Source organism: Panthera leo, chromosome A1, assembly GCF_018350215.1.
Source record: "Panthera leo isolate Ple1 chromosome A1, P.leo_Ple1_pat1.1, whole genome shotgun sequence".
Classification (NCBI taxonomy): Eukaryota; Metazoa; Chordata; class Mammalia; order Carnivora; family Felidae; genus Panthera; species Panthera leo.
Window position 1 is genome coordinate 123,322,379 of NC_056679.1, and position 72,089 is coordinate 123,394,467.

Sequence of the window (72,089 nt, forward strand, 5' to 3'; positions counted from 1 at the left end):
CACAGTGATATCTCAACTGGTGTCTGACCAAATATCTGGGCACTGTGGCCTAGCCAAGTTGACATATAAAATTAACTGTTACAGTAAGTATATCAATTATCATATTAAATATGAATGGTCTAAACACTAATTAAAGGAAGAGATTGCAGACTGGATTTTTAAAAAAGTAAGTGTGTTTATAAGAAACACACTTTAAAAATAAAAGCACAAATAGGAGAAAAATAAAAGGATTACCATGTTAACATTAGTCAAAAGAAAGCTGGAGTAGCATTATTGATATAAACAAAATAGATTTTAGAGGAAAGGCTTATTCAAAGGATGAGAGTTATATTTTATAATGATAAAATTCTCAATTAATTAAGAAGATACAAAAATCTTACATGTTTATGAAACTCAAGATTTTCAAATCAAAAATGAATATAAGTGCACGGAAAAAAAAAACAAATCCATGATTATGATCAGAGATTTCAATATCCATCTCTCAAAAATTAATAAAACAAGTAAGTAGAATATCAACAATTGTGCAGCAGAATTGAGTAATACAATCAACCATGTGGCCTGTTGACAACCACGTGACCCGAGAACACTGCCCCCAACAAGAGCAGTGTGAACCTTCTTTTCAAGTAAACAAGAAATACGTACCAAGAAAGACCACTTTCTTGTCTGTAAAACAAATTTCAATATATTTAAAAGGATTCAAGTCACAATGGTATTTGTCCTCTGACCACATCTGAATTGAATAAGAAAACAAAAAAATAAAAAAAGTCTCTGGAAAATCCCCAATATTTGGAAAATAAACATCACACCAATAAATAAGCCCTGAGTCAAAGAAGAAATCAAATGAGAAACTAAGAGCATTTTGAAGTAAATGAAAAGAAAAGAAAATAATATTATTTGTGAAAATCTCCCTAAGGCAGTAGTTAGGGTAAAATTTATATTACTAAATATGTATATTAAGGAAAAAATTACCAAGATGGAACATATCCTGTGCCTTAAAACAAGTATAAGTATATTTATCTAGCATTACTAGCGCTAGTAACACTTGATTTGAAAACATATTTTCATGACACATTTTGAATTACGATTGCCCATCTGCTGTTTTCATCTTATGCCAACTGCGTTAGACTTTACACTTAGACTTTTCATAACATCAGTGTGTCATTTGAAACACTCACCACAACACTTTGGTTTTTTCAAATGTTGGTATAAGTTAGATTGATTCTTGGGGGTAGTACGGTATGTTGCAACTAGCCCAAGTTTTCATTCAGTTCTTCAATAAACATAAGCTTAGGTGCCTCTGATTTTCCAGTTAACTATGAAGAGGAAGAGAGAAGGGTTCAAAGTAGGAACATAAGAAATGCTTGTTGAATTACTATTCCAATAAGAACAAAGCACTCTATTAGGCTTTTGGCAGAAAACATGAAAAAAAAAACCAAAAAACTTGTTTTCTCCTTGCAAGAGGTACACAGCTTGCAAATAGCAAATTTTTGTTTCCTTACTTGTAGGTGTATTGTAGAGGCTTTGAAACTTTATTGAATGTGACCCACAGTGAACAAAATATGTTATCTCACCACCTAGAAACACACACACACACTATTGAAGTTGCATTGTCATTTTTATTTTATTCTATTCTATTTACTCTGTTTTACTATATTTTATTGAAAAAATAGTGATGGTAACAAAATAAGTTTCACAGCCCACGAAAGGGTCACAATACGTAATTTGAAAACTTCTGTACTGTACCATCTGAGAATTAACACTTAATTTTGTCGAACATAAATCTGCGTCTGTGTATGTGTGTCTGTGTATGTGTTAGGTGCAACAATGAAAAGGAAGAGGGATATCTTCAACTCACACTGATCAGAACATTGCAAAGGAGAGTTGACCCTAAGGGCCCACGCTTAACCTGGGCCTTCACAATTTCAATTGTCAGAGCCTCTCTTCCAAATATTCCATAAGATATTGTGGGCAGGATTTGCTGCCTCAAAGAGAAATGGAGAAAAGCAAATCAGTCTTTGAAAAGCCTGAGGGAAGAGGAATCAGATGACACACTGGGGGAGCTCACCATCAGGGCCGTGCCTTCAGGACTTCTTAGTTATTTTCCTTCTTGTCTCTGAGGAATCTCATCTCTATGTTATAGCATTTTAGCTTTCCCCCTTCTCAGTAATTCCCTTTAAAGATTTTCCTTTCTCCAACCTGTTAGTAAAGAAATTCACGTACATCTGTACAGCCAGGGGAGGGATTTTAGGGACAACAAAGGATTAGGGCAAATAAAAGGGAAGCGTGGCCTGACTCAATTCCACCTGTTGGTTAGTCCTAGAGGACAGGCAGTAGCTGCCAGAAGCTGCCAACAGGGACCAGCAGGCCAGTGAGTGGGTAGCTCAGGGCAGACTTCTGAATGCCAGAGAAGAGTAAATAAATGGGCAATTAAGGAAAGAAGTAAGGTTAACAAGAAGTGAGTGCTTCCGTTTTACACTAGAGTATTTGCATGTCTTCAAGGTAGGGAGATTGACACTGGAACTACACAAGGTCGAGGATTGGTCTTAATAGAAATACCCACAAAACAGTAATTGTGCCCAAATGAAATAGACAAGAAAACTCATCTTACTGGGCATGTGGGATGGTCCTGTCAAAACGAAAACTACATCAGACAAAGTTAAATAGGCAAGGAAGGTTTTATTCAATGCAGTTGCAATAGGTAAGAGAGGCCAGAGCTCAGAATGAACTCAGCGTGGTTGAAATACAAGAAGGAGGATTTTTAAGGTCTGGGTGAGTTAGTGAAAAAGTACTAGAGGAGGGTAGGGGGAAATTACAGGCCATCTGTGTTAGCTCATTGGCTTTATCTAAGGGAAAATAAACCCATATCTTTATGACAGGAGGTAGTTTTGCAACTTGGAGCAAAGTGCTCACAAAAAGTTAGGCTCCTGCCCTTCCACAGAGATTAGGAGATAGCCTGCCTGGTGTTTCCTGGTGGCTGCATTTCAAAGGGATGGCTCCTGGGTCCTCCAGAACCCTTCCTGGGTTCTGGGTTGTAAAACTGGCAAGGGGTTTCTAAAAACAATTACATCTCAAGGCAACAGAGAAAGAACTTATGATTATAAGATTTCTAAAGTAAATGCTCTAAGATAAGGGAGGTCAGGAGCTCAGAGTCAGGTAGAAGTTTATCTAAATTTTAGTCAAGCTGAGGGGAACTTGAAGGCCATTAAGGTCATCTTAGTCCAAAGAACAGATGAGGAATTCTGTTACCCAGATCAGTGTTCAGACCAGAACATGGGTTTGTTCTTGGAGTTGCCATACAGCACCTTTCCATTTATTTAACCCCCACCTGATCAGCATAAACGGAGTATTCCGCTGGTGTCTTTTTTTTTTTTAAGTTTATTTATTTTTGACAGAGAGAGAGAGAGAGAGAGAGAGAGAGAGAGACAGAGCATGAGTGGGGGAGGGGCAGAGAGTGAAGGGACATAGAATCTGAAGCAGGCTCCAGGCTCTGAGCTGTCAGCAGAGACCCTGACTCGGGGCTCGAACTCACAGACTGCGAGATCATGACCTGAGCCGAAGTTGGACTCTCAACCAACTGAGCCACCCAGGCGTCCCTGGTGTCTTTTACTGTAAACAACAAGGAGCCTTCGGTCTTCATTTAAACCAAAATCGTATTTTACACTCGAGGGTTTTTACCGGTTCCTTTTTACACTCCTTCAAACAGTTTTTTAAGTCGTTTGGAACAAGAGATTTTTTTTCCCTTTCCTGGCAGCTTTTAACATTATAGCAAACCTGTGTCTGAGCAACTGCAGGTCACTGTCTCTCACAGTGGCAGATCAAGACATTTGCAAACAAGAACAAAAAAATGTGTTTTGTATTTGAAACTGGACTGGATAAACGGTATTTGATGGCTGCTGTATATAGTTTTAAATGGTTTATCCACCTTCTTGAGTTGTACTTATGGCGGGGGGGTGGGGTTGGTAGAAGTTTTTAATTCCAAAGTCACAGGACTTTTTTTGTTTGTTTGTTTTGGTAACTGAGCTAAAAAAGGACTCCTTTTTGGTGGGGGCAGATGAAGGCTCCCAGGAGCCCTTTCTCTCAGAGGGAACAAATACCCTTTCCTTATTTCTTTCAGTTGAAAAATGTATGAAGAAACAGTTGCAGTCACTGAAATACTACTGAAGTTGAAAACTTGACTTTTTCTTTCTTCTTTAATAAAAAAACCACGAAAAAAACCTACTTGCCCCTCTTTGGGAGGCTGTGTGTCAGAGAACCAGGGTCACATACACCCCCCTCTTCCTGCTGAGCTGACATTGTTAGTCATTGTAGCCTATGCAGGCAAGACTGCACTCTCCTACAGACATTTCTGCTCTGATCTTCATTATTTCTCTTCTTCTGCTGGGTTGGGGTGTCTTTGCTCTTCTGCTTCTAGTTCGTGTGCAATTAGCCGTGGTGTCGTTTTTTTGGCACATAATAAACACGTTGCAGCAGGGGGAAAAATGGTAATGCTGTCCTATGGCTTCCATGAAATCCTTGAGAAGGGAAAGACTTTGTCCTCTAGCCCAGGATTGGACTGACATTTGTGTGGTGGCTGTTCTATGGGGGGGGGGGGGGGGGGGGGGCGGACACAAATGTCGAGGCCTAAAGACAGGCAGCTCCATGCTCTGGTGGGATTGTGACTGGTTAACAGAATGGGCTAGACTATGAAAGTTCTGTAATTAATGGGCTGTGGAGCTAAGTTTCCTTTCTGTGGGAGAACAGTAGAACTGTAGGTTAAATCCTGTAGAGGATTTTGGTATCCCTGAAAGGTGATAACCATCTGCTTTGGACTACATTGCAAGGAGCTGGTTTTTGAAAATGTTGTTTTGAAGTAACTTGAAACAAAAGTAGGAACAGAAGCCTGACATCCAGAGGAAAAGCCCCAAGCTATAGCTTTTAGAATTAAGCCAGGGGGTGAGGCGCCTGGGTGGCTTAGCCGTTAAGCATCCGACTTCCTCCTCAAGCTCTGTGCTGAAGACTCAGACCCTGGAGCCTGTTTTGGATTCTGTGTCTGCCCCTCCCCTGCTTGTGCTCTGTCTCTCTCTCTTTTTCTCTCTCAAAAATAAAATAAAAACACTAAAAAATAATTTAGAATTAAGCCAGGGATATGATAGATGATGAGGAAGTCATAGACTAAGGAATTTCTGACGGGGATGTGATCCCTTAATCTTATTTATTCTCCTCACCCAGTACTATTAGTTCAACTGGAATTTGGGGGAGTTTGGAAAAGCTAAAGCTCTTTTAGGCTTATTTCTTTCCTATGATGTTTTATTTCCTCTGGAATCCTTTCTATGCAATGGAGTCCCTCTACCTCTCTGAACTGGGGGACAAATGATTCACTTAGTAAGGTGGCCTTGTATTTTCAAAATGCTCCATGTTGGATTACAAGCATGGAGCCCACTAATTCGGTGAAAACCACCGCTTTCATATTCTAGGTGACTCAGGTCCTTCTGGAAGTTTCCAGTAGGTTGTTTTTGGCACTTACTAAAATTATTTAATAAAAAGTACATTAAGTGAGGTAAATAAAAATTTGTTCTTTCTAGCATTGTAATAATATTGAAAATTGGAATCAACCTAACTGAGCAACAAGGGAAGAATTTCTTTTTGAGAGAGAGGCAGGGAGCAAGTGAGCGAGGGGCAGAGAGAGAGGGGGAGAAAGAGAGTCCCATGAGGGGCAGAGAGAGAGGGAGAAAGAGAGAGAGAGAGAGAAACAGGGCTCACTCAAAGTAGCGCTCAAGCTCACCCGATTTTGTGGGGCTCAACCTCAATAACTGTGAGATCATGTCCTGAGCCAAACTCAGATGCTTAGCCAACTAAGCCACCCAGGTGCCCAGAAAAATATTAATATAATAAAAATCCAAATATGTGACAAAATATGGCACCAGGCCTCTAAATTCATATTCTATATGATTATATTTGAAGATCAAGAAAATGTCACAGTACATTTCTAAGTGAAAAGGACAGAAAACAATATACAGTTCTACAAAAATTTGATTTTTAACAACTGGAACAATATAATTCAATATATGTTTAACAGTTATGTCTGGGTTTTGAGATTTCATGTCTTCTTATTTCTTTTTTTAAATTTCTTTTTTTCCAATTTTCTTTTTTTTTTTTTTTTAACGTTTATTTATTTTTGAGACAGAGAGAGACAGAGCATGAACAGGGGAGGGGCAGAGAGAGAGGGAGACACAGAATCTGAAACAGGCTCCAGGCTCTGAGCTGTCAGCACAGAGCCCGACGCGGGGCTTGAACTCACGGACCGCGAGATCATGACCTGAGCCAAAGTCGGCCGCTTAACCGACTGAGCCACCCAGGCGCCCCTATTTTTCCAATTTTCTAAAGTTGACATATCTTTCCTTGTTATAAGAACAATTGTTCTTCACGCACCTGGGTGTCCCAGTTGGTTAAGTTTCCGACTTCAGGTCAAGAGATCACGGTCCGTGGGTTCAAGCCCCTCTTCAGGCTCTGTGCTGACAGCTCAGAGCCTGGAGCCTGCTTCCGATTCTGTGTCTCCTTCTCTCTCTTCCCCTCCCCCACTTGTGCTCTGTGTCCCTCTCTCTCTCTCAAAAATAAATAATAAAACATTAAAAATTTTTAAAAAAGAAAAAGAACAATTGTTCTTTACAGAAAGGAAGATGAACATAGGGCATTCAGACAACAGGAGGAAACTCGGTTATGACAACATATCTTCCATGTTACAAAGCTGCAAAGGCTGTGGATTACTTTAAGAACCAGGCAGGACTCACTGCAAATGGCGTCTAGAGACCTCATTCATCACCAACGTCTAGAGACCTCATTCATCACCAATGTCCTTCCTTACTCAGCTCTTTCCATGATTTGCATGCTGGCCAAAGGTACTAATTCTTGTGGAACATACTGTGCTTTTTCTGCTGTGCTCTCCCCTACCGTGATGTGTTTCTTCATGCCATTGCCCCTTTAGATTGCCTGCCACAGGCTTCCCTGTCCAGTGATCTGTTCCCACCCCCAAGTCCTCTAGGCAGCTCGGTGCTTCCTTACCCAATGCCTCCTGCTGAGGTTTGACTTTGATTTACCCTGAATATTGGGCCTCCTTTTTATTTACCCTGAATATTGGGGCTGCTCCTCCCAGCACACAATGCCTCAGTGACCTCTCTCTCTTACATAGCTATTCCACCCCCTCCTGAGGCCCTGATACCTGCTTCTTAAAAGAGGCAAGAACCACAGAGAACATGCCACGTCTCTCTTCCTTTCTCTTCTTTCCAAGGTGGGTCGAAGAAGGGGACGTGTGTGTGGTAGGGGGAGTGGGCATCTGGCATCCTGCTTTACTGCAGCTGGATCTTCCATTGTTGCAGCTCCATTCCCAAAGGAATCCAGGGAAGATGTCAGGAAGAGATGGGGTGTGCTTAGCAAAAAGCGCAGGAGCTCCGATTGTCTCAGGAGCAGGCAGGGTAGGAAGCCCTGGACATTGTGCCAAGCACCTCCAACCATCTTGGGAAGTAGAGTACCCTAGGGACATTACCATGTCTCACCTATCACACCACAGCATATCGCAATTGGTTTATGTCAGTTGCCTATTCACATATGCTACAAAGCAGAGAAAAAGGCCTGATGGCATAGGGAGGATCAGGTCACCTCCCTAGGATTAGGAAGATAGGGGAGTTCAATGTGGTCCTTGCGCAGGCCTGGAAACTGCATACCATTCTCTAGCCTCAGAAAGGGATCCTCCCACAGGAGGATTTGCTCACTGATTTCTCCCTTTCTGGATGTCTAAATGAAAATAACTTCGGGGCCCCCATTAGATAGTGTGGAATGGTATTTCTCCCTGTGCACTCTCTCAGAGTGCTCCAGGAGAGCTGAGCATTCCACACCAGAAGATTCTAGCACAGCCAAGTAAGTCTGGAATATTACAATCTTTGCCTTACTCCCAAGAGACAGTCTCAGCTTCATGAGCAAGTACGGACCTGCTTCCCCTGTTGAGAAGCTCTTATTTTCTGGAAGCTTCTAGTGGCCTCATTTTCTTTGTATCCCCTCAAAGAACAAATTTGGGTTAATCTTCAGGTAAGGGGTTGCCTTTTAAAGACACTTAAAATACCCCCATACTAAAATAATATAATTATGCCCAAAGAGTAACCTCTGATTGACTTCTGTCTTCTAAGTAGTCACAGGTCGGTCACTGAGTTCTAGACTTTTATTTATGACCAGCCAATTTTGGCATTTTCCTGAGCATTTGTTCTTGGGGAAGAGTGAAATAATAGGCTTTCCAAGTGTGGTATACAGAGGTTACAGTGGGCAGGCTGGAGATGGATATTCACCCTAAAGATGGTCTTAATATCTTGAATACCTCTGCTTTAGTGATTGTACTAGAGGGGAACATCCCAAGGCAATATCTCAGAGCATCACTCTAAGGACATACGCACCAGGAGGAAAAATGACCAAATGTCATCCAGTATTCTGCTCGCTTTTGTTCTTCATCCTGATACATGGGGCATTACCCTCTGGTGAGTAATTTGGCTGGTTCTGGCATTTATGTAAAGTTGATTTGTGAGCTTTGACACTGTAATCTGAAAGAATGCTTTAGAATTATTTTGTATTTATTTGTGTAAGAGTATCATTTTACTATATCTGTATATCTGTATCTATAGAGAGAGACTATGCAGTTGGTCCACAAATAAAAGACTCCGAGCCAATGTGCAAGGGCCTTTGTTTCCCCATCTATTAGTGCAGATCATGAAACCTAATTTATGGGGACCAGGGGGCTTGGGCAATTCAAGGTAGAATGTGAAAGTGATTGGCAATATGCCCACATCTCAAAAATGCAAAACTTTTGAAAATGCTTTGCCATGAATTTCAGTAGGTCATTACCTTTTTTGTCCTCCTTTATAAAAGAGTCCTGTGGGGAGTTTTAGAGAGACCTAGCCTTAAGGACTGAAGAACTTGATTTTTTACCCATCTACCATGAAATCCTGGGCAGTAGCAACTGTCTTTCCTCTCTCGGTAAAATATGGGGATTAGGCTAAAGGCCTCTTTAAAGTTCTAACATTTCTTAATGTCTTTTCTTTTTGGCTGCCTGTTATGAATCCTCTCAAGCCCAGGCTAACCACAGGTTAATCAAAACTTTACTTGTTATACTAGACTGGCAACATATATGAGACCAGTGATTGCTTGCTACTTATCCATCAGGAGTAGAAGAGTTATTCCACATTTTTTAGGGAAAAAAATGAATGCATGTGTAAATAAAACAGTTTTGGGGTGCCTGGGTGGCTCAGTCAGTTGAGTGTCCCACCCTTGATTTTGGCTCATGATCTCACAGTCTGTAAGTTCAAGAGCTGTGTCAGGCTCTGTGCTGACAGTGTGGAGCCTGCTTGGGATTCTCTCTCTCTCTCCCTCTCTCTCTCTCTCTCTCTCTCTCAAAATAAATAAATCTAAAAAAATTATAAATAAAATAAAATTTTAAAAAGGTTTTCTGTTATTGCAAGCTTTCTTGGTAATAAATTAGAATTCTTTAATTCTGCCAACAGATTAAGCTATGGTTTACCAGGTATTACATTCTGCAACTATTTTCATTTATGTCTTGGTTTTAGAACCTCGACACTGGTGGCCACCACATGGAGCTGTTAAGGTAATCTTTCACTATATTCCTCAGGATTGAGATTCTAATTTGAGTTTTCTTTGGGTTTGCTGTTTTAGAATCTTACTTCAGGAAGGTCATCTGTGATGTTCTCCAAAGTCCACTCACATGAACATGGCAGGTACACTGTAGATACATGAGCCCCAAGTAGAGTGATCCAAACTGGGAACCAAGATGAGATTTGGTCATTTGGACACCAGATAGCCCTCCATAGTGCCTAGAAAATGAGTACCAACAATTGCCAGGGGATAGAGGAAGTGGAGGGATTAGTTGGGTGACAGACATACAGGAGGCAGATGATGGTGGCCTGGCCATGGTGGTGGTGTTGGATAAGGAAGAAGGAAAAGAGTTTCTAAGCTCAAATATGATCCCTCTTTCTCTACTCAGCCGAAACTCTCTCCCACCTTGTATCAGAGGCACATTACCAATCTTTCTATGACACTCATAGAGCCCCTGAGACCATCTCCTCAAGTTCCAGCAAACAGAGTCACATCTTCAAGCTGCCACTGACACCAGCATTGTGACTGGATGTGGGTTTTCATCCCTGATGAGACATGTCCCTTCTTTTGTTTTTAGTTTTCCCTAAAAAATCAGGGCATTATGCTAAATGCTTTCACATTTCACAACTTCAAGAAGAGAGTTGGCTTGGGGATTTTGAGAGTGGATGAAATATGATAAATATTTTAAATTGAAGCCTATGAATGTCAGTGGAGCATTTCTTTCCAATTATGAGCTTTCAGGGTTTTTTGCCCACTTGGCCCAGAAATCTCTAAGACTTTTCCCATGTCTAATACTCTGGGAATGAAGGAGATTGAGAGAGAAGCTAAATTTCACAAATACATCCACTCTTCTTTTTCCCACCATAGTGTAGCAGGCCTCTGTACCCCGTTACCATCAGGAGGTCCTCACAATGAGGGTGTTGTGGTTGTCAGACAGGATGAATTTAGGTTTGGCCTCCACTGCTTTGTGAAGGGACAGCTGTAAGAGCTTTGTGTGACTGTGATAGGATGCTAACTATGTTTAGATTTTCCTAATCAAGTCCACATGTGACCTACCTGTTTGTGTGATTCTAATGTCATTCTTTTCAAATCCATTTCAGGTGAAATGTCCATATAAGAAAGTAAACTTGAGTTGGTTCACTGGAACAGTGAACCCCTGCCCTGGTTTATATCAACCCATCTGTGGCACTAATTTTGTAACCTATGAAAACCCCTGTATCTTGTGTGTCGAGAGCATGTGAGTACTATTTGTGGGGAAAGAAGAGAAGGAAGAGAAACTTAGTCCACCACAGTTACCATGTACCTCTTCTACCAAGCGTATCAGCCTTGAAGCCAGGAATTTGCTCCAGTTTGCAGAGATAATAATCAGTCCCCAGTCATAAGAGCATGTGGTAATATAAAGCCCACTGGGGTAGAAAGCAGACTCAGTGTACTCTGTGGTGTTTCAGGGCCTTCTGTCTGAACCCTCACATTCCCATATGCCAAGTGATGGATCAAATCCCCTATGCTACATGAAGCTTTGGTTATTCCTTTGAGTCCTGAAATTCTTTGGTTTGAAATTGTGGTTTGCCGTCTCTAAGATACCTTCAATCTTTTATGTGTCTGAAACTCTGAGCTATGATGAGGTGACTGCAAGGTTTGGGTCCTTTTGCTAAGAGCCCCTGTTTAGGTTTTTGGATTTATGGGACATGATTATCAGTGATTAGACACTGAGATCTCACAAAACCACCCCTTCAGGTTTGACCTCTGTTTAAGCCAGTGCAGTTCACAGGGACTAAAATGCTCCTTATGGCATCACAGTGCCAACAATCATTTTGTAATTTTATACAAGGATCAGTGTCAGGAATGTGTAAATTCCACATCATCCTGACTAATGAGGAATTGGACCAAAGTGTGAGGGTGTTAACAGAAAAAGATGAGGACTGATACGCCTTATAGATCACAAGCTCAGGCCTGACTGAGTAACTTACTTTCTCTTTCTTTCTTTCTTTCTTTCTTTCTTTCTTTCTTTCTTTCTTTTGAGAGAGAGAGGGAGCAAGCAGGGGAGAGGGGCAGAGGGAGAGAGAGACAGAGAGACAGAGAGAGAGAGAGAGACAGAGAGAGAGAATATTAAGTAGGCTTCATGCTCAGCACAGAGCCCGAAGCAGGACTTGATCCCACGATCCTGGTATCATGACCTGAACCAAAATCAGTAGTTGGATTCTCAACCAACTGAGCCTCCCAGGAACCCCAAATAACTTATTTTCAAAAAGTTTGCAGCATAGGCCATAACATCTTCCATGGCATCTTAGAATCACGGAAGGATAACTGGATAGGAAAATCCAATAACCTAGTTTTTGTATGTAGTCAATTCCCTTTATGCTCTGGCTCTTAGTTTCCTTAAATATAAAATAAGGATGGTAGATAAAATAATTTTAAAAAGTTTTTGTAGGTCTGACATTTTATTAATGCAATGTTGATTCTGATTCTTGCCTTTAGGAAATCTCATGGGAAGATTAGGTTTCAAAATGATGGAAAATGCTAGCTGAGTGAACTTGGATGTCAAAGAAGATATCTTTTTTTCTCTATCATGACAACCCTTCCTTGCATTTGATAGTGACAGAGACCTGCCCCTGCCGTGCTTGTATCAGATAACTAAAGGTTCCTTCCTTAGACTTCTTTCCTCATTGATGCACTGCCTTCCATATTCTAATAAATAAACTTTTCTGAAAGTCTGATTTAACTTGGTCCTCAGATCTGTGTCTCAATTGTCAGAAATAGAACAAAATGAACATTTGAGCCAAAGGTCAAAACCAAACAGTGGGATTCATCAGCTTCTTGATACTGTGAATGGCGAAGGAATCTATATAAAGGCTCCAAGTTGTCTTCCAAGGAACACAACAGAAGTTTCTTCCATATTCCTATAGCATTTCTTAAAAAAACAACTACTAGGAACTATGGAGCATCGTGCTCTTCCTGGCCATTCCTCTTGCCCACTTGCTGCAAACTCCTTGTTAAACAACTTCACTTTTAGACTCAGTTTTGAAACAGAGACATTTACACACATCTGGTTTGACTCTGCAAGACCCAACATTTCCACTGGCCCCACTTTTCTCCATAGAAGGTGGCCTACATCAGTGGCATCCATGAATGTTCCAGTGGTTTTTTAAAATTCTCTTGACACATTTTAACCTCTGAAACCTATTGGGACATGTTCTTCTCTGGGCTATATTTCTTCTGTGTATATATTCATTCCTAATATGGAGAGAAGATTAACATACACTAATATGCTCTCTTTCCCTCAGCCAGTTTGCTCCCTGCTGACTTGGGAAGAGCATCTCTTCTGCCTCTGAATATCCTTGTAAGACTGTGGTCCGTGTTTATCTGTTCTGTTAGCTCTTTGACCTTAACTACTATGCTAATTACAAGGTAGACACAGGGCTCCAGTAAAAAGGAAAAAATCACCTTTGGTCTAGAATATGAAAAGCAAATTGCTCTGGGGGAAATGAAATAGGCTTTATCTTTATGTATGTCCATTTCCACCGCTCTAAGTCCTAGGTCATGCAGGAGCACTGAGAACTCTGAGGAGGATCGTATTCTAATGCTATTGCCTTGATTTCATGTTCACAAATCTTTTCTTCTGTAATGATTGGCCATGAGCACCATGCAGTATATTTTTCATCTCAAACATTTTAATTTTCATCTCTACAAGTTTGATTTACCTTTCATGTTTCTAACATTTTGACATCTGGAATATAATTATAATAACTATTTTTATGAATGCTAATTCTAATATCTGTGTCAATTCTGGGATGGTTGATTTTCTTTTCATTATGGATGATATCTTAGGATATGCACATTTATGAATGAATTTATGAATGCATAATTTTATGAATTTTATCTTGTTTGACTCCAAATATTTTGATATTTCTAGAAATAGTCTTGAGTTTTGTTCTGAGACACAGATCAATTACTTGGAAACAGTCTGATCCCCTGGAATATTATTTTTAAGAGTTGTTAGGTGGGACCAGTACAGTATTCACTAAGTGGCTAATTGTTGGTCATTATTAGCCACTTAGTCTAATTGTTGGTCTAATAAATGTTCCCTGAATTATAAGTTTTCTAGTATGGCTAACAGGAACAGCCACTATTACCCTATATGAGATCTGGGCTTTGTTACCTCTAATCCTCTCTAGTGGTTCTTTCCTGGCTTTACGTATTTTCCTCACGCACAGGCATCGATCAGTGATATGCTGAGCTTTCTGTCCAGCTCTTTCATGCTGTCGTCCTGCAAACTATGGCCACATTGGTCTCTCTCCTCTCAGCTCTGTCTCCTCAATTCAGGGAATCTACTTGCTCCATCTGGGATCCTCTTTCCTTTCCTGGGAATCTCCCACAATGCTGAAATCAAGGCCAATCACAGAGCTCACCATGTTTATTTCCCATCTCTCAGGATTTGGCATCCTTCAGTGCCTGATGTCTAGTGTCATTGTTTCATATATTTTGTCTGATTTTTTGTTGTCTTTCCAAGAAGGAGATATATCTGGTTTCTCTTACTATATATTATCTGAAGGTAGAAGTCAGCTTCATCTTTATCATGTCATGAGACTTAGGTTTTCCTCTGACACCTTCTGAAGTCTAGAGTAGCTTAGTCAATGTACTTAGTTGTCATTATTCTCCTTTTTCTAAGAATTCCAAAGGATTACACTCGTTTTCTGTAATAATACAAAATTTTTCAGTGGATAATAAAACATTTACTTCAATGTTCAATACACAGCAGTACTGTGTATATTTTTTCTGTTACTTGATATTTTTTCTGTTACTTGACAGTAGACACCTCCAAAGAAAGAAAGGAGGGCAGCATATTTATCCAAATTCAGGAGTCCCCTCCTTTCAGTGCTGTCTCTAAAACCTAGTTGTTGTCGTACACATGCTCTCATTGCCAACATTAAGGGAGCTTCCCGGTAGTATTCCTAGCTCCAGCACCTGTTTTGAATTTTGAACTCCCGCCGTCACGTTCCCTTTACTTTGCATTCTCTAATTATTTATCAGTCCCAGGTTTTTGTCATTGCTATCTTCCCTTTCCCCATCTTGCTCTGCTTGATGATCCCACTCACATCTGCAATTATTCTACTGTCTATACACTCATAACTTGCATATTCACATGATAAGACTGTACCCATATACTTAGTATCAGATATTAGACATCTTAATTTCACTGGCTCCTGGAATTACCTCCATTCTCTTGTCTCAACTATAATCCTGCCTCCATTCTATAATCTTTTAAACCTGACCTGTTAAAAACAATTCTCTCCTGTGAGTTATAATAGAAAAAAACATCTTAGTATGACTTGTAAGATATTTGTTTCATCTGCTACAGACACTGCCTAAAGCCTAACTTTAGCCATAATGAACACTTAGGACTTGCAACAAACCCTATTTACCCAGAAGGTGGCAGTAAAGCACTGCCATTTAGACCAATAAATAACTGATCAGCCCTACAGCGGACTCCTCGCATACCAACCATGTGATTTGGGACAAGTTCTAATGCTCTATGAGCTACAGATTTATCATCATTTAAAATGATCATATTAACAGCACACACCTGATTTTGAGGAGAAGTGACGCTCCAAAGTGTTTAAATAGGGATGACCAGGTGAATAACAAATGGGGGCAAGATTTCCTTCACTGCCTGCATGTGAATCCCTGTTTATGAACCTAATGAAGGGGAAGAACTTAAGATGAAAAAGGATTTCAGCAATTTCTGATGTCACTGTCCTATTTTTCCCCCAGGAAGGTGAAATCTCCTATCATAGTGCATGAAGAGCTCTCTCTATGGATGAGAGAATTGGGAAATAGTCTATCTAATGGACTAAATATTACTCTTAGAATTCTGTGGAGTTCTTTTGTTTTTCTGATTAGATTTTTTTTTTTATCCAAAGAAAGTTAATCAACTCAAAGGCACAAACTTGAGTAAATTGTTTATCATATATTTTCCAACAAAATTAGGAATTTCTTGGAGTATGGGTATGTGTAGGCAGCCAGAGAGGTTCATTGAAATACCATGCAAACTACAAGACCAATCTACACCCTGGTTCATTTTCTTTAATTGAAATTTTTAATTTGTAATTTAAAATTATTTTGCTTTGTGATAGTAATATGTACTCTTCAGGGAGAATTCAGAAATACAGAAAAATACATTTTAATTTAAAAAAGTAAAAGCAAGCAAAACATTACAATTGAGACTTACTGTCACTGATTTTAGATTAAAATCTTTTCTGAACTCCTCCTCTTTCTCTCTTAATGACTGTGATGGAAATAAAAATAGGATCACACTACACATGCTACTTTTGAAGTGAGAATGTACTGAATAGTAAGGTCAATATGCCATTGAAGAAGAAGAAATTATATCTAAATAGGTGCAATAAATACATTAAAGTGAAACTTATTTAAAGATACTACTTCCAAGAATATCAAAATAACAAATGTATAAGGAAAAAAACTCTAACAAAAGGTATGTATAATCTATACCTTGAAATTATAAAATATTAATCAAAGATTGTAAAGAAATCCCAAAGAAATGGAAGTACATACCCATTCATCAATTTAAAAATTCAATATTATAAAGAAATACATTCACTCTAAATTGTTTTATAGATTCAGTATAATCTGACTCAAAAATGTGGCAGGAATTATTTTTTTGTTTTTGTTTTTGTTTTGGTAGCTGGAGTGTTTGTTTTTTGTTTTTTGAGAGAACAACAATTTTATTTTCAAATTTGTATGAAAATGTAACAGGAATAAAGAAGATAATCTTGAGGAAGAACAAAGGTGGAGGATTCACATGACCAGGTAATAAGATTTATTCTCAGCCAATAATAATAAAGAAAATATACTGCTGCAAAGATAGACAAATAGACCAGGGGAATGGAATTGAGAGTCCAGAAGCAGACACACATATGTATGGTCATTAGATTTATGACAAAAAGATCCTAGTAGTAGTAGAATTTTGAAAGCATGTTCTCTTTATCAAATTATACTGAGTCAACTGGATATGCGCATGCGAGAAAGTGAATCTTGACTCAACAATGTCAGTTTGAATTGATATTCAAAAAAAACAATTCAGAAAATCTTTTAGAAGGAAATAGACTTTCATGAATTTAGAGAATACAGATATTGTTTAAACTAGCAAAAAAAGGCATGAAGTGTAAATAAAAATATGGTAAACTGCAATATTAAAATATTAAAATTAAAATTCATCAAAATTTTAGCAAATTAGTAAATTAAATTAGTAAGATTAGTAAAGTAAAAGGTAAACCACCTACTAGGAGAAAATGTTTCCAATACATGTATCCAACAAGAGGCTCTTAGAAATACATGAAGAACTCCTATAGATGATAAGAAAAACACAACAGCCCAATAGAAAAATGTGCAAAATAAAGGAAGAAGTTATCAAAAGGCTAATAAATTATGCATTACCTCCATTTTTCTTTACATTTCAGCTGTATTTTCCTTATCTAGCTTTTGATCTTACGTTGTAATAAGTCCTGTTCTTTTACTAAGGTGAAGTTCTGAAGAAAAACGTAATTTGTTTCCTTGGATTATATTTATTTTCAGATAGTCGTCATCATGTTTCTTTCATATAACATAGCTCTCCTTAATTTTTCTTTGGCTATGATCAGGGACTGGCATACCTTTCAGCTTTCCCATTTTAATTTCAACCTCAAAATGTACAGCTCTAGCCATACTTCTCTTTGACATAGAGCGAATTAATTTTCCTTAATCATCTGTATACTACTAAATGCAGCTTTATTGCCTTGCCATTTGATCTATCAAATAAGGGCTTATTTTAGTTCTCTCTCCTTTTTTCCTGTGGTGAGAAGTTTGTGATTAAATAGGGAGAGCTCAGCTGGAAAGAATAGGGCCTTTGCTGGAAGAATTAGGCCCTCTCTGCTGTCTCTTCTCTTTTTCAATTGACATGAGTGGCAATTTATCTTATATACATGGAAAGAATAGCTTTGTATTGATTCATTTATTTCCCCTTTTGGATGTGGGAATTTGGAGTGTAAGTTTCCATCAGAGATGAGTGAATCTACTTTTTTAAAATTGGCTTTTTTCATCCTTCATCTCATAGCATCTTTTTTTCATTTTTTTCCTCACCTATCCAATCTATCAAAAGAGGAAAACAATTAAAAAAAAAAAAAAAAACCCTCTTCCTACTCTTCAAATAGTCTTTTCAATAGAAATTGTGGAGAAATCAGTAATCTTATAATTTCTGCTTCTGAGGGTAAGTTTCAACTTAAGACTTAAGCTTTGACATCTCAGGTTGTTCTTTTTCTTTTCTTATTTTCAAATTTTGCAATGTACTTCAAGATCTGGTCCCCAGGCATTCTTTTTTTTTTTTTTTTTTTAATTTTTTTTTTTAACGTTTTTATTTATTTTTGAGACAGAGAGAGACAGAGCATGAACGGGGGAGGGTCAGAGAGAGGGAGACACAGAATCTGAAACAGGCCCCAGGCTCTGAGCTGTCAGCACAGAGCCCGACGGGGGGCTCGAACTCACAGACCGTGAGATCATGACCTGAGCTGAAGTCAGACGCTTAACCGACCAAGCCACCCAGGCGCCCCGGCATTCTTTTTTTTAACATGCTGACATGAAATTTTGACACACTTCTTGTTTTTGCGGTTCATTTGTTAAAATTCAGAAGAAGGCAATTCTGTGGTCTGGTTTTGCTGTGCCACCCTGCTTTGGTTATCTACTGCTGAATGGCAAATATTCCAAAACTGAGCATTTTAAAGCAATAACAATTTGCTATTTTCACAATTTGGGGAGTTAGCCATTTCATTCATCTGCTTCCCGTGGGGTCAGCTGGAGTGCTGGCATGGCCAGAAGTTACCCCTGCTAAATTCTATTTTGATGAAGTGGCTTCTGGAATATCATATATTTCATAATAGATATAGGATTATATATACAGGAATATTATGCATGTGTCTGTGCACCTGTATAGGTAGAAAACTTAATGAAAAATATGGGACATTGGAAATTGTGTAGAAAAACTTGATCGAAATAATGAAAGTGCTAAAAATCATTCCATTTTTAAAAGGCAAAACTGCACGGATGCCTGACTGGCTCAGTAGGTAGAGCATGTGACTCCTGACCTCGGGGTTGTAAGTTTGAGCCCTGTGCTGGATGTAGAGATTACTTTAAAAAAATAAAATCTTAAAAATAAAATAATTTTAAACATAAAAGGCAAAACTGCAGACATTTAGCTCATGGAAGAGAATATTGATAGAGAGCATGAGATATGTTTAGGAAGGAAAGAAATAAACAAAGGATATGGGAGAGAGAAAGGAAAAAAGGGAGAGATTCTATCAAGGGACAGAGAGATACACTGTGATCTGTGTGGCTTCAAGGTAGAAAATTAGGGAAATTGAATCATCAGAAAGACAGGTCTCAATTAAAATTAGGGAGGCTTTGTCTAACTGTGTAATCTAACAAAGGAATGGGCTTCGCTGCAAAGGAGTAAAGTCCCCGCTTAATAGTCAAGTAAAGGTTTAATGACTGCTCTTACGGAGGCTGTGGGAAGATTGCAGCCAGGTGCAAGCTTTGTATATCTAAAATGTTTCTCAGCCGTTAGAAATTATGTTTATCTTCTCTATGCATGCAACTGCACCACATGAGACAAAACTTAGGACAACTGAGTACAGAACAGAGTTTGATCAGTGACCTGAGGAGGACAGATTCTGTTGCTATCCAATTCTTCCTGTCGCAAACTAGCTCCCCAGAGGCAGGCTCTCATGAGAAGCTGGGTGGGAGAAGAATCTCCTTGTGCCTGCTGTTAAGCTAGGGTTGATGTCATACCTTGGGTAGTATTCAGGGGAAGCAGAAACCTGTGAATCACAGTCTGGTTCCCAGAAGAAAAAAGTATAGGATGGAAGCTAAATCTGGGAAATAAAATAGCAGGTTATAATATTTTTGCTTGTAGCTATGGGGAAGAAAAGGAGATAAGAAGCTTTCCTCAGGCTTCCTTTTCTTCATGGATGTTTCTGTTGTCTAACCTGTTTATTGTACCTATCATATCACAAGGATAATTTTTACTAACCTCTTTTTCCATAACTAGACCATGAACTTCAGGAGAGCAGGGACATTTTATATCACTGTTCATTGTAATATTCCCTATACCTACTCTAATGCCTGGCCTAACGTAGGTGTTTATTCAACAAGCGAATGAAGAAATAAATGAAAAGGACTTAACCACCTGAGATCTATCACCCCACTGAAGCCGTAACTAACAATATGACGTCTGGCTCTAAAACATTTTCATAGTATGTTTTAAACTAAGACATGGCAAAATTTTCTCAGATTGCCTCTGTGCTTCATCTCACCTTGTCATGATGGCAGTTGCCTAACAATAGGAGTAGGAAGGAGGAACTTCCTCAGATTATCTGGTCTTTTGGTAGATGGAGAACTTCTACTTTATATTTTGAAGGTTTCAACTTTCCTAAAACTTGCTTGTAAGTAGATCTGGCCCTTACTGGCAGGATTCAGAAAATGATAGAAATAGAAATAATTATCAAGGAATGATTATAAAATTAAGAAAGAAATTAAGTATTTGCAATTGATTTAAAAGCTATGGAATACTTACATATTCAAAAATGTTCTGCATTGTGTGACCTATTCAACATCTATATGATTACTATCAGATCTTTGAAAAAATTAAAAATTAAAAATTAAAAAATATCTTTGAAATCAGACCTTTGCAAACTTAATGATTTATGATTCTTCCTTTCTTAGAGATGATTACTAAGGAAGAATATGCCATCTTAATGACTAGCTAGTGTAGAGGTATAAACCAAATATAAGTCTGAGATGAACACTCATCTATAAAGATACTGCTAATCAAATAAAAAGACATGGAAAAGAGGCAGATTCAGTAGCAATCAAGAGGGGTTTAGGTTTTGATATAATAGAGCTTAGAAGCCCCTGGGACTATCAAGCAGAAGGTATTTATACGTTAACATAGCTAAACAATTCTTAACTTTTTGGTGTTGTTGAAATTATCTGTATGACCAAAGGGTGCCTGTGTGGCTTAGGCGGTTAAGTGTCCAACTCTTGATTTCAGCTCAGGTCATGTTCTCACGGTTTGTGAGATAGAGCCCCATATGGGGTTCCATGCTGACAGCACAGAGCCTGCTTGGGATTCTCTCTCTCACCTCTCTCTCTCTCTCTCTCTTTCTGCCCCTCCTCCAACTCACACACATACTCTCTCTCTCAAAATAAATAAACATTTAAGAAATAAAAAAGAAATATGTGTGTGACCAAAAGTAAGGCAGGAATAGGTACATTGCTGTGGCGAGGGCTTTCCTTAGTTTGCCAAACACTTTCTGGCATTGAGAGAGGAAACTGCTCTTAAGGAAAGATGTCAAAGCAAGACTTTTGTGTGTATGTAATCATAACTTAGCTCCAATGATTACACATTTACTCAACCTCCTCCTACGTCAGCATGCCAAGGGAAATTATGACTTGTTAGCATCGTGACTAAGTTTTAGGAGAGGAAAGGCCCCATATTTCAGGGTTTCATCCTAATGAGTCAAGCAGAAATTTTGTGTCTTATTTTCAGTGAAGTTGTGCAGAGTTCACTCTTTTAGAATAACTGCCGAGTAAGGGGAAAAGTCAGTGTACCCTTCATGGGGGTATCTACCATACCCTCCTAACACATTTGTTAAGTGACTACATATTTTGTCTTCACATAATTCATATGTCTTCCACATAAGAATTCTACACAAGGTGATACTGTGTCAATGTAGTGCCCTTTGGGCTAATTCTAGGAAATACTGGCTGTTTCATATCTGTTATGAAGCTACTTACAGTCTTGCTAGTCAGGCATTGCACATGGTTACAGCATGTGTAAAACGAGATAGCAGCTCACCTATTGATAAGTACCCCCACAGATTGTGAGACTCAAAGTGAGACAACACAATGAATGTGCATTTTCTAATTTAATTTTTTTTATCATTATAAGTATATTCTTTAATTCCCATTACCTATTTCACCCATCCCCTCACCTACCTCCCCTCTTGTAACCATCAGTTTGTTCTCTTTAGTCAAGAGTCTGTTTCTTGGTTTGTCTCTCTCTTTTTTTTTCTCTGCTTGTTTGTTTTGTTTCTTAAATTCCACATATGAGTGAAACATCTGGTATTTGTAGCTCTCTGGCTGACTTATTTTGCTTAGCTTTATGCTCTGTAGCTCCATCCATGTTGTTGCAAATGGCAGGATTTCATTGTTTTTATGACCTAAAAATATGTCATTTTATATATATATATGTATATATATAGTTTGGCTGTTGCAAATAATGCTGCAATAAACATAGGGGTGCATGTATCCCTTTGAATCAGTGTTTTTATATTTTGGGGGCAAATACCCAGTAGTATGATGACTGGATCATAGAATAATTTTATTTTTAATTTTTTCTTGATATATGAACTTTATTGTCAAATTGGTTTCCATACAACACCCAGTGCTCATCCCAAAAGATGCCCTCTTCAATACCCATCACCCACCCTCCCCTCCCTCCCACCCCCCATCAACCCTCAGTTTGTTCTCAGTTTTTAAGAGTCTCTTATGCTTTGGCTCTCTCCCACTCTAACCTCTCTTTTTTTTTTCCTTCCCCTCCCCCATGGGTTCCTGTTTAGTTTCTCAGGATCCACATAAGGGTGAAACCATATGGTATCTGTCTTTCTCTGTATGGCTTATTTCACTTAGCATCACACTCTCCAGTTCCGTCCACGTTGCTACAAAGGGCCATATTTCATTCTTTCTCATTGCCACATAGTACTCCATTGTGTATATAAACCACAATTTCTTTATCCATTCATCAGTTGATGGACATTTAGGCTCTTTCCATAATTTGGCTATTGTTGAGAGTGCTGCTATAAACATTGCGGTACAAGTGCCCCTAAGTATCAGTACTCCTGTATCCCCTGGGTAAATTCCTAGCAGTGCTACTGCTGGGTCATAGGGTAGGTCTATTTTTAATTTTTTGAAGAAACTCCATGCTGTTTTCCACAGTGGCTATACCAGTTTGCATTCCCACCAACAGCGCAAGAGGGTTCCTTTTTCTCTACATCCTAGCCAATACTGTTGTTTCCTGTGTTTTTTATTTTTTGTGCTTTTTTGAATGAATGCATAAAGAAAGGTGAATGCATAGGAATACCTTACTTTATAGAGAAGAAGAGACACAAAAGCAACTGTCCTATTTTTCTCACATTTTCACAAGTATTGTGTTCTGAAATGTGCTCTGAGCTCTCAGCTATCCTGTCTCAGATACTCAAACTCAAATCATGGATTTGATCCATGATCAAACTCAAATCATGGATTTGATCCAGATCAAATCATGGATCTGGATGTCTGTGACATCCAGAACACCAAATCTGCTTTTTCAAATGCAAATAGTTAAGATGACAGGAATACCTAAAATAGCAATCATTATACTAAATATACTAGTATAATTACAAGAAGATGAAAATGTTACAAAAGTCACGTTACAAAAGCAATGTGAAGCTATACATAAAAATTTGAAAAACACCAAGTATATCAAAACTATATAAGCTGAAATCAAGTCAGAAAGCACTAGGTGAATCTCATTCAGCATCCTCACTCTCAGATGAGGAAACTTCCTCTTTGAGAAAGTAGAATCAGTTCTGAATGGCCTGCTTAGCCCCTGACCACCATCAACCTGCAGATTTCACTCTGGCCCATTACTGTGGTACAACACTCAACCCGATTCTGAACATTTTCTTCTTTTGTTAAAAGAAAGAAGATCTAAAGTCAGTGACTTCAAACTCCACTTTGAGAAGATAAATAAAGTGGAAGTAACAAAACAAAAGTAAGTATAACAGAGGAAGTCAGAAATAGCAAAGAAGATAATGAAGTAAAAAGAAAAACAAAACAGAAAATCAGTACAGAAAGATCAGCAAAACCAAAACCTAGTTCTTGGAGAAGATTAGTAAAACTGATAAAATTCTAGTCTGACTGACTGAAAACAAAAAAAAGAGAAGACATGAATTACCAATATGAAGAATTACAGCTATAACATGTTGAAAATGGCAGGATCTGCTTCATTTTTAAGATTGAATAACATTCCATGATTCAGTTTACATATATCAACAACATTTCATGTAATGAAACACTCCCTCCTCTATAAAGTACTTTTTTCCCCATCACACTTCCAAGATGCTCCAGTTCAGTCTCCATGAGTCCCTTCATCAGGTGGCACCTACAGGGTTTCAGCCTTTGAACCCATACTGGATTTTTCCCCATACTTATTCCCTTAGTGATCTCACCTGCCACTAGATTTGTACCCCCAATCTGTACCTCTTCCCTGAAATCTAGATTGTTGTATACAACAGCCCACTCAGCACTTTTATTTGAGTATCTAGTCAGAATCTCAAACTTATTGTGTCCCAAACTGAGCTCCTGACATTCTTTCCCTCCACCATTGTTTCTTCCTCCTTGCTCACCAGCTCATAAAATGGCAAGTCCAGTTTTTCCAGTCGTTAAGCCAAAAACCTTATAATCATACTTGACTGCACTCTTTTTCTCACACCCAGCATGCAATCTGTCAGCAAAGTCCTTTGGCTCCATCTTCAAAATATATCCTACAGCTAACCACTTTTCATCACCTCACTGTTAATTCCTCAGTGCAACCACTGTCTTCTTTCACTTGAATTATTACAGTAATCTTCTAATCACCATCTTGCTTCCACTCTTTCAGGATGCATTCAACATTCAACATTACACATCAGCACAATATGTTCAGCCAGAATAATTCCATATAAATATAATTTCATCATGCCACTTCCTTCATTATAAATCTCAGTAATTGGGCACAAGTTGCTAGTTTTTCTTTTCCTTTTCCTTTTTTCTTTTTTGAGAGAGTGAGAGGGAGCAAGGAAGGGACAGAGGGGGAGAAAGAGAGAGGGAGAGGGAGAGAATCTCAAGCACGCTCCACACCCAGTGTGTTTTGTTTCTTAAATTCCAACGCGGGGCTTAATCCCACAACCGTCAGCTCATGACCTGAGCCGAAATCATGAGTAAGACACTCAACCAACTAAGCCACCCAGTGCCCCTACAAGTTGCTAGTTTTTGATAAAGGCCCCACACTGCTACCTGGGATTAATTCTCTGCCCTGTCCTCTGGTCTCTTGATTATTCTCTCTGAGTTATCTTCTCTGCTCCCCCACGCCTAGCACATACTCCTGTAAAAAATGGCCTGTGTTTACAGCTAAGTAGTTTTCGCAGCCTGCCTCCTGCCCATAGATGTTTTGTATTGCAGGGCACAAAACATGGCCTCTACATTTCTTACTATCTCTTTCATTCTAGGCTTGTTCAATTTCTTCAAAAATGTTTTGGGTTCTTTATGCATCAGTCTGCATAACACTTTATTGAACAAAAGTCACACTTCAAATCTATTCAAAGTGCACACCAAAAAGGAGCATCCTAAGAACAGGTGTTTTGACAGGTGCACACTGTGGGGACTTATATGACCTATAACATCTAGTAGCTTACATAGTCTCACTTTGGCATACTCTGGTGACTGACTCCCAAACCTGCCCAGACTGAAGGAGACAGGCTAAGGGCCTTACCCCTCAATGAGTGTGAACACTTTTGAGACTGGCTTTTATGACTGCCACACCATGATGAATCAAAAGCTATCCCATGTGCCTACTGAGCCTGTAATTCTAGGGGGAAAGATCAGAAAGAGTCACAGTGAGAGTATATTCTGAGTTTTATTTTCTTATTTTAACATATAATGAGAAAGACATGAGTTGAGAAAAGTATTTGGAATCTTGCCAGTAGAAATTAAAGGGAACATAGAGAACCCTCAGAAATGTGAGGCTTCCGAGGAGATTGAAAAGCTGTTTGCTTCTAAACACCTGCATGGTAAGAAGCAGACTGAAAAAGCCCCATTAGTAACAAAAGACACATGCATTTCCTCCATTGAATAAAGTCACTCAGGTTTCTTGCCAAGATCATATTAGAAATGTTGCTTCCCGGCCTAAGCTTATTGCTTCAGATGGTCACAAACCATCCACCCTTAAACGTAGAGACAGGGACTGGAGATCAAGAAAGAAAAGACAGGGGCACTGTGTGGCTCAGTCGGTTAAGCATCTGACGCTTGGTTTTGGCTCAGGGCATGATCTCACAGTTTCATGAGTTCCAGCTCTGTGCTGACCAAGCGTGGAGCCTGCTTGGGATTCTCCCTTTCCCTCTGTCCCTGCCCCTCCCCTGCTTGCTCTCTTGTCTCTCAAAATAAATAAATAAACTAAACTAAACTAAACAAATAAAATAAAATAAAATAAAATAAAATAAAATAAAATAAAATAAAATAAAATAAAGACATAATGTAGGCTTTAGAATTATGGCTATAGGAAAGAACTTTGAACACAGGCCCCAAAATGGAAGCAAGTAAAAGGAAATAGTTTAGGAAACATCTAAAGTTTGAGGATTTGTATTGCCAGAGAAACCATAAGTCAAGTTAAAAGAACCACTTACCTTAAATAAAGTTTAAGCCCCTGAACTTGACCATGAAGAAGTAGATTTTAAAGTAATGTAGCTCCAAAGGTAAACATGTTTCCCAAACTCCATCTTAGATTGGTCCTTGATGAAACAAAGGCCAGTAAGATCCTATCAGAAGGCAGAGCCAGGAACTGCCAAGAACTAGGGAAAGGGGCATTTTTTCAAATAACAGAGAGAGAGTATCATCAAAGAATGTGCCCCGCTACAAGCAGGAGACTTCACTGGTCCAGGTAGGTAGATTTTATCAGCGCTGTGTGCCAGTGATGGTCATGTGGTATCTCGTCACTCTTTTTTGACTGGGAGCCTGACTTGTGGTGACCGTGTTCAAGCTCCTCCGTTACGTGTTAGTATGGGAGAGGAGATGAGGGCTGGCAGCACACTTCATAAGGTACAGGTCTCCATAGGGAGCTACTCTCAGAAGTCAGAACTGTTTGCTGGTTGCAATGACTGGATAACACTTTAGATTGTCTCTTATGAGGAATCAAGTGAGTGTGTCCTAAGAGTGGGAAAAGGGGTGTGCGTGGTATCTGGTGGCCCTGGGGGCTAATTGTCTATAAAATTCATACTCCACTGATAGAATATAGAATCAGTGCTGGGAAGAGAAGGCCCAACAAGCAAAGTGATTTTTCTACCCCCATTGCATATAGCTGTGATCAATGTGACTAATTCTCAACAAGGATGAGTGTGTGTTGTGTTTCACTTTTAAGCCAAGTTGGTGAAGAATCATGTGTGAACAGCTTCACGATATTCTTCTTCTTCCAGCTACCTCGATACAAATGAGCATAGCAAATTTGAGCCACATGTGGAAGCTCAAAATGAAAGGAGACTGGGTCTTTCAACACTGCTTGGAGAAAAACTCTCTACATATCAGAGACGGTAACTTCTTCTTGTGTAAGTTATTATACATAGAAGTAATGTGTTGTATCAACTGGGATTATCTTATGTAAAACAATTTGTAATAAAAGGTATGGTGCAAAATTTACCTACATAAGGGAGTTACTGGGTTGTACTATCTGATAGATACAGGATTGTGTCTTTTATACTCAGGCAATGAGCCCAAGTCATACATACATATATGTATGGTTATGAAACATAACCAGATAAATAAATCTAGCTTTTGAAAACTCACTCATGCAAACATTGATTCTTCCACCCAACATAGTTATTTAGCATCTCCTATCTTTCTTACTGTTATTAAACTCTTTTTTTAATGTTTATATATTTTTGAGAGACTGAGAGAGCTAGAGCATGAGGAGTAAGAGAGAGGGGCACAGAATTGGAAGCAGGCTCCAAGCTCTGAGCTGTCAGCACAGAGCCCGACACGGGGCTCGAACTCCCCAACAGTGAGATTATGACCTGAGCTGAAGTCAGACTCTTAACCGACTGAGCCACCCAGGTGCCCCTCTATTATTAAACTCTTAGTTATAGCTCCCACTATTTTTGACTGTCAAATGTCAAATAAATCTCTACCCTGAAAAGGCCATGTAGTATTTTAAGTAATAATGAAGTAGATACATACTCATAATATACCCATGTGCTATATGTCATGAAAGATAAAATGCTTTTTTTATTATAAATAAAATGTTTAAATTTTACTATAAGTTAGAAGAGAAAGACTGATTCCTTCTCAGGCAACTGAGGAAAACATTTTATAATAAGCTTTACCTCAGCTTAGCAAAGTTGATCCAGATTCTGAGAGGCAGAAGGAGCAAAAATGTGTTTTAGAAAGAGAAAATATTAGTGGTCAGAAGTTAGGAAGAGAGGGACGATGGGGCACCTGGGGGCTCGGTCAGTTAAGTGCCTGACGTTGGTTCAGGTCCCAATCTCGTAGTCATTGAGTTCAAGCCCCTCATTGGGCTTGCTGCTGTCAGTGCAGAGCCTAACTCAAATCCTCTGCTCCCTCTCTCCCTGACCCTCCCCTGCATGCTCTCTCTCTCTCTCAAGAATAAATAAACATTTTTTTTAATATAGGAAGAGAAAAATGAAGATAACTTGGGATTTTAGTGTTTTCAGCCTCTGACCTTTGGCAAGGAAACTAGAAGATGAAATTGAGACATAAGGTATGCCAGATCACCGAAGAACAGTGAATCCCAAGCTAATGCAAATTTAATTTTATTGGCTAAACTTTGTTAAGCAATGGGGAGGCACTCCCATTTATTTTTCCCTGAGGTAGTTCGTCCGGGCCCCGCCTGCCCGGAGCTGATAGGCCTGGAAGACAACTTGTATAGCAGAAATAATGAGATTGTTGAATTTAGAAATAAACATTCTTGCAGAGGCATTTCCCCAAAATTTAGGGCAAACCAAATAATGATTTGTTTGAACTAAATCACCTGACCTGGGCAATACTGCTTCCTTGTCATTTTAAGACTTTGGCGAATTTTCCCCTCATATTGTACTGTGTTGGCAAACATTTAAGAAGCTGCTTCTGACAGTTATAATTAAGCTTCAAAGGGAACAGTCACAGCCAGACATTTAGTTGGGCTGAAATGATTTCCTTTTTTCCATTGTTACCAATGTGCAACTCACCCTAGCTTGTTTCCCATCATGTTTTCCAGAGGGTGAAGAAATGTTTCAATTTAGGATGGTGGGAAAAGTCAGTATGCCAGCAAGAATTTTTATTGCCATCTGATTCAGAGCTAGCTCTGAATCACCTTGGGCCACTGCACACTCAAAAAACACCATGACATTCTAGGAACTACTTGGTCCTGTCCCCTCATCAGTGCCCTTCAACCATCCTGACCAGGTAGACCATGCTTCAGCCTGCAGAGCTATTCAGTGTTCATACAGTCTATTGTCTTCCCACATCCATGTCTATTTGCCTGCCTTTTAGTTCAGTTGTATCCATACCTGTGTGTCCTCCTCTTCTCCAGCATGCCCCCTCCACTACCAACCAGCCTCACTTAACCACAGAACTCTTATTTATCCTTCAAGACTCATGGTTGTGCAGATGTATCCTTTTTAAATGAGACCTTCTCTGATGATACTTAGAAAAATTAACTGGATCCTTATGCACTCATAGCACTTCAAAAACTAAACTGTTTCCAAATGAAATTTGAACTGTGTTATATGTATCTGACTTGCAAAACTGTGAGCTCTTGGAGTACAGGGATGGCCCAACGTTGCACGTACCAGATTGCCATTGGGAGGCAGAGGGAGGAAAGCCACACAAACCTCCAGAAACCACTGAGAAATGTCAACTTCAAAGAGGGGCATAGAAGGTTAGGAGGCGGCTTAGATAAGATGGCCAAAAGATTAATAAGTAAAGAATGTAAGTAAATATGAAAATATCTGTAGGAGAATTTAAAACAAAATAAGGTAAACCCCCATCTTGCTTTCAAGATTGTTATAATCTTGTGGTGTAGAAAAAGCTACAGAACAACACTCCTCAGTAAATAGCAGAGCAGAGCAATCCAGTACCGATTTCTGGGGAACAGGTGTATAGAGAGAGGTTCTAAGAGAGAGATGAATGACCAGCCGTGTGGACTCCAGCCGTGTCACCTTGAGCGTTCGAACTGATAAACTTGATGCAATCACCCAAGGTGATGCTGTGATGACTGGCCAAAATGAGCGAGATGAAATGCTCTCGATAGGAGTCAAGGAAATGAACCACAAAAGGAGAGGATAATATGGAGATAATTTCCTGTTTAAAGCGTGCTTTCTGTGTGTCCTCTGTGTCAGTTTCTAAAGTACTGACTGGGACAGTAGTGTGTTCTTCCCAGGTGTATGAATTCATCCATCAGCACCTTTGTGTTCAGTTGTTGAACCAGTTACAGTAGTCCACTCCTGTATCTTTATACTTTCACAATTACAGCACGAGAGACTGTTCAATCCATTGTGTCTATTCTATAGCTTGAATCTACCAGTCTAGTTACCTTGTCAAAGAAGAAAACGAGGTTATTCTGAACTTCTTTTGTTTTTGTTTTTGTTTTTGTTTTTTTGGACTCCTAAGGAATAATGCCACCCTTTCCTGGTGCTCCTAAAGTTATGCTGTGGTAACGTCTTCTTGAATCTTATCCGAATTGATATGGAGCTGCAACACTTAAATGTAAAAAAAAGAGGTTTGGGGAGGCTTGCTAAGAAAACACACGTGCAAAATTCAACTGCAAAAACTGTGAATTCATGAAGAAATACACAAAAACATAAAAAAGAAAGAAAATTAGGAAGACAGAAATCTTTGAATGAAATAGAAATTTTCTTAATACTGTGTTAAGATTCATAACATCAGTTAACTTGCAAAAGTCCTTACTTTATGACTTAGTTCGATTTCCATTGTGGCAAGAGTAATATAAGGAAATGTAGGTAGCCTTGATCACAATGAAATGGGATATGAAGGGAGTGTGGTCGGTGGAGCAAAGGCAGTGAATGGTGAAAGTTATATGAATTGAATAGAGAGAGAATTGCCACTCAGTGATCTGCTGGTTGCAAAATCTGACTCCCAGTTTTTGATCGGCTGTCCATGTGTTCTTGCATGAGAGCGAGTATTAGGACCTAGTTCCTCTTTCTCAATAGAAAGCAGGTAAGTAAGTATATAGGGGCTTGTAAGTGACATTACAGTCCTGTTGAAATATATCTGTAGGAAACCAACAAAATGAAAGGAATGGTAGAAAACTAGAGAGCAAACATCTACATGTGTAAAGGAAGGAAGAGGATAGATTTTGAGAAATGTTGTCTTACAATGGTAACTAGTGATCTCTGGTGAATATATAGTGCTTATTTTATAAAAATCTTCTTTGTTGGGCTCCTCGATGGCTCAATCGGTTGTGTCTGACTTCCGCTCAGGTCATGATCTCACAGTCTGTGAGTTCAAGCCCCACATCAGGCTCTTTGCTGACAGCTCAGAACCTGGAGCCTGCTTCAGATTCAGTGACTCCCTCTCTCTTTGCCCCTCACCCAGTCTCACTCTGTCTCTCTGTCTCTCTTTCTCAAAAATAAATAAACATTTAAAAATTCTTCTTTGCTTTTTGAATAAATGTGGAATAAATGCTAAATACAAGACAGAGATTTGGAGGATAAAATATTAGTAAAATAGATCTAGACAAACAGACAAATAGATGTCAGATGGACATAATTTTACAAAGTAACACAGTTTTACAAAAAAAGTAAAGACACATATCAAAAGAATTAAAAAGAATAAGTAGAATTACTGTCAAAGCACAAGATTCTCAAACTCAAAATGCTTGCTAGGGCCAGCAACAAACAAATAAGGCAAATGAGTGAACCAATGACACATTTAAATGAAGCCCTTACCCTAACCTTCAGCTTAACTTTCACCCTGGCAATAAGGAGTCCAAAAAAAGTTTGAGAAAATCTTCTGTTTTACATTTTGTTAAATATTCAAAATTTAAAAGTTATGGACTCTTTTAATTTTTTTAAACCACTGTGTGGGTCAAATGAAATATATCAATAAATCAGAGTTGATCTTCATGCTACAGGTTTAAGATGTCTACCTTAGAGGATTAAGAAATGTTCTGTGCAGTGTAATATAACTTGCACTTCTCATTGTGTGATATGTAGAATATAGGCATGTAGAATTTAGGCATGAAGCAATTAAAGAAAAGAACATCCCAAGCAAAAGCAACATCATGATGTAAGTTAGGAAAATACAAGTGTAATGGAAACAAATGAGAAACTATGAAGAACTTATTTTGAAAGGGGTGCTGAATCTATGATGGGGAGGAGCAGGAAATATGATAATATGAGCACTTAATAAAGAAGGTGAGGATAGTCAGGAGTGTGCATAGATTCTTTCAAAGCAAGTCATATCCAATATGCCTCGTTGTGTTTCATAAGGGTGGGAGCTTGGTACCATGCCAAAAAATGTGAACATTGATTTCAGTAGAGTAACCTTGGAGATAAGTTGATGAGATATCTTCAACCCTGTTTTGTTCAACGTTTGTCAGTGATGTTGATGATGGTCAAGAAGATATTTACTAGATTTATAGCTGATACAAAGTTGATAGGGATCACTAATGTGATGTCATACTCAAACCTAAATAATTTTGAGGCTGAATGCAAAATTTTAATAAAACACTAAAGGAGGAGCTGAGGAAGTTAAAGAAATAAGTATAACATGCATGTAAAGAACCCAGAAATCCACCTTATTAAGAATATTAAGATTTGGAAAAACTAATGAAAATCCCTCATATCATACAGTTCATGGCAGAAGTGGAATGAATTCTTCGAGTGTATCTGGAATCAAATTCTATGTTCTTTCTTATCCAGCACAGAACCAGCAAGTATAAAAGTACCAGGTACTTTTCTTAGGAGAACTTTAGCTTATATTTTGTAGTGAGTGAGAGATTGAGGTAAATGTCCTTTAAGGTCATAATTAATTATAAAAATCTATGTTTTATTGTTTTCTGATAACACATTAAAGAAGTTTGCACCTACTATACTCAGTAGAGTGGATCCAATTGTACATAAGCTAAGGTTTCTATGTCAAAGAATGAAATGTTCTTATTTATATTGTTTTCTTCATTTCACAATAATAGCAGAATACACTTGTTTTGCCAATGAAAGATATTTCCATCTCAGTTATAAAACAAACATTTTCTGAGCGCCTATTAATTGCTAAGGATATTTGGAAGTACTGTAGATACCACGAAATTTCCTCCCATAAAGCATTCAAGAAAAATTTAAATACACTTTTTAAGGTTCTTCATTGGTTGCCTTTGACATTTTTAGTGTCTGACATCTGAACTATAACTTTCTGTAAAAGACTTTAAGATTACGTGTATGGGAGCATGTATATGTCTATGTGTGTGTTACACCACACTCCTTAGAATGAAAATACTGAATGCTTGCCCAACACATGCCTTTCGTTCCCTCTTCTTCCTTTCCTCTCTTTCCTATCCGTACTCCTCACTCCCCATTTCCTCCACCCATGAAATTCACGTCTTTCAAAACTGTCAGGGAAGCAGTTAAAAGCAAATAATTCTTATTTTTGTTATTTTGTTCTTTTGCTTCACTTTTGATTAAACAGCAATATCTTACCTGATTACCAAATTCAATACAATGTATTGACTGTTTCCAAAGACAGAAAATGCATCCTAAATTATGATATTAATCAAATTAAAATTCCTAAAAATATGTTCTCTCCAAAAAGAAAATAAATATCCTGAAATAAAAGGAACAATTTGTGAACTACATATGTATTTTCTTTGATTTTTTTCTTTTTTTAAAGTTTATTTATTTATTTTGAGCAAGAGAGAGAGAGAGCAGGGGAGGGGCAGAGAGAGAGAGGGTGAGAGAGAATCCCTAGCAGGCTGCACACCATCAGCATGGAGCCCGATATGGGGCTCAAACCTGCAAACCATGAGATCATGACCTGAGCAGAAACCAAGAGTCAGGAGCTTAACTGACTGAGCCACCCAGGCAACTCTGAATTCTGTATATTTTTCTCAAAGCTATTACTATAAAAGGAAGTCCATTGTTTAGAAGTATGATTTTAAGTTATTTATACACACAACAAATCAGTCACCTGTGTTTATTTTTTATTTTTATTTTTTTATTTGATTATAGCCAACACACAGTGTTACTTAGTTTTAGGTGTACAACATAATGACTCAGTTTCTCTATACCTTACATTGTCCTCTCCACCAACCTAGCAACTGTCTGTTACCATACCATGCTGTTACAATGTCATTGACTCTATTCCCTCTGCCTTTTATTCTTGTGACTTATTCATCCCATAATTGGAAGCCTGTATTTCCCACTTGCCTTCACCCATTTTGTTCAACTACCCACACCCTTTCTGGCTGGCAACTGTCAATTTGTTTTCTGCATTTATAGACTTAATTCTGCTTTTTGTTTGTTTGTTCATTTGTTTTGTTTTTAGATTCCACAAATGAGTGTTTAAACTGGGCGCATTCGGCATGTTCTTCCAACACTTTAAATTGTACTTTTCTTCATGATATTTTAAGTAGCTGTTTATGATTTGAAACTTTCTCATTATCATTATACCCATTGTTTATTTTTGTTGTTATTCCCATAAAGAAAGCTATGGCACCCAACTCTTTGATCTCTCTTGCAATTAAATTGGCCATGATAGTCAATGGGTCTATGTATATGGACAGTGTATTTTCAAGGAGTTAAAACAAAAAGCTTTAGTATGACCATTCTTTTTTTACTTCACAGAGAAAAGGGAAATATTGAATATACTGTATTTCAAATATTACTCGATTGGGTAACTTAAAAAAAAACACTTTAAGTTTTTTGTTTAAATTCCAGTTAGTTAACATACAGTATAATTATTAGTTTCAGGTGTACAATATAGTGATTCAACACTTCCATACATCACCAGTGGTTCTAAACATAGTTTTTGCAAATAAAAAACATACATTGATGGACTCCCTTCTTCATTTGACTTCAGAATTAAAACTCACTGGCATTTGACAACGGCAATTATTTTAAAAATTAACAAGCTGATCCCTCCCCAGAAAGTGCTTTTTCAGATGTAGTCCTGGTGACAGTGTAGGATACCTATTTCTCTGGGGTACACCTTGGATGATGTGGACTTTGAAAATTCAAGTTACACCCAAGATTCCATTCCCTGGTGGTTACTCATCTGGACCACAGACATGCAGGACCTGTCTGAAAGAGACCTAGGCATCAAGCGGGCTCCACCAGTGAATCATCCCTTTAATACAGCAAAACCTTAGAGGGAAGAGCAGGGAGGATATATTGGTTGTTAGGAAAACGTAGGCTACAGGTGGAAAATGACATCCTCAATTATTAAGACCCAAGGTGCGAGTCACATAATTGTTCTAATTTTTAAGCATGATGGAGAGCATGAAGCCTTTCTTTAAGTTGGTAAGAGGTCCCAATAAATGCCTAAACTTTACAGATTTGCATGTGGTTTTAGAATGTGATTTATAAAGAAGGTGGAGATCCCAACTCCCTTGATCGTCTCTCTCTCTATATATGTATGTCTCATTGTGTGTTTTAGTGCTCTGGGAAGTGTCTTGACACAGAACCTGAGCTGGACAAAGCACTCTTGACCTGAGTGAGCTAACTGGCACCATGAAATTATTGAGTGTCTTTCTGCTCCTGTCTCTGGCTCTTTTCAGCATTTTCTCAGGTGAGTTTTTTTTTCTTAAAATTATAATCCAGTATTTATACTTAACTGGAAATAAGTGTATTTCTCTACCATATTTCACAATTCTAACGATTTTGATATTTAGAAAATTCTGAGATCATAATAATGATAATGATTGTGATAATGAAAATGGTGATAGTAATGATAAACATAACTTTTGTGTTGAGCATATACCATATTCCAGGCATGTACTAAGGGCTTTTATGCCTTATCTCCAATACACATGGCAAGGTATTTATATCTATATTCTATACATAAAAAGAAGAACATGGCACAAAGAACTTAGGAAAATTGCCAAAGGACTTGCAGCTAGTAAGTAGAATTTAGAATTTGAATCCAAGACTTCTAGACATTACAGTTGATATTTGTTCCACAGAACTAGTCTGGAGGATGAGTAATCGTTGTAACTATTAGTTTGGCTTCTGAGACAAAAGGAAGATTTCCTGTCCTTATTATTCTTATAACTGGGCTGCAAATAACTGAAATTGAAGCCAGGAGGAAAAAGGCCACTCAGAGAATGCTCCAGAAAAGTGAATGAATCCTAAAATGCAGAAACATATAGGCTGGTAGTAAATTAATCCTTCAGGCACGGGACTATCTTTTGTCACTTTAATGAGCAATGGTCATATATTCTATCAATCCAGACTGTTTACAGGGTCATTACAGTTCAATCTGGCATTTTTCATCACAGGATCATGTGCACAAACAGGGCCACTGTACCTATTTACTTCCTTCTTTATTATTCTCTTCTTTGCTGTTGCAGTGGACAGAGCACATGCTAGAGACTCGAGACCCAACACCTAGGCCCAAATCTGCCACTAATGGCCTGTGTCACCTGGAGAAATAGCACAACATTTTGAGATCTTCTCTCCTTTGTAGAATACTAGAAATGTGTGGGTTCTGGGAACTTCCATGTCTGATACAACGTTTTCCAGTGACAAAAGTGGTTGAATTTTGCTGCTATCAGAGATTTTAAATGGCTGAACATGTAAAAAAACAAGAATTTTTCATTGAAACTAAACAGATGGACAAGTCATGGTTTGCCGGGAACTGGTCATATTTATGTAAATAAATACACTTAGAAATATTTTTTAAAAATTGGATACAAGGTTTCAGTGATGCTATTGAGTGAGTTTGACTACGTAAGCCAAACAGCTTGAGTGAGTGGTTCAGTCAACTGCTGAGGTGACATAAAAAATAGATCTATAACTACATTAAAATTTACTTACAAAGATAGTTTCAGAAATTAACTGATATCCTTTTATTGCTTCTCTTTACAAAAGCTAATGGATATTCTCATTGGATCTGATTGGCCAATACCAAACACTAACACAAAACTGAGTTCTTCACAGACTTATCCGTATTTGGGAAGGCACTGGGCCTAAGAGTCTTAATGTGCCAAGGGAAATGAAGATCAGTCTTGGCATTTCCTTTTTACAGCTGTGTGATAACACTTCTGTGTGTCATTTTCCTCTTCTATAAAATGGGAATGTAAAAGGGCTGGCCCTACATGGCGTTTTAAATGAGAAAATGCATGCAAAGTCCTTAACATAGTGAGTGGGGCAGAGTAAGAGTTCGATGAACACCTATTAATATTGCCATTATTAAAGTTTAATAATAAGAATACTGGATTGGACTCAGACATTGTAAATATTAATTCTACTTCTGCCTTGACATTTCCTACCTAGGAGACATTTGGTGAAATCTCTCCTCTTCTGATTAAAGATCTGTACAGTGGAGAAATGATGAAAAATTATAACAATGTATTGTCATAAAAATCATTTGAACCGGTCATAAAAATATAGGCTTCCAGGCCCCGTGTGATCTTATACAATGGAGTTTTCAAATGATTATCCTTAGAATCTATACTTGGTTGTTGTTTTGTTTTTGTTGTTGAAATTGTGCTTTACTTATTTATTTTTTTAGTAGAGAAATCCTCTTTTTTTACTGAATATAGTGGGCACACAGTGTTACTTTAGTTACAGGTGTAGAACATAGTGATTCAACAAGTCGCATACATTATGCTCTGCTCACCACAATGGGAGCTACCATCTAGTAACCCACCACACGGGTTACTGCAGTAAGGTTGGTAATCACTACAGCAGATGTTCATTAACTTCCTTTTAAATTTAAAAGCCTTGTGCTGACCAGAGTTAGAGAAGGATCACACTTAGTCATCCACTTTCTGTCATCAAAGTGGCCTTGGGCTTACATGTGAGAAGTGTTGTTGACACAGAAGTTCCACAGAAATGGCCAGAAATCAGCAGCAGCTTCTACCAGAACTGAACCTAAGACTTTTATATCAGTATTTTAAACCGCTGAGCGAATTAGCCACAACCTAAAATTCACACACATAATCTTAAAGGTGGAGGGAGAGACAGAAGCAAGACTGTATTTATGGACTTTTTTTCTCTTTCAGGAATTTAGAAAGATGTAGCAGGAGAATGAGTCATAGAGAAGAGAATGAGTTTGTCCTTACAAGTCTATATTTGGGCCAAGTCTTTTTTTTTTTTTTTTTTTAATTTTTTTAACGTTTTATTTATTTTTGAGACAGAGAGAGACAGATCATGAGTGGGGGAGGGGCAGAGAGAGAGGGAGACACAGAATCCGAAACAGGCTCCAGGCTCTGAGCCATCAGCCCAGAGCCTGACGCGGGGCTCGAACTCACGGACCGCGAGATCGTGACCTGGCTGAAGTCGGACGCTTAACCGACTGAGCCACCCAGGCGCCCCTGGGCCAAGTCTTTAAAGCTGGTTGAGTATAAAGGGCAGAAGTGCAATGTGGGGCTCAAAGAACAAACAAATGTAGTGCCTTCCCCAACTGCCTGTAACAAAGGCTTTGGGGAGGGACTCCATGCATTTGAATCCTAGAATGTCAAAGTTAGAGGAAATTTTCCAACCCAGCTTCCGACCCAGTGAAGCCAGAGATAACAAGGTCATTTCCAGAGTAAATGAGTGACTCGACCAGGGCAGTCACATGAATTTCCAGACCCTTAAATTATTTCCTCTCACCTCATCCCAACCTCCAGAAAATATTACCCCATTATAGTACATGTGCTTATATCCCTTTCAAACTTTCTACTGCTCCCTAAGAAGTGAACACATATAAAAAATAAAACTACCATGCCATGATTTGTTGAGATGACCAAGAACCAAGAACAAGAATCATGCTGGGCTTGGGCGTGTCCTAATTTTGCAAATCTCTCTTTTTTGCACACTCAGAGACTACCTTGTTTGGATTTTGTGCTTTTTTTTTCAGGTGTCTTCAGTCAAGAAGGAAAGGTCAGTACATATTTTTTATCTTTTATTCAGACCTGGGTGGTGTTTGGCTAGAATTCCCAGACCAAAGAGAGGTTTGCCTGCGGGTGAAAGAGCAGAAACAATGAACAAGCAGACCGAATGCAGAAATCAGAAGCAAATCCTTTTTCAACTGTAGCATCTCTACGAATATACTGTGTTCCACTTAAAAGAGCCTAAATGCCCATTCTCAGATTTTGTTAAAGTGAAATGAGTATAAATAAAAACAGGATGAATCTGTGATAGCACTGATTTCTATCACTCATTTCACTGTGTGATCTTGGGCAAGTTACTCAGCTTCTCTGAGCTGTAATTTCCACAACTATAGAAAAGGGATAATATTATTCACCTCATAGAGTTAGATTTAAGTTAAATAAACTATGTGGGAGCATTTGGTAAAAGGATGACTTAGCGATTAATCGTTACCAGTTTATCAAGGAGTTATTAGGACAGAGGCTGCTACTTTCTGTTTGGAAGCAAGGCAGCCAGCGGAGGCAGCTTGTTTAATGTTTTGCACTGAGGATACACACACTGATTCACTCAAACTGAAATACAATTTGGGTTAAAAATAGGAATAGACACAAGTTATCTTCAAGATTTGGCTGATTAATCCACCAACTTTTTTCCAGTTTTCTTGTTCTACCAAAAGACAAATCATCAGTATTCACTCTGCCAATCCTGTCCCTGTGTCTATACTGAACATTTTTACGTGACTTTTGGCCTTGGTTCTTGATTATCCTTGTTGTGCTCAAGAACTCTTGGCGTCCAAAGTTTCCAGATACCACTGCCAAATGATTGGAGTTAGCAAAGGAGCTGAAAAATATTTTCCAGCCCTTGTATACCTACCACTTGCATAAAACTTTTTTTTATTTCAAATTTTAGGATCTCAGAAATTGATGCATGCCTTACAATCGATGATGCCTTACAATTAACTGCCAGTGTGTGTGTGTGTCTTTGTGTGTGTGCACACACATGCACTTGTGTCCTAGTGCACGTGCACATGTGTTTGTATTGCTATATATAATCGTACATTCTAAATTTGATTTATTCTTATGTTTAAATATATATGGTAGCACAGTCTATGTTAAATATCAAAACAAACAAACAGAGAAAGGACATCAGATCAAGACAAACATTTCATATCCCATTAGGTAGTAATATGTGATAAGGCTATTATACATATGTTTAAAATATATGGAATTTAACCCCAGCTTTCTCCTTAACACACAAGTTGCTTCTCTTCTTTCAGCTTGGAATTCCAGATGGGACTTTTAGTGTTTTCTAGGACTCATCTAAAATCTGCAATTTACTAATGCTATTCCTTTAGATGGACCCAAGTCTTAGAGTCTGCTTCCCTGAGGATCACAGGGGATGCTTCCTCAGTATGCCAATCCCTAAGCACCATGCCAGACTTACTGAATAATAATCACACAGCTGGGGAGTTTTGAATCTACATTCTAGGTAATTATCTGATGCTGGGAAGCAGTGACTTTCAAACATTCAAACACACTAGAGACAACATAGACCAGTCCTTGTTCGAATACTCACAGGCTGTCTCTTGGGATGTCTCTTGCCTTCTCATTGTCTCTGTTTCCACATCCCTAAAATGAAAATATGGATTCAATGATCTTTAAAGCCTCTTCTGGCCTTAGGTATCTTTTTTTTTTTTTTAATTTTTTTTTTTTAACGTTTATTTATTTTTGAGACAGAGAGATACAGAGCATGAACAGGGGAGGGGCAGAGAGAGAGGGAGACACAGAATCCGAAGCAGGCTCCAGGCTCTGAGCTGTCAGCACAGAGCCCGACGTGGGGCTCGAACCCACGGACCGTGAGATCATGACCTGAGCCGAAGTCGGTCGCTTAACTGACCAAGCCACCCAGGCGCCCCTGGCCTTAGGTATCTGAATCCTATGAAGGCTACTGTTTTTCTTCTGCGTGGCTGGAAGGATGGTGACAGTCCCAACAACAGACAGAAGTTGAAACTGTCTTTAGGAGCATGCCTACTCAAGTTGATCCAGCCAGTACAAAGGGAGAAAGATTTTCTCTGACATCAAAGTCATTCTTCTGATGCCAAGAAAGCTCTCCATGATGGAGCACTGATGGGAAGTTAGAGTGAGCAGCTGAAATTATTGACTTGTAAAAGTTTCACATTCTTTCAAAGAGAGTGTTCAAACTAAACAAAAAGCATGTTCCTGGACTTTTGGAATTCAGAGTCTTGTAAAATTTTCCCCATAAATGTAAATGACTAATATGCTGTCAGCTCTTTAATTTGCCAAGTAGGAACATTAAGTAATATAAAAATAATATAGTAATAATAATAATTAAAAGTAAAACTACTATTTGCCCTCACCAGCCTTCATTAAAGAAATTATTGTATCATACCAAAGTGCTTGAATGACATAATCTCAAAATAAGGATAGTTTTTTTAATGGAATAGATTTTTCTTTTAGAACTACTCCCTACATTGTTTTATTTTTCTTATTTCCCTACCAAGCTGTGTATTTAGGAACATAATCTTTTTGTTTGTGTGTTGGTTTTTTGTTTTTCTTTTTATTTATTTATTTAAAAATTTTTTTAAATGTTTATTATTTTTTCTCAATATATGGAGTTTATTGTCAAATTGGTTTCCATACAACATCCAGTGCTCATCCCAAAAGGTGCCCTCCTCAATACCCATCACCCACCCTTCCCTCCCTCCCACCCCCCATCAACCCTCAGTTAGTTCTCAGTTTTTAAGAGTCTCTTATGCTTTGGCTCTCTCCCACTCTAACCTCTTTTTTTTTTTTTCCTTCCCCTCCCCCATGGGTTTCTGTTAAGTTTCTCAGGAACCACGTAAGAGTGAAACCATATGGTATCAGTCTTTCTCTGTATGGCTTATTTCACTTAGCATCACACTTTCCAGTTCCATCCATGTTGCTACAAAGGGCCATATTTCATTCTTTCTCATTGCCACGTAGTACTCCATTGTGTATATAAACCACAATTTTTTTATCCATTCATCAGTTGATGGACATTTAGGCTCTTTCCATAATTTGGCTATTGTTGAGAGGGCTGCTATAAACATTGGGGTACAAGTGTCCCTATGCATCAGTACTCCTGTATCCCTTGGGTAAATTCCTAGCAGTGCTATTGCTGGGTCATAGGGTAGGTCTATTTTTAATTTTTTGAGGAAACTCCACACTGTTTTTAGGAACATAATCTTAAGGATCTGTTTAAAAGAATATTCCAGATTGAAATTAACATAACAAACTGCTGAAAACTAATAATCGTCAACCATTTCCCCTTTACAATAATTTTAAGATATCTATATTTATTTCTGGTAGTATTTTTTAAATTGTTTTTAATGTTTATTTATTTTTGAGAGTGAGAGAAACAGAGCACAAGCAAGAGAGAGACAGAGAGAGAAGGAGACACAGAATCCAAAGCAGGCTCCAGGCTCTGAGCTGTCAGCACAGAGCCTGACACAGGGCTCAAACTCACAGACTGTGAGATCATGCCATGAGCCGAAGTTAGATGCTTTACCACCTGAGTCACCCAAGTGCCCCTATTTCTGTTAGTATTTTAAGTTAAAGGCATGGTAAATATTAGTATAGTAAAACATTAGTTTTAGTATTAAATATTAAATATTTACTATTAAATATTAAAAAAATATTAGTATCGTAAAACAATGGTCTATGGCTAAAATATGTTTGGGACAGTTCATTTTTCCTAATTAACTTGCATTAATTTACAGTTAAGATACTGACAGAATAACTAAATACAACTTGGCAGTGTTAACCAGCATCTATAACTACAGATAGGAGAACTCAGGCTTTAGAAAGAGGACCTATCTCCTTCAAGTTTACCAACAGCAGTAAAACTGTGCAGTCAGCATCTTTGGATGCCAGACTCCACATTGAGTGAGCTTCTGTAGCTCCACACTACCCCTGATCAGCAGTAGAAAGCCATTGTGCCGTACATGTGAATGCATAGTTTTCTTTTTTTTAATGTTTATTTGCTTATTTATTTTGAGAGAGTACGAGGTGGAGGAGAGCAGAGAGAGAGGGAGAGAGAGAAAGAATCCCAAGCAGGCTCCACGCTGTCAGCGCAGAGCCCAACTCCAGGCTCGATTTCAGGAACCACAAGATCGTGACCTGAGCCGAAATCAAGAGTTGGACGCTTAACTGACTGAGACACGCAGGCGCCCCAAGCAGCATAATTTTCTAAACAAATATATGCTATCGTTTACTATCCTCGCTTCTTAAGTAAAAAAGTACTAAAATGAAAACAGTCATTTAAAATAAGCAAATTTGTCTCCCCGTGCAGCAGGGATTTGGGAACTTGGAGGACTTAGAAACAGAGAGCATAATTCACTACCTTGGCTCGGAAAGAAATGTTGAAGGTGGTGACAGGTCATAAATTTGGAATTGGTGAAGAGGGACGTAGGGTAAAGAAATGCATGAAGGGTGATACTCGCAACGGGAAAGAAGTGGCAATGTTTTAACCTGAGGTAGGTTGAAGAATCTGAAGAACGGTGCTATGGTAAAAAGTGAAAAAAAAAAAAAAAAAAAAAAAAAAAAAAACGAAATGTAGAACTAATTTGGAGGGAGAGATAAAGAATTATATTTTGGCATAATTTAATATGAAGTGTGAATCAAATCATTGACTAAAGTTGCCCTATATATTTCACCTATTCTCGCCTCTACTGAAAAATACTCCCTATGCATATTATCAGCTCCCTTCTTTATCATACCGCTCCCTGACTTGGCTTCTGCTTCCCTGTCTTCACACTCCTTCCACACACCAAAAGTGCTCTTTAAAAAAAAAAAAAAGGCCGCTTTCAGGACATAGCCATTATTCATGATTTCTTTATGTGCTATAATTGATCACTCCAAATGTTTTTGGAACTCTCCCCTGACTTCTACACTACGTCAATACCCTGGCTCTCCAACTATTTCTCTTCTATTCCCTTTATTGTCTTTTCTGTTTTCTTCCCAAGAATTCACTATGGTAATTTTCAAGAAAATTCTATGTATTTGATTTTCTCTCTCAGAACATGTATTTTCCCAGATGATACTGATGAGTTCCAGACCTTTTTTCCCTTTAGTCTTCATCAAAATCTCAGACTCTAATTCCTAATTGTCAGAAATATACCATTCTCAACATTTCTTTCCTGAGCCAATGCAGTGAATTCTGCTCTCTGTTTCTAATTCCTCCACGTTTCAAAATCCCTGCTGTATGTGCTGATTTTAAACAACTGTTTTCATTATAGTACTTTTTTGCTTAAGAAGCCCTATACTCTGGTGTGTGTGTGCGCATGTGTGTGTGTGTGTGTGTGTGTGTGTGATTGTGTATGTATTTGCAAATTTTTACTGGATTTATTTGTAGAACTAAAATGCTGGACTAAAATATCAATAATCCTGACTCTTTAGTTGATTTAGTAACCATATGAGCTCATTTTCCAGACAAGTTAAAGGATTTGGTAGTCATTATTAGCAAAAAAACATATTCGAGTACTAAAGTGTCATTTTATTCCAAATTTTAGAGGGCACAGTGTTTTGAAGAACCACAAGGGGTCACCCAAGTGCCTAGAAGCAGTCTCTGGAAGCTGAACTAAGGAAATAAATAGAGGTGCTTGTTAAATCCAACACCAATTTTAAAAACATCCCAAAATTCACTAAAATAGGATAAGAAATAATGGGCTCCAGAAATTGTATATTGTGATACAGTATACACTGTTAGTATTTGTGGTAGCAATATTCCAGATACCTGGAGCTTTACAAAGTGTTTTCAAAGGGTTTATCATCAGAGTTAGGGCAGGCTTGCAAGAAGAAGCTCATTTTCCACACTCCTAGCTCAGGGCTATTTCAAATATTCTATCCTGACTTTCTACAACTTTTACATGACCACCTTGGATTCTCATAGCAACTCTGGCAGTGAAGCGTAGAAACTGTTATTTCTTTTCAAGTTTTTAATTAAGAAAATTGAGGCACAGATATTGAGTACTTTGTCTAAGATGGCACAACTAGTTAATGGCAAGCAGCAGAACAAGTCCTATAATGGGATCCTTTGGCTCCAGTTCAGGGATGGTTGGAAGCCACTACAATCTGAAAGTGTGAGGTGTGTCTATTTTCTAAGGAAGTGTGTTCGTATGCCATTTGATTGATTTGCTTTTAATTGTTGAAACCTTTTGTTCTTCCAGTAATTCCAGGGGGCAGTGGAAGGGGAAAGTGGGCTTGGGGAAGGACGTGGTGTGTAGACACTCTCACGGTGTCTTCCCAACTGCCTCTCCATATTTGCCACCCAACTGCCTCTTCCATATCTGCTTTCTAAAGGACAAAAGAGGGTGGATTACAAGATCAGAGGGCCGACTGCCAGGGAAAGATGTCTTAAGGAGGCGTCTCTCTCATGTAAGAGACTTTCTTTTTTCTTTACCTCACTGACCTGACAGTAGAGACACACATACCTCTGACTGAGATGTGCTGTCCTCAGCTTCCATGCTGCCTGTGCCTGGCCCACGGGGGCATCTGTCACACACTGTGCCATAACGATCTATGTCGTCTCTGCTTCCCTAATGCAGATGAGATGGTGAGCCTACTGAGAGTGTTTGTGACTGATTCCTCTTTGTATCATCAGCACCCAGCACTGTGTCCTCCAAATTACTAGCTACCCATTGGCAGTTTGTGGAATAAATGAAAATATTAATGATGATTCGGGGGTTTACAGTTCTTTCTTGGCCCAAGCACACAGTTGCAAATGTGTACATCAACGACTTAAATGTAAAATACAAAACAGCTTTTGAGAAGAAAGTGTCCTATGATTTATAATGCCCCAAAGATTTTCCAGCCTTTTTTCCATTTGGAGACCTACAGGAAAGATTGCTCTCCTGGAGGTATTAAGAAAGGGTAGCGTTTTCTTTAAGAGTTGTGGGAGCGAGTGGGACTCAAGGTGAAACTATCTCCTATGCAACCATGCCCTAAGATCTCTGATAAATACCATACTGCCCAACATCAACAGTACAAGTGCCTAATTTCAACAAAAATCTATATTTAATAGTCTCAGATGCCTTAAACCTGATATATGTGCTATTTTTAAACTCAGTTGTGTGGTTCTTTTGCTGAGCATTTCTCCATGAAAACCTTCAGAGAGGTTTGTCAGTATACAATTGTTTACATAACATCTTGAACAAATGATTCATTTCACCTTTTCCCATACATTCCGTCCATAAGGTACTTCAATAAAGTCTGTATGTCTTGACTGTAAGTGTAGTCAAGGGTGCCTAGCAACAGGTGTTCTTTTTTTCTCTCAATGAGGATGTGTTGGAAATCAGCCACAGCAGATTGTTGGCAATTTGGATCAGCAATGAGAAGGAATATGTCCAAGCACTGATTTCAGTGCCTCCTGGTTATGTGGCATTGGTAAGCCACATAATTTTCCTGAGGATCACTATTCATATCCATAAACTGGTTAACATAACATTATTCAATGCATATCTCAGGGTTATGCATTGAGTTAAGTGAGACTTAACTAATCCACATAAGAATAGTTTAAATATTATGAATCCATCAATAAACATAAGATAGATGGAGTAAAGGATGATCCCTGTGTTCATGTTTAGATGTTACTTCATTTCAGGGGCACCCAGGTGGCTCAGTCAGTTAAGCATCAGACTCTTGATCTCAGCTGAGGTCTTGATCTTAGGGTCATGAGTCCAAGCATGGTGTTGTGTTCTGAGCTGGGTGAGAATCCTACTTAAAAATAAATAAATAAATAAATAAATAAATAAATAAATGTAACTTCATTCCACACAGCTGACATTTGGAAGAGCTCAGTTTGACCTATTACATATTGCCCATACCCTGTCATAAAATGAGTCAAATGTCATTTGCACAGCAAATACTTACTCAGTTGACACTGAATTGAAAAGAATCTTAAAACTCCAGGCTACTTCTGAGAGACCACTATAAGTAAGGAGACATATTAGTGGCATTGGTACCACCATTCCTTCCATAGAACTCATGACGAGATTTACTAATTAGTCATAGCATATGTTTTCATCAAGTCTGGATGCAACCTCAGAATCCTTCTAAATAGAGCAGCTTAGATAGCCATTACTGTGTTTTTACAGTAGGCACAAAAGTTCAAATTCCACAAATAGACTCTGAGATAGAGGAAGTTACTAATAAAGACATTAGAATGGTATTTTCAAGAGATTATAAATGGATGTAACAGCCATGGAGAAAACTAACAAGCCATCAGATAACATCTGGTAACTCTTTGCTTGCAAGGAGTTCCTTGCAATAGCATCCATATCTTTATAGCAATGCAGGAGTGCTATTAGAGTTAAATTAATACAGTAAAAGAAAGAGAGGAAAGAAGGGAGGGAAGGAAGAAGGAAGAAAAGAGGGGAAGAAGGAAGAAAAGAAAAAGCAAGCAGCATGTAAAGCCCAAAAACGACTCTCATTTAGAATAATTTAGTGTTGGAGCAAAAAGTCCTACCTATAGCATTTGCCTCACTCCTTATATGATGAGTAAGCATCTGCTGTACACCATTAACTTTCTCCTGAATACAATAACTACAGAAATGGGTTTCCTGTGTCTCAAAGGGAAAGTCTCAGTTACATTTAATAAATTCTAGTTAAGCAGATAAGGAAAGCTATTTTCTATTTCAGGAAGCTTTATATCATGGGTGTGTGTGTGTGTGTGTGTGTGTGTGTGTGTAAGTTTACCCAAAGCTTCTGTTCTAAGAGACAGTCCCTTAGACAGAATGCATTAATGTCAATGTCACTGTGCTTACGTTGGTAGATTGACTGCGGTGAGTTCCGGGATCCCAAGGTCTATTGCACACGGGAATCTAATCCCCACTGTGGTTCTGATGGCCAGACATACGGCAATCAATGTGCCTTCTGTAAGGCGGTGGTGTAAGTATTCATCAAAATCAGAAACATGAGAAGCTTGGAGAAAATTTATCATCGATAAAAATATTCTTTTATCCAAATTATTTTCAGACATTTCATTTTATACCAAATTATATGTTACTAAGGTACCAATTTCCATCCATTCTTCTCTTTTATTTTAATGGAAAGAGCCTTTCAGGAAAGAATAGAGTAAAAGATTATCCTTTATTATTCAGACTATTCAAACTTTACAGTTAGTATACTAGGAAGATTCTACCAAGGACCAATATTTATTGAATTTCCACATTTATAAGGAACAGAACAGATGCTGTAGATTTTAGCTAATAAACTGTGACCTTCCCAGTAGATCAGTTTATAATTAATAAAAATTTATCCAACCAATCAGTCAATCTTTTAGTCTGATTGATTATAACCAAGGGAATTATAACCTTTGTTTACGCCAGATAAAAGTTGTCTCACTTCCTCACCACTGTCTTCATTTCCTTGTATTAGAGTTTCTTCTGTGAATGTCTTAATTACCATCAACTTTGCTGTAAAATTCCTAAGCGCGGGTATTATATAACTCCCTATTAATAATAAGAAAGCCAAGCATACAGAGTGAAATTAATAAATAGTGAATCAACACATAACAAATATGTGCCTCTTGCTTATGTAACATATCTATCACCAAACTTTTCCCAGAAGAAAAGCAGTAGGGTAAGATGAGATTTGATTTAATGGATGCCTACTACTGAGAAGAACTGAATATATGATCTGCTATAAAATGCCAAATTCCTGAACACTTGGTTCAACTCCTTACATCTTCTATCAGAACTATGACACTAGAATCTTTGCCATTATCTCTCCTGTCACTTTTGCCTTTTCCGGCTGTGTACATACTTACTCTGAGACAATGAACACTTGAAACCAAAAGGTCTAAGCCAGGGCAAAACTCTGAAATTTGTTTACATTTCATGCTGTCTGTAATTTGTCCAGATGTCATCTCTGAGTACATTTAATTGACTTCTGCCTTGTCATAAATGTGGAGAAATGTAGAATCACATGACTACATGAACTATGGAAAGCAAACCTTTTTCCAACCTTTGTGAGGAATACTGATGATACTGCACTGACCATGCATTCATCTTTCTCTTTTGTAGGAAAAGTGGTGGGAAGATCAGCCTAAAGCATCAAGGAAAATGCTGAAGTTTTGTGCAGTGTCTGTGCTGACTTCCAGCTGCTGCTTTTCTCACTTCTGTTTTTCTCTAATGGATCCTTTAAATTTATAAGACACACCTACTCTGCCTGGCTCTTGGGTAGTTCAATACATATCTATTTCCCTGGATTTGCTTGTCAATAAAGTAAATTCTGTAGAAGCATTTCTTGTGTTTTTACTCTGAGATCAAGAAGACATACAGATAATTACATGGCTTATTGACTGGCATAAACTTGGATAAAAAGACCTGTTTTTTTTGGATCTAAATCAACCAAGCAGTCACTGTGGGATCTTGGGAAAATCTCTTCCCCTCTCTTATTCTTACAGTTGCCATGTGGATGGTAAAGTATTTTTAACAATGTGATACTACATTAGGCTTACAGTTATTTTACAATATCTATTATTTAAGCTGTAGAATACATAATATCGTTTCTTCCTAATTTCAGGAAAAGTATTTTATATAAAAATAAAACGTTCAGCTTCTCTAGACCCCAGCTTTCTCATCTTTATGGAATGGTGGACTTATGCAGATAGATGTTACCCTTTATTTATACAATTGAATAGGACCTAACCAAACTGGGGGATGCATTTAATATTTAGATAAAGAGCCTGGGAGTGGATTAAGTTATGCTAGGGAAGATAGACACCTTCTACTTCCTGAAGTGTGGGATTTGTGCTCTTCCGTGCTTACAGACTATTCCTTTTGCTGGAGAAAAATGATCATATAATATATAGTTAGGGTAATAAGAGGGTGGACCATTGAGTCACACAGACCAGAATGTGAGTCATGACTCTCACATAAGCTGTTTGTTTTTGAACAAGTCATTTGATTTCTTCGATTTATGATGTATTCACCTTTAAAATGGAAACACTAGTATCTATGTCCTAAATTTATCAAAAAGATTAGGAAAATGAATCATGTAAGCAGTTAAATGGTCTCTGACGTATAACAAGAGGTCAAAAATCAGTAGATTTTGCTGTTATGTTCTGTTTTCAATTTCAGCATTATACTTCTTCACTGCCCAGGATATTTTTGTTCTTTTTCTCAGTATTTACACAGTTTTTTTCTACCTTCTGTTCCTTTAACATTTTTTAAAATTCTCATCACGTGAGGTTTTTTCTGTCCTTTTTTTATCTGTATACTAAGTGCCCTGCTTCTTGGGGAAATTCAGTTCTTTTCTCCTTTTTAGTTCTTACTCCCTGAAGTAATGTATTATTTCTAACGGAGGCATGAAGACACTCTGTGTAGTTGGGAAACTGAGTCATTGTGCATCTTTAAACGTATCCCTCCCAATGTGATCCACTCCTCCTCTCTCCCTGTTAGAGCAGTCCCCTCCCCTCAGTCCAGATTCCTGTCAGCTGTCCACACAAAATGTGTATTTCCACCTCACTATTCTGTCTGACCTGGAATGCCTCTTGGACCACCTTGTGCCACTCTGTCTACCCTTTCTAAAACACATCTTTTACTTACATCTTAAGACTACCATTTACTTCAAGGTTTATTTCAGGTGCCATAACTGAGTAAATAATTAAATCACTATCTCTTGTATAGTTCTGAGCTATTCTTTGGGGATGAAAGGGAAGCAAATAAAAAATAAACCACAGAAAGCCAGAAATCTGGTATTTCTTAGAAAGAAGAAGCAAGTCACATATAAAATAATTAATGGTCAAAATACAGGAGTTTGGGTTCAGAGATGTATACGCTTTTCAAACTGAGGTTTGACAGTGAATCTACACTTAAAAATATCCATATCATAGTTTGCAAAGCTTACATCAAAAGAAAAGAATGTAAGCATGTAGTGTACTATTTTTTTTTACAGGTCGTGTAGTCCTAACTGATATGCATAGTGAAGTTGTTAAGAGGGAAGGGTACCGATCCCTGCAATTCACTTTGAATTGTGTCAAAGATGGATTAACGGACAGATATCCAACAAAACTAGCAAAGGAAAATAGTAATGGTAAAATCTAGCTGGTGGGTTTAAAGGGGTTCACTAAAAATTTATTTTAAAATTTTTTGTTAAAAATGTTTTTGAATATTTTTTTAATATGAGGTTCTTCTAACAGATGCAAATATTCATAATTCTGTCTACTTTCCTCATTACTGTGATAGCCAAGACAAAACATACTGTTCCAGGTATGGTTTGTACTATTCTCTTCAAAGCATAAAAAAATAATTCATTTGATCTGAACACTCATATCTATCATTATACCTTCAAATGACCATGGGAACTTTGTCAAAACTGGATCGATCATACCAATAACCACTAGCTACCCTCAGGCATTTTTCTTTCCACGCCAGATGTTGCCAAGTCACGTCTTTCTCATATATTTGCCTCTTACTGTTTTTTTTTTTAAGCTAAGTTCATTGCAGAAACAATGTGGTATGTCAATGATTAGACTTGAGTGGGGACACCTTGTCTGGAGGCTTGTCTGTGCTTATGGAAAGTTTTCCTGAAGTAGTTTACATAAACATATGCACCACAGACACACGCTCTAAAATCGAAAGGGGAAAAACAGGGGGAAAAAGGCTAGAGAAAATAGTAACTAAGATAAAAGACTGAAATAATTCACCACTAACAAATCAGGTTAACCAATCTATTACTGATTATTCATGTTCACAGTGGTAAGGACCCAAACATTATCACATTTAAATTTAGCTATAGTTGTGAAGATGTAGCCACATTTTATGGAAGAGGAGGCTAAGACAGAGAGATATAAAGGATTTGTCCATGATCTCATAACCAGGGAGTTGCAGAGCCTTGAGATGGTCATGTCAATCCCATACTCCTAAACTACCTTTCACACAATCCTAGTAATTTGAGTCACTTGGATATAAGTGTTGAATTGGAAGGATTAGTCCTGTATATTTAAAGACATCAGAATTAGAAGTATTCAGGGAGCCTGGGTGACTCAGGCAGTTGAGAATCTGACTCTTGACTTTGGCTCAGGTCATGATTCCAAGGTTGTGGGATTAAGCCCCACATGGGGCTCCATGCTGAGCATGTAGCCTGCCTAAGATTCTCTCTCCCTTTGCCGCTCACCTACTCACACTCTCACTCTCACACTCTCTCTATCTCTCTAAAATTAAAAAAAAAATAATAAATAAATTAAGCAAAAGCTTAAAAGAATTTGTAAAGAGGGTGACAGTATTTACCATAATTCCCAGTGTACAAACAATGATGTCAGTTTTGTGTTGGGGCTACAGCCATAGCCTGACAAGGCCTGTTTCAAAGGGATTACTAACTCCAAACTAGGCATTTTGTGAAATGTTCTTTGTCTTTCTTCAACTTTCTTCTTTTCTTCCCCAGAGTTGGTATCTGTGACTTTACAGAATTTTGGTGCATTTCAATTCTGTAGTTTGACCTAAGGGAAAATAAACAGAGCATATTTCTCCTCCTTTCATGTGAGAAGATTTAGTCCTAACCTAATAAGAGAAGGGTATCCTTGCATGGCCCCCTTTATCTTACTGTTTAGAGTAAGATATTGTTACTATTTAGATGCGATAAGGCATATACACTAAAAGAATACACATCATAAAGCACAGTTCCATACATTTTGGCATACTGTGTCTCCATTTTCATTTGTCTCAAGTGTTTTGTTATGTTTTGTTTTGTTAATTTCCTTATTGATTTCTCCTTTGATCCATAGTAGGTTTTTTTGTGGAAATGTATTATTTAATTTCCACATATTCGTGAATTTTCCAGTTTTCTTCTTGTTATTGATTTCCAGTTCCATGGCTTTGTAATCAGAAAAGATATTTATATGACATCAATTTTCTTAAATTTGTTAAGGCTTGTTTTGAGGCTTAACAAATGATCTGTCCTAGAGAACGTTCTGTATGCACTTGAGAAGAAGGTGTATTCTGGTGCTTTTGGATGCACGTTCTGTTTCACTTCATCCACCTGGTCTAAAATGTAGTTCAAATTCAATATTTCCTTATTAATGTTATGTACAGATGATTTATCCACTGTTGAAGTGGGATATTGAAGTCCCTTGGTATTATTGCATTGCTATTTATTTCTCCTTTATGTTAATATTTGCTTTATATATTTAGATGCTCCAATGTCAGGTGCATGTATGTTCACAATTGTTATATCCTCTCAATTAACTGATCTTTTTATCATTATATAATGACCTTCTTTTGTCTCTTGTTAAAGTTTTGATGAAAGAAATTGAATAAGACATGAATAAATGGAAAGATATCTTGTATTCATATACTAGAAGAATTAATATTGTTAAAATATCCATACTACCTAAACTGTTCTACAGATTCGATGCAATTTCTACCAAAATTCCAATGGTATTCTTCACAGAAATAGAAAAAAAAACCCTAAACCTTATATGGAACCACAAAAGGCCCTGAATAGCTAAACCATTTGTGAGAAGGAAGAGCAAAGCTGGAGGCATCACACTGATCTCAAGTCATATTATAAAGCTGCAGTAATCAAAGCAGCATGATACAGGCTTAAAAATGGGCACAGGTACCAATGGAACAGAATAGAGAGCCCAGAAATAAATTCAGACATATATGGTCAACTAATCTTCAACAAAAATGTCAAGAATACAAAGTAGGAGAGATAGTCTTTTCAGTAAATGACAGTGGGAAAATTAGATATCCACGTGCAAAAGAATGAAATTGGACCTTTATCTTACACCATTTATGAAAACCAACTTGAAATGGATCAAAGAGTTAAACATAAGATCTGAAGCTGTAAAACTCCTAGAAGAAAACAAAGGGAAAAATCTCATGCCATTGGCCTTGACAGTGACTTTCTAGATATGGCATCAAAAGCACAAGCAACAGATGCAAAACGAAACAAGCAGGACTACCTCACACTAAGAAGCTTCTGCACAACAAAGGAAATGATCAACTAAATGGGAGAAAATATTTGGAAACCATGTAACTGATAAGGGTTTGGTATCCAAAATACATAAGGAACTCATAGGACTAAAAATTTTCAAAACTTTAATCTGATTAAAGAATGAGTAGAGGAACTGAATAGACATTTTTCCAAAGAAGACCTATACATGGCTAACAGACTCAAGAAAAGATGCTAAATATTACTAATCATTAGGAAAATGCAAATTGAAACTACAGTGAGATATTACCTCACACCTATTAGGATGGCTATTATCAAAAATTCAAAAGGTAACAAGTTTGGGAGAGGATGTGGAGTAAAAACATGGGGAGCCTGGCTGGCTCAGTCGGTAGAGCTTGTGACTCTTGATCTCTGGGTTGTGAGTTCAAGGCCCATGTTGGGCATGGAGTCTACTTAAAATTTAAAAAAAAAAATTAAAGTTAGTTGAGGATGTGGAGAAAAAGAACCTTAATACATTGTTGGTGAGATTGTAAATCAGTGCAGCCATTATGGAAAATAGTATGAAAATTTCTCAAAAAATTAAAAATAAAACTACTATGTGGTTCAGCACTCCCACTTCTAGGTATGTATCTAAAGGAATTACACTCCTGATCTCAAAGAGCTATCTGTTCTCCCATGTTTATTGCAGCATTATTCACAATAGCCAAGATATGGAAACAACCTAAGTGGCTGTTGACAGATGAATAGTTAAAGAAAATTTTGTGTATATTGTTAAAGGATAAACTGATGCACCCTAAAATTTACACATTATTTGGGCAAACATCGATTCAAATCAGGCAGCATGAAACTTAAAGTAGTTAGGAGCACAGACAGAAGCTAGAGGAAAGGCTTTTACACAGAAGATGTGGAAGCAAAACAAAGCAATTATTTGTTTGGCTCTACCTGAAGCAATTGCTTTATTTGGAAAAGCCTAGTTGGCTGTTTGTGATTAGTTTCTCTTACATTCCATTTCCTCAGATTCAAGTGCATGGACTTTGGCTTAGCTTGGGTTTGCTTACTACATAGGCTACCAAGACATTAGAGCCACTTCAATCCAACATCTTCCTAGTTTAATTACTTCAACAGTATACACAACTGAATGTTAGTCCCAAAAAAGGGAGAATATCCTGCCATTTGCAATAACAAGAATGAACCCAGAGAACAGTATACTAAATGTAATAGGGAGACACAGAAAAACAAGTGCTGCATAATGTCACATATATGTAGAATCTAAAAAAGTCAAAGTCATAGAGACAGAAAAAAGAATGTTGTTTGCCAGGAATGGGGAGGGGGATGCAGAATGGGAGGATGTTGGTCGAAGGGTACAAATTTTTAATGATAAGATGAATAAGTGAGTAAGTTCTGGAGATCGATTGCACGGTATAGTGACTCAAGTTAGTAACATAGAATTGAAAATTATGTAAGATCATCAGCTGAGAAAAAGGAGCAGTAGCAGGGGAGAAAACCACCCAATCTCACATTAGAACAACAATGGCAGTTACCTGAATTGTTTTATTTTTCACACGAAGAGTTTGACTTCATAATTACAGTCCTCAAGTTCTCATTACACAGAAAACTGTTTGTTCACCTAATAAAATCTAACCTATTTTGAGGTAACAATTTTGTTAGACGTGCAGTACTTTGAAAACAGTTTTATAGACTCAGAGCAGACATCATTAAATACTTTCTTACTGAGAATTTCAAGAGACAATGAGCCCCTCCTACAGGTGTCATAACTAATTATAGGTTAATTTCTGGGACTTACTGAAAACCTTCATACTCTTTTATGCAAGTGAAACCGGCACAATCTCAAGAACACATCAACGCCTATGACTTCATTACCACTTTCCTACGGACACTAAACTTTTTGTTTCTCAAATCCTAGAACCTGGGAAGAGATGTGCTTCTTCTTGCTAATACGCTCTTCACATGGGTCGTTTGAAGGAAACTGTTGTACCATGCTACCTAGAAATACATTGCTGTAGAAACACACCGAGAAGAAACTCCTGTTGAGTAGATGTGTGCAGGCTAGCAGGTTAACACAAAAAGATAACAAAGGAAATAATCACTCTTTTCCATAGATTTCCTTCTTTGCTTTGCCAGTGAAAATGTCATCTCCTAAATGGGAACCCTGGCAACCTTTGTGCTCCTCACCAGCTGTCTCTGTACTAGAAATCTTTGCTCTTGGTACATCTATCAATGGTCTATTTTCTCCAGGGATACTGAATCCTTGGAAGAAACTGGATTTGGAGTTACACAGATGTCTTCGGTTTGTGTTCTACTAGCAATTGTGGGTTAAATCCTAACTTTCTAAGCCTCAATACTGTCACATGTATGATGACGATAAGACTTGACAGATTCAGGAAAAATGAATAAATATAATGTGTATAAAGTCCCCATGCAAACTGTAAAGTGAGGCATCATGTACCTATAAGGAAATATGTTTTTAATAATGATAATAGTGTCAAAGGAAAATACCATCCAGTCCTGGGGACACAGCCCTGAAATGCACTCAGTAGGCTTACTGAGAATGAACTGGAGCTTCTTGCTATTTGTCAGTTTTGTGTTTAGTTTCTGGTATATTTACCTTCTTCTTTTTTAAACTTAATAGGTATTTTTTTAGATCACTTTTAAGATCATAGCAAAATTGAGCAGGAAATACATAGGATTCTTAAAAATACCCTCCCCTCCTTCTCCACCATCAACATGCCCCGCCAGAGGGCATTACTTACAATGATTCAACATTGACACATCATTATTAACCAAAGGCCATAGTTGGAAATAGGGTTGCTCTTTGTGTTGTACATTCTCTGGGTTTTGACAAAAGTATCAACATGGATCACTAACATTGTGTCATATAAAATAGTTTCAAAGCCCTCAAAATCCCCTGTGCTCTACCTATTCATCCTTCTCTCCCCTTGAACCTCTGACAATCACTGATTTTTTTTTTTTTACTGTTGATGAGGAGAACAAAGGCAAGAGAAATGTAGCCAAAATTAAAATTTCTGACAACTTGCAGCCCACTGATAAATACCTGAGACATGCAGAGTGTGACATTCCTCAAGGAACTTATGGCTGCCTTATGGTTAATGTGCTAGAGACTAAAACCAACTAACTTTATTTTGAAAATAGTCAAATTTCCAGGATGATATAACTCTCCTATAACATGCAGAAATCCCTTTAGAGACTTAGGTTATCTCTACCCTTCCTCTGCCAAACTTAAAAGTATATAACTAGTCACTCCTCACAATCCAGTGCAGCTCTTTCTGCCTATGGGTCCTGTCTTTGAACTATTTATATAATAAAAGCACTTTTGTGCACCATAAAATGTCTCAAGAATTCTTTCTTGACAGTTTCGCTCAATGACTCAGCGTCACTGTCTCTATAGTTTTGCCTTTTTTAGAATGTCATTTAGTTGGAATCACACTTTATATAACTCTTTATGGTTTCTGGATCCCAATTTCAACGTGGGAGGGAGGATTTCCCCAACACCAAGCAATTCTCGGACGCTAGTTGGGTGTCCCATAATTCAAATTAATTCTGACACTATCTACCCAGAGATGGCATTAGATCCCACAGGTTAAGGAACCCCTCACCCACTTCAGAAGCCAGTCACAAGCTCAGATTGTCACCTGAGCTTCTGACTGATGGGCTACAGATGAGAGGTTCCAATTGCAAATCCAGCATGTTACCTGAACTTCTGACCAACCCAGAAGCTCTCCCAACTGCCTCCTTTGGTGTTTCTATGGAGACTTCATTGCAAAGCATAACTGATAAAGTCATTGACCACTGGGGATTGATTCAACCTCTAGCCCCTCTCCCCTCCTCAGAGATCACGGGGCGGGGGGCGGGGGTTGGGGGGGTGGCATGGGAAGGGGTGCAACTGAAAGTTCCAAACCTCTAGTTACAAGGTTGTCTCCTCTGGCAACGAACCCCCATCCCTAAGCCCTTTACAAGAGTCACCATTAGTATAACCAAAGATACCTTTAGCACCCTCAACACTTAGAAAATTCCAAGGATTTAGGGAGCTGTGAGGCAAGAACCACAGAAGAAGACCAAATACATATAAGAATAAATCATAATATTGCAGTAGCCTTAACCGATTGACTTCTTTTACTTAAACATATACATTTAAATTTCCTCCTTGTCTTTTTGTGACTGCTTTACATCCTGTTACCATTCGATGTTGTCAGTGCTTTGGATTTTAACCATTCCAATAGTGTGTAATGATATCCCATTGTTTTAATTTGCAATTCCCTAAAGACATATGATTTTGAGCAACTTTTCATATATTTTTTACTGTCTGTATATCTCCCCTGGTAAGGAAGTACAGGTCTTTTGCCCATCTTTAAATTGAATTGTTCATTATCTTATTGTTGAGTTTTAAGAAATTTTTGGATATTTTGGGTAATAGTCCTTTGTTATATACATCTTTGGCAAATATTTTCTTCCAGTCGGTGGCTTACCTTCTCATTCTCTTGACAGTTCTCTTTTGCAATGAAGAAATTTTGAATTTTAATAAACTCTTGAGACAGGGAAACTGAAGGACTCCATAAAAATCTGCTTCTTCCTCCTTTTCCCGCTTCTGTTTTTGCTAGGACCTGCACCCCCACCCCACCTCACACATACCTGGTAAATGGTGTATGTCCTCCTCCATAAGGGACAAGGAGTTAATGATTCTCTAGGATAAATAACATCTAAAGAAGGAGCAGGTGAGAATGAAAACAGGAAACAGAAAAACAGAAAACAGGAAAACATGACCCCGAATCTGGAAAAATATCAATCATAAAAACAGATCCAGGCATGACACAAGTGATATCATTGATAAATGAGGCTATTAAGCCAGTTATCTCAAGAAGAAAGCTAGAGCATGTTCAGTAAAATAGATGGAAGAAAGAAAGAAAGAAAGAGAGAGAGAGAGAAGAAAGAAAGAAAGAAAGAATTAAAGTATATTTATAGAGATGAAAAAACAAAAAGTTTGAGAAGGAAAATACACTATATGGCATTAACAGTAGATTAGCTAGTGCAGAAGAATAGACTGATAAACTTGAAGACACAGCATTAGAAATGAGCAAAAATAAAACACAGGAAATATATTTACATATTTATATAAGTAAAATATCAATATATTGTATATATTATATATGAATATCAATAAATTGTGGGACAACTTCCCACAGTGAGAGGGGGGAAGAATGAGGAAGGAGTGAAAAAAATATTTGAAAAAATAATAGTTAATAAAATTTCCAAATTTGATGAAAACTATAAACCCATAGATCCAGGGATCTTAATGAACCCCAAGTACAAGAGTGATGATAAAACTCAGCTTTGCAGGGGTACCTGGGCGGCTCAGTCGGTTGAGCGACCGACTTCGGCTCAGGTCATGATCTCACAGTTTGTGAGTTTGAGCCCCACATTGGGCTCTGTGCTGACAGCTCGGAGCCTGGAGCCTGCTTCCGATTCTGTGTCTCCTTCTCTCTCTTCCCCTCCCCCACTCATGCTCTGTCTCTGTCTCAGAAATAAATAAACATAAAAAAAAATTAAAGAAAAAAAAAACTCAGCTTTGCTTATAAACATTTCATCTTAATGCCTGTCTCTGTATCTGAGCCTAACCATTTCTCAAAATATACCTTAGTTCTTATTTGTTTTCTAATAAGTCTGAGAGTTAGATCCTCTGTGATATCTGATCCTGACGACTCTTCTCAGCCTTTCCTCATCCCACTCCCACGAATGTGCTGTCCTCCGGGCTCCCCTACTTATTTGTGTATAACGTAAATCAAATTGCTTTCTTCTCCTCTTACCTGTGAGCTTCTCTTATTCATCTTTAAATTCCCAGAGTCTAATAAACTTTCTGGAATCAGTGGGTTCCACCCAGCAAGTGTCTGAGAAAAGAAGAAGAATGTAGGCTCTATGAATCCTTCTTTGTTTTCACTACATTTTCAGCATCTGGTAATACTTGAACTAAATGGTGCTCAATTATTATCTTGGAAGGAAGGAAGGAATTTTTATAGGTTAGGATTTGCAAAATCAGAATCATTCTGCAAGCTTCCATGTGCAAGACATTGTTCTATGCATGGAGACATGGAGACACAATAGTGAAAAAGATCCATGAGCCCTTATCCTAGCATGCATGTGCATGCATTTGTGTGTACGATTGTGTCTACATATGTATTTATTGGGTGGGAAAATATACAAGTAAATAATTAAATGAGAAAGATAATTTTAGATATAAAAAAGAACTAAAAAGGCAAGTAATCTGATTTGGGATAGGTGTGTTTTGAATTGTCAGGAAAATCTTCACTGAGCAAGTATATGTGAACTGATATTTAAAAAAAAAAAATGAACTAGCCGTTCAAGTTTCTCAGCCAAGATTTTTCCAAGAAGAGGAAACAATAAGTGCAAGAAACCTGAAGTGAAGAGTACATCACATATTTTAAAAAGAGAGAGAAGGCAAGTGTAGATAGCATTTTTTTTATTTTTATTTTTTTAACGTTTATTTATTTTTGAGACAGAGAGAGACAGAGCATGAACGGGGGAGGGGCAGAGAGAGAGGGAGACACACAATCTGAAGCAGGCTCCAGGCTCTGAGCCATCAGCCCAGAGCCCGACGCGGGGCTTGAACTCACGGACCGCGAGATCGTGACCTGAGCTGAAGTCGGACGCTTAACCGACTGAGCCACCCAGGCGCCCCAGTGTAGATAGCATTTATGTACAATGACTAAAAGCCACCTGTGAAAAACTTGCTAAAATAAAAATATTAAATAGGAACCAACAAGCACATGCTGCCTAAAAGCAAGGGGTTGAAGGACACAGCCTCCAATTCACATTCACCTTGAATGTCTAAATTTTTAATTTAATGAATATTAGGGTATGTTCTTAGTCTGCCTAATGAATTCCTCAATCTCAAAACCCCTCACATCAGTATTTTCACTTTCCTGGTGGTTGTGACTCCAAACATTATTAATGTGCATATATTGTACAGACCGTCCTACAGATTACCACCAGATGGAAGCTTTCTGGCCCAAGGTTCGGCTGGGGGCAGATCAAAATATGCAAAGTAGAATAAAATGACTCAATTGCAATTATCACCGTGTGCTGCTGGTGGAAGCAAACTCTGTGTGTATTACGTGTAATTGACTTCATTCCACCTAAACACCATTTTTGGCCATTATCCCTGACTGGTTGGAAAAGGCATGAAATAAGCTTCTTTGGTTTCTGGTGTCTCTAATCACTGGGGAAATAGATTACACAATCAGGGTGGAGAATCTGGCTGGCTGACAAATGTATATACTTCGATGCATGCATATGAATCAATTTATAAATACAGCTTGTAAATCATCCACAGAAGTGGACTCTATTAACACATTCCCTACAGACCTTGCAGACCTCATTGACCATGCAGCCATCAGGCAGCCTCCTGCTTTTGGTCACTGTGGCCTATTTGTTCCTCTTTGCAGGTGAGTACTATATGTATAAGAAATGACGTTCTGGACCAGACTGGTTAATGTCATCTCCTGATGTATGTTGTTTATGATGACAATAATAATTATGATGATAAGGATGGTTAATGATGGTGACTGTCCACCACACTTTTAATTCAGAAGGAACTTTTATTTATAAATTAGCTACTTTAATTATCAGTATAATACCACACAAGAAATGATTTTATCCCACTGTAAAAACAGTATTATGTCTCATAGGATGAGATGACCTATCCTAGCTCACATGGGCCCCAAGTGACTAATCTAGGAGCTCCAAGGCAATTAATTTATGTTCCCTTCAGCAGACCACAGTGAACAACATAGCCCTCATTCTTCAAGGAAAAAATTTATATTGAAATTAGAAATTATCACTTAAAGTCACCTTCAAGAAATTCTTATCTAGGGTGGCTCAACTGCCAGAATTTTCCTGAGAAGATTTCGTTTCTTACTTACCCTGTAGGTAAGCAAAGTAAAGAGATAATTAGAAAAAGGGAGTCAGAGAGAAGTAGAAAGCCCCCACAACTAGGATTTTAAGATTTGGTTTCTAGCCCTTATTATGCTACTATAGTTTTCTTTAATATTGAGCAACTCCTTTTGTCTGGCTTCTGTTTCATCACATGAAAATAGAGTGCAAACCTTACATGCTCTAAGATTTCTTTTAATAAAATATTATGCTTAAGTACATTAGCTTTAAAGTCTGAAAGACCTGGGTTTGAATCCTTGTTCTGTCATTTACAAAGCGTGTGTCCTTAGACAAGTTATTTGCCCCAGCGCTCAGCTTCCTTATTTTTGGGATTGTTGGAATGCCTTAATGTGTATATAAGATTTAATACAGTGCTTGCTTAAAATACAGAAGTCTGCCAAGTAGATGGTAGATATTGTGTTAGTGGGAAAAGTGGTGAATCATGATTTTTTTTCAAATGTTCTGAAAATTATTTTGTTATATTATATATTAGCACTTTGGTTGCCAGTTGTCTTGATTGGCCTTTAAACAAATGGATTTTGGAATTTTCAACTTCTTTCTGGTTAAATATATGCTTCTTTGATAAAGAATAGATCTAGAGTCTGCCTTCCTTTCTTCAGGAATAGCTTAGTTTTAAAGTAAACCTTAAACAAATGAACCACATGAATCATAAAAGCCACATAAATCATAAATAGGAAATGTAGTGAAAAGAGCTCTGTACTGGGCCTTTGTAACCTGGCCTCTAGCTCTGTTGTGTGGCTAACAAGCTGTGGGTCCTGAGCAATTTTCTTCCCTTCTCTGGGCCTCAGTTTTTCATCCATGAAACAAGACTGTTGTAATGGACAATCTCTAAGGATAATTTTAGCTGTTAAATTCTAGAATTCTTCTGAGCTGTTGAGATTTACCTGTGTGTGTTCTATCATTGCAGAGGCTGTAAGCCAAGGAGGCTCTCAGGTACGTACTTCTCTATCATGGGTCCTTTTCTATCACAAGGGTTGTCTCACAACAATAGCAAATCTTTTTTTTTTTTTTAATGTTTATTTATTTTGAGAGAGAGAGAGAGAGAATGCTCGGGTGCATGTGTGCAAGCAGGGGAGGGGCAGACAGAGGAGAGAGAGAATCCCAAACAGGCTCCATGCTTTCAGTGTGGAGACTGACACAGGGCTCGATCCCGTGAACCGTGAGATCATGACCTGAGATGAAATCAAGAGTCAGACGTGGGAGGGAAGATGGCGGCGTAGGAGGACGCTGGGCTCACTGCGCGTCCTGCTGATCACTTAGATTCCACCTACACCTGCCTAACTAACCCAGAAAACTGCCAGAGGATTAGCAGAACGGAGTCTCCGGAGCCAAGTGCAGACGAGAGGCCCACAGAAGAGGGTAGGAAGGGCGGTGAGGCAGTGCGCGCTCCACGGACTGGCGGGAGGGAGCCGGGGCGGAGGGGCGGCTCGCCGGCCAAGCAGAGCCCCCGAGTCTGGTTGGCAAAAGCTGAGGGGCCAGATGGAGTGTCTCATGATCTCACAGCTTGCGAGTTCGAGCCCCACATCGGGCTCTGTGTTGACACCTCAGAGACTGGAGCCTGTTTCAGATTCTTTGTCTCCCTCTCTCACTGCCCTTCCCCTGCTCATGCTCTCTCAAGAATAAATAAACATTAAAAAAAAAAGTTTTTTTTAATAATGTTTGTAGGCATTTGGAAACAGGAGCAATCCATTTTTGCCTGAGTTACTATGAAGATTTTAGAATACCAGATGGTATTTGAGATGTACATTAAAGAATGATATGAAAGGGAAAATTTGTTCCAGGAGGAGGAGTAGTGTAGTGTTGGGGAAAAGCAAAGTGTTTTCAAAGGTTAGTAATGCACCCATTTGACTATGTTAGTGGCTTTCTGTTTGATCACCGTGAAATGGCTAAGAACATAGGCTCTGAAGTTAAACTGTCCTCATTTGACACCGATTTTTACAACTTGATTAACTATGAGGACTTGAACAAATTATTTAACTTTTTTCCTTACCTGTAAAGAGAAGATAATGATAATATTAACTCCATAGGACTGCTCAAGAGGGTTAAATGAATAGTTTCATTTAAAGCACTTTGAAAAGAAAGAAGAAAAAAATAAAGCACTTAGTACTGAGGCTGAAACATAGCAAGCACTCAGCGAATGTTAGACATGTATTATGAGCAGAGTGGCGCCATATTTGGAAAAGCCCAGAGGAGCCATGTTGCCTAAGATTTTGAAGGACATGGTGCAGACTTTCTAAGAATCACTGGCAATTGGGCAAGTTGGTTGTAGCACCAGTACCTCCAATCTACGTTCTAAATTCTGTTCCCTTTTCCCACTCATTCAACAGATATTTTTCAAAATTCAACTTTTACCAGGTCCTTTCCTAGGAATTGGATAAAAAGATGAATCTGAGATGGCTAATTATGTCAAGACACTTCTAGCTGGGTTGAGGAGTGACGTAAGAAAGGAGTATAGACCAATTTCTCCAGAAATTCCAAGAAAGAGATAAGGAATTTATACTTGCATACACATTTACATTAAAGCAGTTTGGTGACCGTTTGGGTGCCCTATGAGTTACAACCTTTGAGATAGCAATTCTCCAAAGAACAGATTCTAGGACAGTAATCAGAATATGTACAAGTATTTTATATATAAAATCGTGATTTCAGGGGCACCTGGGTGGTTCAGTTGGTTAAGCTTCTGACTCTTGATTTCAGCTCAGGTCATGATCTCACGATTCATGAGTTTGAGCCCCACACCAGCCGCTGTGCTGACAGTGCGAAGCCTTCTTGGGATTCTCTTTCTCTGCCCCTCCAGTACTCACATGCACATGCGCAACCACTCTCTCTCTCAAAATAAGTTTTTTTTTTAAATGGTGATTTCAACTCAGTGTAAAAAAGAAGAAATATACAACAATGGGGTATTAGTAAAAGAAATCATTTTACATCTTTATAGTAGAGTATTATACCACAAAAATCATACTTTGCAGGATATGCATAATGGTACAGAAAAGGTAAATGACAAAGAATAAATAGAACATAATACAGTGTGATTTTATTTTTAATATAAAAACAGAAATACAATGCCTAGAGAAGAAATGGAAAGAAAAACAAATGCTCACAAAGGACACCTCTGAGTGCTAGGACTACATATAACTTTTATTATTTTTTTATTTTCAGCATGTATCTTAATTGTAATAATAAAACATATGCTTCTTAAAATAATTTTAAATGTAAATTTAGCATATTTTTTCGTTCCTTGAAAGAGCTAATGATGTCAATGCCATTATTCATGAAGTAAAGCAAGAACTTCTTTTAAATTACAAGCTTTTTGCAACAACTATGAGAAACCAGCTACACAAGGAAAACCCTGTCCCAAGGTCCACAAGCCAGTGTGTTGTTCTGATGGGTAAACTTACCGCAATGGCTGTGAATTCTGCAAAGCAGCTGAGTAAGCACATGCAGGCAGCTCTTAGAACAGCACACTTAGTTTGCACCAGTAGGGTGTGGGTCAGGGAAATTACTTATTAAGGTTTTACTGTGCTAAGTATTGTACAGATAACTCTTATTTAGAATAATCCAATGTAATTATCCCCAAGCAGACCTAGAAAGGATAAGTACCCATTCCTCGTTCATCCAGCCTGGGCTTAACCCATTTCCACTACATTTCATTCTCAGCACCATCTCTTTTCTTTCAGGAAAAAAAATGGAAAGCTTGGTTTCAAACACAATGGGAAATGTTGATTCCTCTGACGCAGTAAGGCTAGAAACACGTTCCGTTTGTCTTTGGCTTTGGAAGATTTATTCCCTGTAGCTCAATATCCTTTGCAATGTATTTCCCACAGTTATTATGCATAAAAGACAACAATTTCAATAAAGTTGAATAAAGTCTCTTAGCAGACTTTCTACATTGATGTTCTTTTTAGGTCACAGTGGGGCCACCTTTGTTCGATTTAGTTAGACCACCTGAGTATGAAATGATACAACCTGAAAACAAGCACAGGTCATAGAATATTTCCATGCTTTTCACATCCAGAATTCTCCAATCAGTGCTTTGAATCTCCATTCTTCAGATTTACATAGAAGACCTCAAGATTAATAAAGCCCAGTCCAAGAAAATATGTATTCTCTGACTCAAATTAGCATTCTTTAGCAAAATGGCGGAAGTATTTTGCCCTAAGAGACACATTGAGTTTGTTTTAGAGCTTCTCAGTTGTATGCGAAGACAAGAAATAAGTAACATGGGAGACAGAATGTTGGTCATTTCAGTCATCAAGACACTAAAAAGGTTCTGGAACAGCTGAAGCCTCTGGACTAGTTGTCTCTGACTTTATCAGTTTTATCAGCTTACTATAGCACTACAGTGTACTAAATAAAATATGATAAGCTTCCATGTGTGGCAAATTTTGAAAAACCTTGAAACTATAAGTTTATTGGCATGCTGTCAGTGCTTAGAAATCTAAAGATGGACAGACAAGCTTGGCATCTTCAGAGTGTTTATAGACTATCTGGAAAGACAAATGTATCCCAACTGCCTAAAATATAGTTTGATATGTTCCTGCTTTTTATAAGTTCCTAACGAATGAATTATGCCATTTATTAATTGCACAAATAATTTTTCAATGCTTACAAAATACCAGATGCTATGCCAAGAATGGGGTGAAGACAAGATCTCTACTTCAAAGAATCATGCTTTAAGATTTGAGAGGATGCACAAAAATATTTTTTAAATATATTATTCAGTTATTAATAAATTTATAAAGGAAATCAAATTGACACATAAGATGGAAGAAACCAAGTACGTTTTGGAGAGAGGAATGATTTAAAATTGGTTACTTTCAACTGAGTCCTGAGAGCTTAAAAGGATTCGATGCAAATTTGGAGGAAGGGTGTTCCAAGCAAAGAGAACAAACAGAAAAACAACACAATCCAAAAAGTAGATAAATAGATAGATAAGTAAATAAATAAACGTTTAAGAAACAACAACGCACAATTCAAAAATCAAAACCCAGAAATGGAAATAATGTTGGCATGATCAAGGATGAAAGGAGTCAGTTCATAAAGAGCCTTGGGAGCCAAGCTAAAGCAATTCATATCCCAAGAATTATTGAAAATTATTGCAGGGCATCAATAGAGGACTTCATTGCAGAGATGGCATTTTAGCTGATCTGTGACATATAAGAAATTCGCCGTGTTGAAAAGGAAGGAAGTAGAGTATAAAAACAGAAACATTGTGAAAAATGGTATCTTTGAGAAGGTTGTTTTCAAAGTCTCAAATTGAGCATGTGGACAAAATAAGAACTCAGACAGGGAACTCTGGTATTAGATACTTCTTAACATAGTGATTCTAAAGCAGAGATCTCCAACAAATGGCAAACAAGCTGGCCGTCACTTAGGGATTTTCTTTAGCCCATACACAGTCACTTCTTTTCATAGATGGCAATATTGAGAAGTTGAAAAAGATCAAATAAGAAACTGGATTTCTAGAAACTCTGGAAAAGTCAAAAGATCTGCTTACCTACCACTCATGTTCCTTAATAACAACAATCATTAATTTGACTCTTTTGAATGTTTATTTATTTACTTTGCGAGAAAGAGAGAGAGAGAGTGTGTGTGTGTGTGCACAAGTGTGGGAGGGGCAGAGAGAGAGAATCCCAAGCAAGCTCCACACTGCCAGCATAGAGCCCCACATGGGACTCAAACCATGAGACCATGATGTGAGCCAAAAGCAACTGAGCCACTCACGCGTCCCCTGACTCCTTTGGATGAGTTATACCCACAGTGCCCCAGAATCAGTTTTGCTTTTTCACATTAGCTTCTGATTCTTGATGGCATATGAGCTTTGTATCTCACTTTAAGGCACAATGGTTTTGAGCACCTCATTGATACTCTTGCTTTTGGAAAATTCACAGTGTAAAGAAGCAGACCATTCCATCAATAGAGAACAATTTCTTTATAGCAAGTTAGTATTTGCCTCTTTAGTACTTGCACCAAGTGGTAATACTTCTTTTTCCTTCAAAACCACACACACAAAAAATGGCTTCCTTCCTTTTTATAATACACACACACAGGCACACACGCATACAACTTGTACTTTCCTTTTCATATTCTCTTCCTTGAAATATCTCCTAGTCTTACCTTCTTTCTTTTTTTATTTTTTTAACTTGTTTTATTTTTTATTTTTTAAAATTTACATCCAAATTAGTTAGCATATAGTGCAACAATGATTTCAGGAGTAGATTCCTTAGTGCTCCTTACCCATTCGGCCCATCCCCCCTCCCACCACCCCTCCCATAACCCTCAGTTTGTTCTCCATATTTATGAGACTCTTCTGTTTTGTCCCCCTCCCTGTTTTTATATTATTTTTGTGTCCCTTCCCTTATGTTCATCTGTTTTGTCTCTTAAAATCCTCATATGAGTGAAGTCATATGATTTTTGTCTTTCTCTGACTAATTTCACTTAGCATAATACCCTCCAGTTCCATCCACGTAGTTGCAAATGGCAAGATTTCATTCTTTTTGATTGCCGAGTAATACTGTCTATATATACCACATCTTCTTTAGCCATTCAACCATCGATGGACATTTGGGCTCTTTCCAAACTTTGGCTATTGTTGATATTGCTGCTATAAACATGGGGGTGCATGTGTCCCTTTGAAACACCACACCTGTATCCCGTGGATAAATGCCTAGTAGTGCAATTGCTGGGTCATAGGGTAGTTCCATTTTAGTTTTTTGAGGAACCTCCATACTGTTTTCCAGAGTGGCTCCACCAGCTTGCATTCCCATCTTACCTTCTTTCAATAGAATATCATCAGCTGTCTCAGCAAAGCTTTATTTAAAATCCCTTGTTGCAATAGTATCAGTTTATAGTAGTGATCAAAGTACAAATCTAGATTTTAAAAAAAGATTATAGCTAACATTCATTGAGTGTTTGAGTTTTTTCTGTGTGTCAGACATTGTTCTAAGGGCTTTACATATATTAACTCATTAAGTATTCGCAACAACCCAATGAAATAGGCATTATTATTATATTTATCTTGCACGAGAGGAATCTGAAACCCAGAAACATGTGATCAGTCACCAAGTTAAAAAGAGACAGAGACAGAAGTCAAACTGTCCATTAATGTAGGAATTGTATAAATATTCTATGGACTTATTAACAAGTAAGTGTCCAAAGTGTTCTGAGGTACCAATAAAAAGCAAAGGGAATGAATAGACCTGATACTTGAATTGTCATTACCAAATATGCAATGCCAATTATGAAGTTTTCAAGGACTCCCCCAAATACTCTGCAGTCTCATACTACACCATGGTGGATGGCACCCAATAAAGAAGAGCTTATTGTATTGTTTGAGTTTTAATACAGGAAGAAGATATTTTATAGTAAGTAAGAGATAAAATTTAGAATATGGACTCTGTTACAAGCTAATTCTGTGACTGTGTCTGGTTTTTCATCGGAGAAATGAAATAGTATATTTCTATTGTAATAGCATCTATATTATTATAGGTGATATCTATAAAATAGGTTGTTTTAAGAGTTGGATGAGATAATTCATATAACGCACTTGGCGCAGAGTCTGGTTCTGGGTGTTTGATAAAGGTTATTTGAAAAAAAAATTTTTACATTTATTTATTTTTGAGAGAGAGACAGAATGCAAGAGGGGGAGGGCAGAGACAGAGGGAGACACAGGATCAGAAGGAGGCTTCAGGCTCTGAGCTGTGAGCACAGAGCCTGACGCGGGGCTCTAACTCATGAGCTGTGAGATATTGACCTGAGCCGAAGTCAGATTCTCAACCTACTGAGTCACCCTGGTGCCCCAGATAAAGGTTATTGTTAATATAAGGTATATAAGTTGGAAGATATTTTGAAAAGACCGGTGAATCAGGATACCAGTGTGACAGAGATGAGATGTGGACAAACAGGCTTTATGTCCTGGGGCAATCTGTTTTCCCTTTTGTAGGAAACTATAAGGTCCCATGTAGCCTGAGCTCACAATTTCAAGATCTTTGAGTCTTCTAACGAAAGAGTCTAGAAAGCAGCCTCAAGTATGTGATGGCATCAGATCTCACAGGCTGTCTGTATCTGATCTGGCCACAGAGTATAACTGGCCATATATATTCATAATACACATACACATAGAGGTGGCCAGTTATACTCTGTGGCCATTAGATAATAAGCAAATTTTGGAAGAGTGAACACTGGAATTGGAATCAAGTCCAAACTCTGCCAATGTTTTTAGAATTCCAGTGACTCTATTGATCCTCTCTCTCCCAAGAGTAGAATGAAAGATTTGGGCTAGACATTCTCTGAAGTTTTTTAGAGTTGTGATAGTGTATGATTGAAATATATATTCCAAGTTTCTTTGCATACAGTAGGTGTTCATCAGCATATGGAGCATTGAAATAAAAAAAAGCAGTATCTTAAAATTCATGTAAAATGTGGTGGTAGAAGTATTAGTATAATGTTTTTAAAGCAATGAACTTGTAGGTCTGTTATAAGGTAAGTAATATGATCTTTTGAAAAAAGCTAATAGCCATACATTTGTTTTAAGGTGGATTTGGAAAAATAATAGTAGCCCATAAAACAGATAGTATTGGTCACACTGACCCTAAATATAAATAGCTAATCAATTCAAAGGGAAAAAAATGTAAATTTCAAATAGAACAAGTAGTATGTATATGTGCCAAAAAACTATAGACTTTTTTCAAGAATCTTTTGGAAGGATTTCTTTTTGGAAACCCCAAACCAAAGATTATACAGCTGATTAATTTTTTGGTTTGGTTATGGCTATATTAAGATATTCTTAAGATATAGTGTGATCCACAAACTTGCCCTTCAGGAAATATACACATATACATAAAATATTATCCCACAGACTAATGGAACCACCAATCTCAAAATCAAAATGGAGATATGGTAGATTTCCCCATATCTTTCCTGAGCAAAGACTTGATGTTGGTGTCAGAAGTGTAGGCTGTTGATCTAGCATTAACATGTGAAGTATGACCCAGCGTATACTAGAGAAGACTCAGAAATCTCCATATGGCTGGACTGAGATCTCTTCCCAGCTCTGAATTTGGAATCTTACTTCTATAACGCCAAAGATGGATTGATCTCCAACTGAGGGAAGGATCTTTAACCCAAACATTTATTTTCTGAGTCTCTCTTTCTGGAAAGGGAATTCCCATGTTTCTAGATAGCCAGGAATAGGTCTCCTAAGGCAGATATGTTAAAATATCTTGAATAGGGGTGGTGCCTGGGTGGCTCAGTTGGTTGAGTGTCTGATTTCGGCTCAGCTCATGATCTCAAGGTTTGTGAGTTCGAGCCCTGTGTGGGGCTCTGTCCTGACAGCTCAGAGCCTGGAGCCTGCTTCATGTTCTGTGTCTCCTCTCTCTGCCCCTCCCATGCTCATGCTCTGTCTCTCTCTGTCTCTCAATAATAAATAAATGTCAAGCAAAAAAATTTAAAAAAAATAAATCATGTAAAATATCTTGACTAGGGTTAACTGTGTGAAAACAGTTATTTAATGACCCAGTGCTTGAGTTTCCTCATCACATATTTAAGATGTTACCAAAGCATTGTTTTAAGTATTAAATGAGATCATCCATATAATGAGCTTCAATAAATGGTAACTTTATAGTTTTCATGGGGTCTTGAATCAGTGTCAAAAAGTAATCATAGTCTTGTCCATAAAATTATAATGATTATCTATTGCTGCATAACAAATCACGTCGCACTTAATGGCTTAAAACAAAACCAGTCATTCATTTGCCCTCAAGTCTGCCACTTATTGCAAGCTCAGCAGAAATGATCTGCCTCTGTTCCATACGGCTTTCGCTGGGTGGCTCTTTTGGGATCCAGAATGACTTCAGTCATATTTCTGATGTTTCAGTGGGGCTAGAGAGGTTCCTTCCTGTTTCCGTCTCTGTCTCCACCTTTCTATGTCTCTAGCTCCCTCCATAGTCTCTCCTCCAGCCCTGCCAGACTCTAAGGCTTGGTTCTAAAAATGGGATGTTGTCACATCCACGGCATTCTGCGGTCAGTGAAAGTCACATGACCAGCTCAGATTCAAGGGGAGGGGACATGGACTCTTCTATAGGAGAGAATTTACTTGTACAATGTGAGGATTAGTTGGTGGCAATCTTTATAAACAATATTCTACAAATATGCTCCTTCTTTTAAGAAATAATTGTAAGATGAATTATGAGCGGACATTATATGACTGGTGACTAAAAGTGATGTTTGAGAAAGGAGTTACAGAAAACCTGGACCTGAATGGCTAAAAATAACAAATCTGATGATCAACAAGGGACCAAACTGTGTAACTTGTTTTCTTTTAAGTATGAAGATAAGGCTTTTTAAAAAGCAACTGTAATTATTTATAGCCATGGTGATAAAGAGGTTAATTTGGGGGGTGAGAAAGACATTAATTATATTTCAAATTTTATCCCTACAATTTGCAAACTTGTACACCAAAATTTTCCACATAATGAAAAATTTCAGGATTTCAGGCATATAAATAAATGCCATTTATAACCAACTTAGTCCATAACTATTATAATTATGCTCTATTTTGCATTTTATTGTTTTCTGGTAACCTCACGTGTATGCAACTAAA

General features: G+C 37.9%; 2 protein-coding genes across 2 annotated transcripts; both read left to right on the top strand.

Moving 5' to 3' along the window:
• Positions 1–8,428: 8,428 nt before the first annotated feature.
• SPINK14 (serine peptidase inhibitor Kazal type 14 (putative)) lies at positions 8,429–12,151 on the top strand. The gene is made up of 4 exons (XM_042955797.1): positions 8,429–8,498; positions 9,582–9,619; positions 10,728–10,864; positions 12,106–12,151. Exons 1-4 carry the CDS (start codon positions 8,429–8,431, stop codon positions 12,149–12,151), a joined length of 291 nt encoding a protein of 96 aa, XP_042811731.1.
• A 23,050-nt stretch (positions 12,152–35,201) lies between these two features.
• LOC122200560 (serine protease inhibitor Kazal-type 6-like) lies at positions 35,202–48,670 on the top strand. The gene is made up of 5 exons (XM_042906253.1): positions 35,202–35,259; positions 38,536–38,558; positions 44,888–44,962; positions 47,358–47,473; positions 48,610–48,670. The coding sequence occupies exons 1-5, from the start codon at positions 35,202–35,204 to the stop codon at positions 48,653–48,655; spliced, it is 318 nt and encodes a 105-aa protein (XP_042762187.1). The 3' UTR covers positions 48,656–48,670.
• The last annotated feature ends 23,419 nt before the right edge of the window (positions 48,671–72,089 follow it).

Bases quoted from the DNA above. Each gene is read 5' to 3' on its own strand.
- LOC122200560 (XM_042906253.1), top strand. From the start codon at position 35,202: ATGAAATTATTGAGTGTCTTTCTGCTCCTGTCTCTGGCTCTTTTCAGC. The intron at 44,963-47,357 runs GTAAGAGACTTT...TTACGTTGGTAG, and splicing joins TAAGGAGGCGTCTCTCTCAT to ATTGACTGCGGTGAGTTCCG. The intron at 47,474-48,609 runs GTAAGTATTCAT...TCTCTTTTGTAG, and splicing joins GCCTTCTGTAAGGCGGTGGT to GAAAAGTGGTGGGAAGATCA.
- SPINK14 (XM_042955797.1), top strand. From the start codon at position 8,429: ATGACCAAATGTCATCCAGTATTCTGCTCGCTTTTGTTCTTCATCCTG. The intron at 8,499-9,581 runs GTGAGTAATTTG...TCTTGGTTTTAG, and splicing joins ACATGGGGCATTACCCTCTG to AACCTCGACACTGGTGGCCA. The intron at 9,620-10,727 runs GTAATCTTTCAC...AATCCATTTCAG, and splicing joins CACCACATGGAGCTGTTAAG to GTGAAATGTCCATATAAGAA.